The sequence below is a fragment of the Gorilla gorilla genome, chromosome X (assembly GCF_029281585.2).
Source record: "Gorilla gorilla gorilla isolate KB3781 chromosome X, NHGRI_mGorGor1-v2.1_pri, whole genome shotgun sequence".
NCBI lineage: Eukaryota > Metazoa > Chordata > Mammalia > Primates > Hominidae > Gorilla > Gorilla gorilla.
This window is the reverse complement of record NC_073247.2, coordinates 105,430,953-105,503,041: the sequence shown is the minus strand read 5'-3', so window position 1 is coordinate 105,503,041 and position 72,089 is coordinate 105,430,953. Positions and strand designations below refer to the sequence as shown.

The window sequence follows — 72,089 nt, the reverse complement described above, 5'->3', positions numbered from 1 at the left end:
CCAAGCAAGATAGAGTAAGTCAACTATAGCCTATTTCTTCCACTGATTACAACTAAAACCTCCGGACAAAGTATAAAAATAAACTATCAGAAGGTATGTTAACAGGAGAAAAAATGCCTATTTTTCTCTGGTTAAACATTTTTAAAATATTGTAAAAGATAGAATGGCCCCCCAAATGTTTATGAACTAATCCTGGGAACCTGTGAATATTCTTTATTATATTACAAAAGAGACGGTAGAGATGTAATTAAGGTTATTGCTGGAGTCAGATAGAGTCAGAAGAATAAGAAGTCAGAGAGATTCAAAGAATGAGAGGAACCTGACATGCCATTGCTAGAGGAGGCCACATGGAAAGCATGGGTAGGAATGTGAGCAACCTCTAAAAGCAAAGACTGGCCCCAGCTGATGATATTCAGCAAGGAAAGAGGAACCTCAGTGCTCCAGATGAAAGAAAATATATATGGCCAATAACCTGAATAAGCTTGGAAGTCGATTTTTTCCACAGATCTTCCGGTAATAAACAAATACAGCTCTGCTGATACCTTAATTTAGGCTTTGTGAGGCCCTGAGCAAAAGACCCCAGTGAGTCACGTTGTGACTGGCTTCTGATTCATAAAATCGAGGTAATAAATGGCTGTTGTTTTATGCTGTTAAATTTCTAGCAACTTGTTACGGCAGCAATAGAAAAACAATGAATATTTTGGTACCAGAAGTGGGGCATTTATATGACAAATATCAAAAAACATGGAAGTGAGTTTGGAATGGGTTAGTGAATAAAGGTTGGAAGACTTTGAGGAACATGACATAAAAAGACTAAACTGACTTTAACACTCTGTCAGTAGAAATACTGATGCTGCTTGTCAGGGTTCAGAAGGAAGAGAAGATAACTTGAGAGAAATTGTAAATCACTAGTGAAAGCCTAAATCACTTAAACAGACTATTAATAGAGATCTAGACTTGGATGATAGTACTGGTTAAGGCTCAGAGAGAAGTGAGGAACATATTTCTGTAAACTGAAGGAAAGGAGACCCATGTTATGCACTGTCAGACAGTTTGGTGAAATTGCATCCTGCAGTTACATGAAAAGCAGAACTTGTAAATGAAAGTCCTGATCATTTACCTCACATCTCCAAGCAAAATTTTAAAGTGCATTCTGTTTTCTTCTCACTGCTTATAGTAAAAATAAAGAGAAGAAAGAGAACTTAAGGAAAGAACTGTGAAATTAAAAAAAAAATACCCAGGAATTAATGATTTGGAAATTTTCCAACCTATTCAGATGCCAAAAAGTCAGAATATTCAGTCACACAAAATGCTGTTTGAAAAGATTAAAGGTGTGGCCCACAGATCTCCTTAAACAAATCAGGGACCCTCTAGGTATCTTAAGGGAATCATGCCTTAGACATCCCAGCAGAAGCCAAGCATAGAGAATCATCCAAAAAGATTTGTAGACCTAACTTCTGTCTAATGAATACTTGTGACATCAAGATGAGATCCACGAACTTCTTGAGAATCGTATATAATCAGAACACTGTCAGCTTAGATTGAAAAGGACAGAGAAAGTAAGTAATTAAAGAAGGCTGGAGAACCTGTGAAATGCTGCTGACAGTAAGCAGGCTGATAAAGTTATTTTGCTGCAAATACATGCTTCCTCCCATGAAAAAGGGAGAATGACTTAGAGGACAGAGCCAAGAGCATACAGGACAGAGCTTAGAGCACCGAGGGCAAGGCTGAGAACCACAGAAAATTATTTCCATTTCCAGGTATTGAACTATAAGGGAGTTTGAATGACTAATTTCAAAACTATTTTAGATTATTGATTATTGTTTACTATCCATCTTCCCTTTTTGGAAATAAAATGTCTACACTGTAACTGCTATCCTATATCTGTGCCACAAGTGTATTTTGGGACCAGTTCACTTGTTTCTTTAGCTTCACAGGCCCGCAGATGGAGAGGAATTATGCCCTAAAATTTGTATCTAATGAATTATAGCCACAGTCTCATCCACAACTGATTTAGATTAATAGATTTAGGTTTTTTGAGCTGATGAGATTTATATGCTATTTTTGGACTTTGTTTTGACATTGTAATGGAATGAGATCTTTGAGGAACTTAGAATGAAGTGAGTATTTTCTTTTTTATTTGGAATGGACATGAATCTTTTGTGGCCAGAGGGTGGATTGTGGTAGATAGAATACCCACCAAGATGTTCAAAATCCAAATCTTAGGAACCTGTTAATATGTCACATGGCATGGCAAAAAGGAATTGGCAGATGTAATTAAGGTGACCAACATTAAAATAATAAAGAGATTATTCTTGCTTCTCCATGTGGACCTAATGTAATTCCATGAACCCTTAAAAGCAGAGAACTTGTTCCAGCTGAGGTCACAGAGATGTAGTATCAGGGACTGTGAGAAAGATTCAAAGCATAACCAGGACTCTATCCACTGTAGTGGGAGGGGAACACATGGAAAGCATGAGAAGTAATGCATGTGCATTTGCACTCCAGGAGCAAAGACCTGCCTTAGCTAACAGGCAACGAGGAAACAAGGACCACGGGCCTACAGCTACAGTTGGATGTCCATATGCAAATATATAAATAAATGAACAAACTATAATCTATATAGTTTGGCAGCAAAATACAATAAGTATCACAAGAAATGTAAGTGGCCTAGCTTCATCCATCAAATCATATAACATCTCAGACTGAATTAGAAATAAAATTCAATTATATGTTGCTTATAGGACACATGTTTTTGGTAAAAAATTTAAAAAGAAAGGCTGAAATCTGTAAATCAAAAGTCCTTAGAAACTACTAGAAACAAAGAAAAAATGAGGAAAACAATAGTGGCATGATATGTTTAACTAATGTCAATCTACCACAGATAACACTAAACAAAAATTAAATAGCAAAGGAATAAAAATTTAATTATTAACATAGAATTAGATGTGCTTTAAATTCTATAACTCACTAATTGAAATTATACTCATTTTCAAATGTCTTTTTATAAAATAACAGACAATATATCAAGCTGCCAAAAAAGGTGAGAATATCCAATTAAATTAGTAATATAAAAAAGAGTAAATGTTTAGAAACAAAAATGGTGCACCCTAAGTAATAACTCGAATACAAATTGAAAATATCTGATTACCTAAAAATAATATTTAGAAAATAATAATAGGTATATAGCATTTACTATACATAAAGCATTGTTTAAAAAAGATCTTTACACAAACACGTTTCTTCCTCTCAATGAGCCTATGGGATTTATGTGTGTATAACTATTGTAATAATTATTATTTTACAGTGGAGATATACAGTCAAGGAAGTATTCAGAGGTAAATTAATTAACTTTAAAGCCTTTTTTAAATAGCCAAGTTAAGGCAACTAGTAACTATCCAGATAGAACCCTCAAGTTGAGACCTACAAACAATTTTATAGGATCGTAATAGGCTCAGTTGGAGCATCTTGAGTTAAAAACCCCAGAGAACATGAAAATGGAGTTATCCAGCAAGAGTTTGAACATATAGTCTGAAGCTCAGGAGAAATAGATCATGGCTTGAGTTGTAAAGCTGGGGAACATCACCCACAAGTTAATAGCTGAAACAATTTACCTCGCTTTGTGTTATCAATTTGTTCTTACAAATTTCTATTACAATGACAGTCTGAGCTCATTCAGGTTAAAAATGGCATCATATTCATAAATAGATACGATTTCTCAGGTAGAGAACAAAGAATGAGAAGGGACAAAGGCAAGACTCTTTGAAGATACATTTGAAGGTGAATAAAAATGGAAATTGAAGGGCTTCATGCCTGAAGGTGTAGTTGACAAGTTATCTAGAAGAGAATGGGAAGGTAATGAAGGCTGGAGGGGCCTGCCAGCCTGGGAGAATTGGGAGGGATCACAGGTTAAAGATATAGAAAGTAGAAGAGTCGGAAAGTAGAGAGTGGAAGTGGAAAGATACAAGAAAGAGTCATTTCTGAATTCAAGAATTCAATGCTTGCATTTTCCCAGATGTTTACTATGTCTAGGGTGGGCCCATGGGGGGGAATTACAGAAGTGTTGAGGGTAATTTTTGGTGGAGTATAAGATAGATATCAGAACTGAAAAACCACATTGTTAGATGAGTCATCACCATGATCTTGAATTCGCTAAGAACAAATTTTCTCAGGATTACAGGAGAATAAATGAATGGGAAAACTGTGAATGAAGTTCCAAATCCCTTTCTGGAGATGGGGAGAACCCACGATTTAGTTAGAAACCTGAATCTAGGAAGAAGGTTGGGAAAATGTGGCATCTTCAAATGAGACATTAGAAAGCAGAAATGGTAGAAAAAATTTCAGCTTCTCTTATCCATAAGTCATATGCCCCCATGTCTTTGCTTGGAATGCATATACCCCACACATCTCTCTCTTTACTAAGTCAGCTGATATCTATTATTTAAGAGTCCACGAAGGTATCACCACCTCCAGAAAGACACTGTTGACTTCCTCAATTTGGGTTATGTGTCCCTCCCCTGTGCCTATCACTATAAATTCACTAATAATAATTTTTTATAATGATGCATTTGCATGTCTATTAGGATTATATCATAATAACCACTCTAACCCTAATTCCTAGCAGTGTCACACACATAGTAGGCCCCCTATATATATGTGTTGAATGAGTGTTCTCTCTAGTTAAGTTCAATTTTATCAAGATTTTACTTCCCTTACTCTCATGTAAAAACCCCAATATGTAACATACAATACCATTAATTTCCATTTTGTTTCATAAACCACTTCTTATATAGAAGTCAGTCTTCAAGTTTTGTCCTAAAACTTCGTTCAAAATGAAGAATCACAGACCTATACTTAGAAAGTTTGATTCAGAAAGTCTAGCATGCAGCTCAGAGCTCAGAAATCTATTTTTAACAATCACTCCATGTGATTGTGATACATGTAGTCTGAGCATCATATTTTGAAAAACATTTCCTTAAGTTAAATGCTTGAAATAAAGTTAGGTTAGTGATTTATAAAGAATGTAATGAAAGACATATTTGGTATGACTGTTTTAGCATTTTTCATCTCTGCCATGGATTTTTGTCACAATTAACTGTGATTAAGTCATGTCAAAGTTAGTTTTATAAGAATGATTTGTAGGTATCTCTAAATATAATTGGAGATGTTGATAGCAGTGTCTTGCGCAAAAGGAAAATATAGCTATATCCATAATTCAGAATAAAAGTCCAATATGACAGGATTTTGATTTCTTCCACAGCTTTATCCAAGAATCAAGAGTGGAAGCAGTTAATTTTCTAATCAGCAAAATATAAGAAATGTTTTTCAGTCGCTCATAAACACTTATAACTATTTGATTAAATAAAATAAAGAAAGAAGTTTTCATGATTGCAGTTCCATTTTGTTATTATGTGATATGTTAAATATATAAGAAGGTAGAGAGAATGATACCACATACCTACTCTTGTACCTACCACTTAGTTTAAGAAATAAAACATTACAAATACAGTTATACTCTGGTATACCACTGCCCAATCAACTTTCCCTCCTCATGTCCAAAAGTAACCAATATCCTGAATTTGGTAGTTATCATTCCCAAGGATAACTTTCTACTTTTATCAGATATGCATTTATCAATGAGCAAAATATGAAATTGTTTATATTATTTTTTGCATGCCTGTACTACAATTTATTTTTCCTTTCTCATGTTAATGTTGCCATTCTTACCTCAATGTAGAATTTTTATGCTTTTCAGTTTTAACCTCTTAGCTCCAAGATATTAAAATGTTATCTAATATCTAATTTGTGTGGTTTCCTTTGACAAACTTTAGTGGCTCAAGTTTGTCCCATTCTCTACCACTACCATCAAATTTTCTTAGCTCGTTCTAAATACTAATTTATATAAAGTCATTTTTACAATTAAAATGAGCATTCGAAATAGGCATGCAAATAATTTTTCTATACTTAAAGGTTGAGATTATTCTAAATCTTTGTTTATGAATACTTTTAAATATACATGGGATAGAGAGAGCATCTGTTTTGGCATATAGACATGGTGACCCCAAACTAGAAGGAGGTACACAAGTGTAATCTTACCATGTGCTCAGAAGGGGAACCATTAATATCTATTGAATAATATTAATGATTACCATGCCAAGGGAAATATATTAGGCAACTAGTAGGTTGAACACTTTATATAGTTGACAGTCAAGTTGTGAACTGATAATGTGTCAAGTCAGATTCAGTACACAGGCAACAAGATGAATAAGATTTGAGAGCAGACTGAAGAGAAGACCTATTAGGGCTCAAGTTTCCACAGGAATAGACTGATCACCAATGGATGGGTTCCTCCTGTTCTCAATATCTATGTGCCCCACCAGCTCTACTCTACCCTTTGATTTCTGCCCTGGGATACTAACAGTTATGGGTTACATCAATAGGCTCCTGTACTCTCTAGCTTCCCCTTGGGTTTAGTGAAATGAGAATCCTCGAAAGAGACAGGAGAGAGAGGGAGCACTGTGAGCCCAGCATATTTATTCTCTTGGCATTCTCCCAGTGAGGTCAGTTCAGGTTTCTTGTGTCCATTCAACTCTCTTGCCTGTAACGGCAGCCTCTCTGCATAAAACACTTTCAGTAGTAGGACCAGGACTGGTTGCCTCACAAATTGGAATTATTCCTCTTTGTAAGTTACCATCTTTCATTGTCTTTGGGCCCATAAGAGAGTGTGGAGGGCATGTGTGGGAGTGAATTATAAGAATGTTTCAGCAAGGCAGGTGAAATTTAAGACTCAATGAACTAAATGCATTGACATGACTATATTCACCTAGGATACAGTAGTTGATGTGGCAGCTCAAGAACCTTGGATTAGCTAATAACAATCTGCTAGATTGGATAATTAAATTCTGGGTTCAATAGTGGACTACAGTTAATGAGGTTAAAATGCTAGTATTTTCCTGGCATACACTGAAGCAATTATTATCAAAAATTAGTCCCTAGACCATCATCAACAGCCTAACCTGGGAACTTGTTATCATTCTAAATTATTAGTTCCGGGGTAGTCAGAAATGTTTAATCAGAAACACTGGCGGCAGCACCCAGTAATATGTGTTTTAACAAATCCTCCAGGTGATTCTGATTCACACAGATGTTTGAGAACCACTGCACTAGAGGAAAAAGGCCAAAGACCCAGGGAAATGGAAACACTGGTGCATCGATTATGTAAAATCTTAATTCTGTAGTGGCCGAACTCTGTAAACCAGCGAAGAATATGAAATGTGATGGATTTGGGTTCCCTAATGTCAATGGAAATAATGGGATCCTGGTGTGCTAGAGATGAAGTAGCAGCATTTAACTATCAAGTTCTGTGAAATTTCTCAAAAACCCAGGGATTGTAATGATAATCAGAGTGTTTTGACCTAAAACAAACTGTGGCAATGGCCACCTGATCACAGGGTCCTTAGAAATTCAGTAGATTGGTATCCTACAAAGTTGCTAGTTGATAATAAAGGTGGAAAAATTCTAAAACAATTAGAATCCTAATTTTTACACCACAGTGTGAATTTATTCACCACAGTGTGAATCCAAGGCCTCTTCTCCAATTCCTCAGGGTCAGTCAGGTCAAAAACCTCCAACTGAGGGCAAACTGTGAACTTTTGAGGAGGGATCTTGCAATATGGTCACAGACTTATACCATAAACCTTTCCTCAGCTCTTCTCCAGTGAACCCTGCAGCCATTAGTCTCAGTAACTGCACTAGGGGATGAAAGATAGCCTTAGCTTCTGGGGATTAATAGTTACTTACCTGGAATTTGGGTTGATGCCTAGATACTTGAAAATGCCACTGTATTCCACTGGTAGAAGTATGGGCTTAGTAAAATCAGATGATATATGGAGTCTTGGCTTTATTTTACAATATATTCATTTGAAATGTAGGATCATTCCGTGGTTCTTTCACTGGCTGTAAAGTATATAGTGGGAATAGGCATATAAAGTAACTTACAAGATCTCCACAATGCTTCCTTTTCTCATGGGGTAAGGACTATTATGGTAGAAAATGTGAAGGGGGAGATCCTTCAAAGATAACAAACCAAAAACCCTGAAGGAATTTGCAGATTAGTGCTGCTATCAGAATTTCGAGATGCAGAGGAAATGATTCCTATAACATTTCCATTTATTATGCTTGTTTGGCTGGTGCAAAAGCCAGATGGATGATGGAAAATGACAGTAAATTATTGCAAATAACCAGGATGTGATGCCAATTACAGGCATGATTTCAGATGTGGAATCTTTACTGAAGCAAAGCAACACAGCTCCTGGATTCAAGTACGCAACTACTGACCTGTAGAATGTTTTCCCTTAATCTTCCAATCCGTAATAACTATCAGAAACAGTGTATATTTCCATAGCATGGACAATAATACATTATTTACTGTATCACCTCAGGACTGAAAGCTCTCTTGCTCTAGGTCCAAATGTAGTCCAAAGAGATTTTGATCATCTTGATATGCCACAGACTATCACTTTGGCCCGTTAGAGTGATGTTAATTGGATTAAATTATGTTAATTGGACCTACTGAGTCAGAAATAGCAAGCACTATAGATCAGTTCTTACCAAATTTCATTAGCAAAGGATATCTTTTAAAATTTTCAATTAAAAATTATTATTTTTAATTTCATCAAAGATTGACACTTTTTTCTACTTTTATTTTGGGCTCAAGGATTACATGACATGTGCAGGTTTGTTACATGGGTAAATTAAATAACACTAAGGCCTGTTGTACAAATGATCCCATCACCAAGGTAGTGGGCATAGTACCTGATAAGTAGCCTTCCAATCTACGACCCCCTCCCACCCTCACCCTTCAAGCAGTCCCCAGTATCTATTCTTTTCAACTTTGTGTCCATGTGTATTCAGTGTTTAGCTCCCACTTATAAGTAAGAACATGTGGTATTTGCTTTGTAAAATATAATAAACATAAGGTACTAGAAAAATATCTATGTACTTGGATATTGCAAGTATGTCATTATTTCTGTATGATTGTTTAAAAATGTCAATTTTCTTATTTATCTTATCGTAGACTAATGACAAACAGTTCCTGAACTGACATGAATCCATTACTTTCAATAATACTGCCATAGATGCCTTAGTAAGACATGTGAATGCCAGAGAGTGGAAGATACATCACACAGAAGTTCAAGACCTGCCACATTAGGGAAGAGCCCAGTGGTCTAGGGTATATTGGGAAAATTTATTCAAAATGAGACACAAGTTGTTTTACCTTTTACCACCCACCACACACACACACACACACACACACACACACGAGACATAATGCTTGGCGGACCTCTTTGGATTTGGAAGGCAACATATAATATACTTGGCATGCTGCTATGACAGCCTATTTGGTGATCTGTAGAGCTTCTAATTTTAAGTGAGTGCTCGAAAAGAATGGGGTCTCCCTGAGTTCCAGGCTGCAGTGCAACATGCTTGACTATTAAGGCTTTATGAGCCAAAGGTCCTGAAGGTATGCAAAGTTTTGTGGGAGAAAGAGATGTTGCATGCAGCCTCTGGAAACTCCAATTGGAGAAAAATAGCACAGAATTCCTGGGTTTAAGAGAAAAGTCTTACCCTACTTCCATTAGAAAAGCAGCTCCTGCTTTATGAATGGGCCCCAGAAGAGATTGTATTGCTCATCATTAATTGGTGATATCTGATTCAGATAACCATGAATTTGGATGTGCACAGAAACTTTTCATTATAAAATAGAAGTGGTATGTACCTGGCCTAAATATATTTGAAAGGCAACATAAAAATTATGAGCAGATGATCCAGCAATCACACTTCTTGGTATTTAACCAAATTAGTTGAAAACTGATAGCCACACAAAACTTTGCCTACAGATATTTATAGTAGCTTTATTCATAATTACCAAAACTCGGAAGCAACCAAAATGCCCTTCATTAGGTTAATAGACAAACAAACTATGGTACCTCCAGACAATGGAATATTATTCTGTGCTCTAAAGAAATGAGCTATCAAGTTGTGAAAAGACATGAAGGAACCTTAAATGTCCATATTACTAGGTGAAAGAAGCCAACCTAAAAAGGCTACATTACCGTATGATTACAAAAATATGATATCTGGAAAAGGCAAAATTGTGAAAACAATAAAATTTCAGTTGTTGTCAGTGGTTACAGAGGGGCAAGGGGTGATTAGATGGAATACAGAGAATTTTTAGGGCAATGCAACCATTCTGTATGATATTATAATGGTGGATACATGCCATTATACATTTGTCAAAATCAGTAGAATGTACAACACCAAGAGTGAACCCTAATGTAAACTATGGATTTTGGGTGATGATGGTTTGTCAATGAAGACTCATCAATTGTTTTTTTTTTTTTTTTAGTTATTTAGCATTGTCTTTTTATTTTCTTTTTTTTATTTTATTTTATTATTATTATACTTTAAGTTTTAGGGTACATGTGCACGACGTGCAGGTTAGTTACATATGTATACATGTGCCATGCTGGTGTGCTGCACCCATTAACTCGTCATTTAGCATTAGGTATATCTCCTAATGCTATCCCTCCCCCCTCCCCCCACCCCACAACAGTCCCCAGAGTGTGATGTTCCCCTTCCTGTGTCCATGTGTTCTCATTGTTCAATTCCCACCTATGAGTGAGAACATGAGGTGTTTGGTTTTTTGTCCTAGTGATAGTTTACTGAGAATGATGATTTCCAATTTCATCCATGTCCCTACAAAGGACATGAACTCATCATTTTTTATGGCTTCATAGTATTCCATGGTGTATATGTGCCACATTTTCTTAATCCAGTCTATCATTGTTGGACATTTGGGTTGGTTCCAGAAGACTCATCAATTGTAACAAATGTACCACTCTGCTATGGAATATTGGCAGTGAGGGAGATTGTGTATGTATGGGAAAAAAGGTATATGAGAACTCTCTATGCTTTCTGGTTAACTTTTCTGTGAACCTAAAATTACTCTAAAAATAGTCTATTAAAATTATGGACAATTATCTCAGGCTTTTATGCTACTTGATTATATTGTTTTATCACTTGCCCTCAACCACACCTATCACCCCATGAGGAGTTCCTCATGAGTAGTTAACGAGGAGGAGAAAATGTGGGCTTGATTTACCTATGGATATGCATGCTATGCCAATATGACCAAGAAGAAATGGTTGTGAAAATCAGTGGTGAAAGGAAACCCTTCCAGTTAGCAGAATATTTGGCAGTATATGTGGTTTTACACATCAGTGGAAGGAAAGATAGCTAGACATATAGATCTAGCTCAATTAATGAGCAAAGGCTAACAGGCTGGTTAGGAATTTGGAAAAATCATAATTGGGAAATCAGTAAAAAGAAGTCATGGGAATGGGGGAAGGTACTTGAATGGAACTCTTAGAATGGTTCCTCTTACAATAGTGTAAACACATTCATAGCCCATGCAAATGCCAGCCAGGGGGTATCCATAGCAGAGGAGGCTCTCAATAATCAGCTGGGCAAGATAACCTGTTCTTTCAATGAGTCAACCTTTCCCCAGTTACCTTGATGCTTATTCAATGGGTTAACGTACAATGTATACATGGTGGCAGAGATAGAGACTACGTGTGGACTCAGCAATATGGTCTTTCCATTGCCAGAGCTAACTTGGCTACCACCTCTTCTGACTGCCCAACCTGCTAATAGCAAAGGCCAACGTTGAACTCCTAATATGGTATAATTTGCCATGCGTTCACATGTGACAGATTTATTATATTGGACCCCTTCCCTTATTAAGGAGAAAATTTTGTCTTTGATGCAATAGGTCAGCACAATTGTTCTTGGACTTATAGAATGCCTTTATCCATTGCTGTGGCATCCCACACAATATTATCTCTAACCATAGGACACATTTATAGTAATAAGTTCACACCCACAGAATTAACTGGACTTATATGGCCTACTAAAGATTAATTTGTTATTTGAAATAGAAAAAAAAAACCTGCAAGGTTAGGATGCTGTGGTAAACAATACAATATGTGGCTTAAACCACGTGGCCAATAAGTGGTGCAATTTCTTTCATAACAAAGAATTAAAGGGTAGGTGGGAGTGGCTCTTCTTACTAGTACACTTCATAATTTCCTTGAACTTTTTTTTCCCATTTTCACAGTCTTGGTCTTGGTATATTTGGAAATCCTAGTGTACAAGGGAAGAATACTTCCACCAGAAAAAAAGAAAAAAAAGATCATGGGTTTGATGAGTAGGAAGCTGAGACTACCCCAGTGGCCTTTTCTTGAGCTCCTGATGCCACTAAATCAACAGGCACAGAAGGGAGTCACTGTATCGGACTAGGTAATTAGTTGTAATTTTAGGGGAAAATTGGGTTGTCGCTACACAATGGCACCAAGAGGATTATGTTTAGAATCCAAGTACTTCACTGGGGTGCCTCTTGTTATTTACTCCCTTGTCCAGTTGTCCTCATCAACTGAAAACTGCAACAACCCAATAAAGGCAGGACCACAAGGACTCAGATCCATCAGGAATAAAGGTTTGTTACACCTGAGTAGGTAAAGAACCCCATCCATCCAGGTGCTGGCAGCAGGTAAGGGGAACATGGAATGGAGAGGAAAGGTAGCTGTGGAAACCGATTTAGCCTCATGAACAGTTATAGAAGAGAAAGATGTAGCACTATGTTTTATGTTCCTTTTCCTCCCACCTTCCGATACCCCATCACTATTTTAATGAATAATGTCAGTGGTGGCTAATATTTTACTTGCAGTGTGATCAAACTGACATCACCTTTAGATGATATGAAACTTGTGTGACTTCATGAAACTTCTTGGATGGAGACATAAAATGTTCACTCAGTCAAAGGACAAGAATGAATGCTGACGTGCAAAAAGGGTGTGCAGTGCTGGGTATATATTTCATTTGCCCCTCCAGCTCCACTGTCTATCCTTCTTTCACCTTCCCTGTGCCTGAGGAGGCTGACCTGTATAGATAACATCAGTGAGATCCCATGACTTCTGATTTCCAGTTGGGTTCAGCTAATGGGGAAGCAGGACAAAAGATCAGAAGAAAGGAAGTGAACTCAGAGTATTTATTTGTTTAATGACAGCTCAGGTTGATTTGACTATGCTCAGCTCAAAGTGACCTTCTATACACAACTCTCTTTCTTAGTTTTAGTCTCTTTGGGCCTAAAAGTAGTGATAGCTCATTGTTACTAGTCCCAAGGTTACTGCACTCACTAGCCCTGTGGTTCTTCTATACTCTGCCAACACCTTTGTAAATAGCCCTTTTGTAAATAAACCCTTTTCAAATTATCTGGAGTGTGCCATCTGTTAAATGATTGGATCTCTGATTGATGCAATCTCCCAGGGAATGCTCTTGGTACAGCCTACTATCAGTGGCTGGGCAGGTATATGACAGATATTTCCAAGCAATTTTTTAAAGGGTTAATCTATACATGTGCATATATGGTTATATATTGGGGATAATCACATCTTGCCCTGCTAATTGATTGCAATGACTTCTAGAATATGATAGATAAAGATCTATGTGGTATTGCAAAAGATCATTGGACTTATGGAAATTATGTATATAGGATTCTTGGTTAGGTCCAGAAATACATGTCCATCAAGCAGGAGTAGTAACTGCTTAATGACCATAGTATGTCTTTTGAAAAGTCTCCATTTTTTTTGTTGATATTTATCTCTATTTTATCTTATTTTTATGTACTGGAACATTATTAAGATCATTTTGAGTTATACTAGCTCATGGATTTCATCCACTGGTTTCCCCCTGTTCATTTGTAACAGATGTAATAGGGCCTTAGCTGTGGTTCTTTACTTCGTATTATGTTTGTTGTACTGGTGAAATATTTATGTCAGTAAAGAGACTACAATAGAGAAAATATATTCTTGTGTATTATATCTGAATAGTGCCTACATAAATTAATCCTGTGAAGGTTTGGGTAGCAGGTAAATGGGGCACATCTTAAAAACAAATTTAGGTAAAGTAATTGAATGAAGATGGGAAGGTGGGTGGATGGATTGAAAATGAGATACCATATAGATAAATAAGTAATAAAGCTATGTGGGGGCACTAAAGAAAAGCAGATTACAACGTCTTCTTTGAAGGGAGATAATCTGTATCTTTGATCTTTGTAAACAGCTTCTGAGAAAAGACATTTCAAAACACTAGAGTTCTTGATTAAATCATTCAGAGTAGTAGCTTATTGGAAGGAAAACAAGCATATCCATGCTCTCCTTAAAACAATTTCAACTTGCCAAGTTTCTGAACACAAATCATGCTTGTGCTGGGTTAATGTTATCCGCATCTATCATAAAAATTGATGCAATTTCTCTATTAATTCATATTCAAACATTTTTACATCCAAGAAGTATAAATGCTCAATAGCCTTCTGTATAATCAGTATTTTTCAATCAGTGCAAATCGGATTAATGATGTCTGGCATATTTAAATAGGGAAGATTTTTTTCTCCTGGTTCTAGCAGAAATTCTATGGACTGCACTAGATTTTCTTTCTTTTTATCTTGATGTAAATGCTCTTAATACATGCTAAAGAATGGATGAACATTGAAAATATTATACAAAGTGAAAGAAGTGTCACAAAAACCATAATAATATAATTCAATTTATATGAAATGTCCACAACAGGGAAATATACAGAGTCAGAAAGTATGTCAGTTGTTGCTTAAGGCTTGAGAGGATGGGTGGGGTGAGTAGGGAAGATAAAAGGTACAAAGTTTCTTTTTGAGATGATTTACATGTTCTAACATTGTGGTTATATGGAATTCTTGGTTAGGTCCAGAAATATATGTCCATAAAGCAGAAGCAATGACTGTTTAATCGCCATAGTATGTCTTTTATAAAGTCTGATTATGTTTCCATGTATTTGTAAATACGCTAAAAACCATTGAATTGCATACTTTAAAGAAGTGAATTTTATGGTATATGAATTATATCTCAATTCAGCTGTTGTAAAACGTAAGGCAAGGAGCTTACACACAACATCTAGTATACTACATTCATTCAGTTTCCTTTCTCCCAAATCTTGTTCAACTAATTCAATTTAATGAAAATTAGGAGACACCCATCATATGCAAAACACCATGTATTATCACTGTTAGAGATAAAAGATGAAGCAGGCGCTACTTTTAAAAAAGTTAAAATGCAGCATAGGAGGTGGCGATATCATAATAATGTAATCATCATTATGTCATATGGGATAATGATGATAATTGGAGGTGGAGGATGAAAAAAACACATTTATTGAGCATTTACTATGTGCCAGGAATGTTTAAATACTTTAAATGTTATTTTATCTTATTTTCATAACAATCCTAGATATAGGTACTGATGTGGTTTAGATGTCTGTCCCCTCCAAATCTCATACTGAAAAGTGATTCCCAATATTGGAGGTAGGGCCTAGTGGGAGGTGATTGGATCATGGAGGTGGATCCTTCATGAATGGTTTAGTAATGTCTCCTAGGTGACAAGTGAGTTCTCATTATTTCACAAGAGATCTGGTTGTTTAAAAGTCTGGGACCTCTCCCCCTGCCCTTGTTGCCTGTCTCACTATGTAAGGTGCCTACTCCTGCTTCACCGTCAACCATGAGTGTGAGCTTCCTGAGGCCTTCACCAGAAGCTGAGCAGATGCTGGTGCCATGCTGTACAGCCTGTAGAACCGTGAGCCAATTAAACCTCTTTTCTTTACAAATTACCCAGGCTCCGGTATTTCTTTATGGCAACGCAAAAATGGTTTAATACAGATACAATTTTCTCTGATTTTGTATATGAAGAAATTGTGTCATAGAGGTGGTGAAATAACTTATTTTGGGTCACATGTCAAGAAATGGCAGAATGAAAATTTCAACCTAGTGCTGAGCTGAGAGCTGAGGCTCATAACACGAAGAGTCCATGAGTCTACAAAATACATAATATAAAGCAAATTAAACTTAAGTGGCATGAAGAGTCAAGAAAAAGTGCTAGAGCCTATGATCAAAGAACATACCTTGTTTGCAGCTCAGGCAGGAATGAGAAAGTCAGTTCAACTTTAAATTACATAGGTGATTTTGAATGATTGTCTATATTTTCATGAGACATGACGTAGTTACAAACCTACATCTTAGATTAAATATGTCTTTTTTGTAAAATAAATAGGGCCAAACAGAAATGACTACAGAAATGTCACAATGTCAAATGAAACTTTTCTTCAAAATAAATTTATAATTATCAAGAGAGTTGTCACAAGATAAAAAACAAGAACTCTAAATTTTCTTGTTTCCTTATCTCCAATCTAAATCTCCACCTGAAGTCTGAGATGTTTCAAATTCCTTTTGTGATCAAAATTAAATTGTGAGTCTAGAGTGTATCAATTTTTCCCATCTCCCATCTTCTTTCTTGTTTACTTTCTCACTGCTGCCCTTTCCATAGCCAAAGTGAGTTGAATGTTATAGCTAAAGCTATACTCCTTACTAAGCACATAGGCAGATCACTAATAACAACTTTAGTGCTTTTCAAATAGGGACAAAATTATGTTGCTTTTAATTTAGAAGCTACATATTAATGTTCAACTAAATCTATATCACTTTTCTCTGCTGTAAGTTCTATAATTAATATAAAAAATAGCATTCCTCTTCTTCATCAAGTGCTCATGAGTACTCTTAAAATTTCCTTCTCAAAAACTTTACTGGAACTTTTTTACTACAATCAACAGAATAATGTAGTTTTATTTCCTAGGCACCATTTCTGATAAGCATGAAATATGGTAGACCACTCTCTCCCTCAATCATTACATAAAAACCAATGCAAATACAATGAGTATTTCCTTCTACTATGGCATAATGATCACTTCTGAGTCAATCTGTAGACTACAGAAGAATGTGATAGAAGAAGGTGAGTTATTTTATGTAAATAATGAAATAGATGTTCTAGAGTTCTGTGTTATCGGTCAGATTAGGTTAGGTGATTCCGCAGTAATAAAAAGACCCCAAATCACGGTGGTTTAACACATAACAGTTTATTTCTTACACTTAAAAAGTTTACTGCAAGTCCATCAGCACTCCAGTCAGGTTCCTTCTAAACAGTGACCTAAGGACCCAGGTTGCATCCATCTTGTAAGTATGCCATTTGGAACATCTTGCTTTCAGGTCACCATGACAGGCAAAAGAAAACTGGAGGGTCATGCAGAACTTTTTACAGTCCAACATGGAAATAGAAAATCACTTCTGTTTACAATCCCTCTGCTTGAAGTAGTCAAATGGCATTGCCTAACTACAAGAGGTTTGGAAGTGAACAGGAGCAGACAGATACATGATGAGCTGTAAATGCTTTTGCCATATTCTACAAATAATATAAGCTTATAAAAAGCATTTTAATGAACAATTCTGAAAAACTCTATATGGATACAAAATATCCCATAAATGTAATAGTTTTTATCAGCATAAACATATATTTTTAGGAAAAAGCTAAAGTTATGAAGCTCCAAGGTAATCTAACATGGCATCACTATAATGTTCCAAGAACTTTAATGAGAGATTCCAGTACTTCCAATGCAAAAAATTTGGCAGCCAACATGTTATTTATGTAGATGTTTTTTATCTTTATAATTTTACTTGTGATTGAAGGTAGCCGAGATAAAATCTGCTATTTAAAAACAATAGCTATTGGGCCTTTCATCATGCCAAAATACTTTGTACCTATGACATTACAATTAGCACATCCTCCATCACAGGTGGTTTTTGAGACACAAATTTATAATTTGTTACTCTGATATATAAAAATGTAAAGTAAAAATATTTTTTCACTTATTTTTACACTAGTGGTAAAAGTGAATCAGCAACAGATACAAGGCACCAAATTGTAGGAAAATATGGACACAGAAAGATCAATGATGTCATTATCATCTACATTTAACTTCTATATAAATTCAATATTAATGCTTAAGACAACAATCTTTTCAACAACAATCTTACTAAGATTTTGGCAGTAGTTTCATGTAACATATGGCGTACTAGAGGTCTGGCACTCAACTTGCGTACAGTAACCAGCTTCAATATGAAGGCATTACATATTTTTTTAAAAAAACCTTTTCACATGCTAAATATTTTGGCAAGGGCGCAATTAAACACAGTAATGAAATTAATATAGCAAGGTTAAGAAACTAAAAACTTGAAACTTATATCCTAAGCATAAATCATATCTTAAAAAAGGATCATCAGTTATATAGAATATGGTCAGATAATTAAAACTTAACAGTATAAAACATGCAAAAAAAATTTCAGAATATTTCTTAATCAAACAACATCAGGGTCTGTTTAGAATGGTTCCCATACAAAATGGGTATAAAGTTATTTCAAATCATGTAATATTGTAATACTAAATATTATTCAGTACTGTACAGTAAACAGTGCTGAAGAAGAGGTAAATTTCATAGATATGGGGGCTTACTTATGCTGTAAACTTCTGTCCTTCTTGTTCACTTGAAGCAGCATACAACACCCCAGAATTTCATAAAGTAAGAAAAGGACGGCTGCTGCTCTGGCAAAAATAGGATGTGTAAGAGTCAAAGGCACACTATTCAGCTAGCCACAGTGATTAGCAAACACTTGCCCTTCCCACCCCACATGCTCTTTCCCCATGTAAACAAAGATTCATTAAAGAAAAAAGGAAAATGAACTAAACTTATTTACAAAAGCAAGGAATTTGAGACATCAATATTAAGTCCTTGCATCAAAAATACCAACTACAATTGTCTGGAAATTACATTTATGTTTCATTGATGGTGATATTTCAAAGATGTATTCGAATTAGATACATTTAACCTTAGATACACTTTTTTTTGTCAAAGTTATTCATTATCTAACACATTTTACTTTAATTTCAAACATTTTATTCACTGGTATGACAACAGAATTTTAGCTCTCAGAGGAATTAACCATTAGAAGGAAGGACAAGCAAACAAACAAAAATGTATATTGAAGTTGCCAGCAGCCACTATGCCCCTTTCTGGCACAGTGGGATTTGATAGGCAATTCAAAGTCCAGAAATAATTCTACTAACACAGGGGAACTCGGCAAACTCATTCTTGCTTTTTTTCTTGATGTTACCTTGACTTGTGACTTGATCCAGACTTCTTTTTCTTCTTCTTACTATGTTTCTTGTGCTGTTTCTTCTTCTTCTTCTTTACTTTTTCCTTTGCTTGTTCTCGCTCTTCACACCTTCTCTTCTTTTTTGCTTGCACATCCTCTTCATAATCTGATTCAGATGAGGACTCAGATGATAAAGGTTTATCATCAGAGTAACTTTTCTTTCTTTTTTTGCTGAGGCTTCTTACATCCTTTTCTTTCTCTGTTTCATCCTTTGACTTCTTTTTCTTTTTTACAGACTCCTTGCTCTCTGATTCTGATTCATACGTAGAGCTTTGGGATGATTTGTATGAACGGTTCTTCTTTTTCTTTCTCCTTTTTCCTTGTTTCTTTTCCTCATCCTCAGAATCTGAAGAACTGCTTGAAGAATCAGAGCTTGATGAAGAAGATGAAGACCGACAAGATTTCTTCTTTTTCTTTCTCTTTCTTCCTCTTTTTTTAGATGAGCTCTCATTTCCACTTAATAATTTCTCTCTGCTTTTTTCAAGTTCTTTCTTCCAATTTTCATTCATTTTTTCTTCAAATTCAGCTAATGCTTTTGAGCCTGTTTTTTTATTTTCTAATTGTTTCTTTACTTCTTCCCAGGTGGGTCTTGGTCGATTTAGATAATCTTGGATTGTTGGGCCCACAGATTGAGTTGGGCCTCTCCATCTGGCCATTGCTATAGGATTCATATAGGCTACCCGATTATCCCGCTTCCCCATGGTGCCTGATGTTTCCAAGGGCAGACTCTCAGTTGCCAAGGAGAACAAAGATAGATACTCGCCTTAAATTCTTTACCTAGTGAAATATCAAGCAAGCTCCATTCTGTAAGAGAAGCAGATGGAATGATTACAAATCACCTTTAATATAAAGACAAACAAACATATAAGCTTAATTGTTCACTGCCTATCACACAGTACAGTAGAAATTTCCAAAATCTTATACCATGGGAACAAACAATATACACATTTTAAAATTTTACATATTACAGACACTATGGTATAAACATAATATAAACTAAAAGTGTTTTATATACCTCATGTAAGATTCTGACAGATACCTAAAATATTTAATAGCCATTTTCTCTTACATTGTATGATACTTAACTTTTTCCTTTCTTTCATTCCTGCTTTATATAGTATATAGAGAGGAATTTAAAAAACTAAAATCTGTACCAGACAGACCTTCGCCAACTCAAGAAAGTGCAACACAACCCTCTCCATTCCTTTTGACAGAAGCCCAGGAGTCATAACCGAGAAATCCTTCTCCCTCAACTGTCAAATCCAATACATTACTAAATCCTGATATTTAAACCTCCACAATAGGCCTCATATCCATTCACTTGTCTCCAAATATACTGTCATCAACTTAGCCCAGGCCACTATCATCTCTCGCTTGGGCTATTAATCTCTAGTACCTAGTAAGTGTTTATTCTCTGTCAAGGACTGCTTAGTGTTTGCAATGGATTATCTCATTCAATCTCAAGGCCAGACCTATGAAGTTGATCCTATCATTGTCTCTATTTCACAGATAGATAAACTGAGGCTTAGAGAATTCGAGTAAAACTCAAAATTTGAACATGAAGTAACATGGCTAATAAATGGCATATCCAGGATTTAAACAAAGGCAGCCTGATTCCAAGCTGCACAAATAAGGCAACACCAAATTGTCTCCTTACATCAACCTCTTAATAGGTAGCATTTTTCCAACCTTACTCCCTTTTATTCTAGTCCCACACTGTAAACAGAGGGATCTTAAAAAACTCCAGTGCCTTTACATTTTGATGAAAAACAAATCCAGTCTCCTATAAGGTCCTATATGATCTGCCCTACTTCTGTCTCTTACTTTTGTTTTGTTTCACTCACCTTTTTTCTCAATTCTTTTCATTTGGTTCCTGGAACATGCCGAATTATAGGCTCAGCCAGCATGGCCAATTCCACCTCATCCTTCAGGTTTCAGCTTAAATGTCAATTCCTCAGAAAGTCAACCATTAGGTTAAACTATGTAAAACTATTTTATGGGACACAAACAGTTTAAAGATCAACAACTTTTTATGGCTCAACCTTATACTAAAGTGGTTTGCCTCTCTGCCTACCCCTCATCCTCATTTTTCTGTATGATAGTTCATCGTTTATTTTATTTGTAGCATTTATGAAATTGGTAATTATTTTATTTGTGATTATTGCGTTATACATGTGTATCCACTGCTAAATGTAAGACCAAGAAGGGTAAAGGTTATGTGTGGCCTATCTTATTCACCACGGTGTTCCCATTACATGACATAGAATCTGATCCATATTAAGCACTCAATAAATATTTTCTCAATAATAAACAAATAAATAAATGCATGGATGGATGGATGGGTAACTCTGAGAGCAAGGAGGATTCAGAGGGAGTGTCCTGGAGATGGTGATGTCTGTATAGGGTCTTAAGGAATGAACAGGCATTTACCCAGAAAATGAGGAAATTAAGGACAATCTTGGCAGAGGAAACATGAGAAAAGAGCAGCAGGTATTTAGAGTTGATGGAACCTAAAGATCAAGAGGGCAGGGGGAAGGAGGTAAGTTTGCAGAGATAAAAAGAAGCCTAAATATGGAGGCCCTCTTAGGTCATTTGAAAATCTTGAATTTTGTCCTATAGTTGATACAAGAGCCAATAAAGTCTTTTATATAGAAGAGAAAGACGATCAGACATATAATAGATTTTTCTATCAATCTCCATCTTAAATCTGATCCTTTAAGTCAACCTAACATACCTACCCATCATAAGCTCAATGCTATAGACATTTCAGTGACTCTTGGTGATAGTTTCCAACATCTTATTTTCTGTGTTCTTGATCTTATTCTCCTTCCTCTTTAGTTATAGGCAGCCCTTTTAGGTCTTTCTGTAATTTTCATTCTTTTTTTTTTTTTTTTTTTTTTTTTTTTGAGACGGAGTCTCGCTCTGTCGCCCAGGCTGGAGTGCAGTGGTGCAATCTCGGCTCACTGCAAGCTCCGCCTCCCGGGTTCACGCTATTCTCCTGCCTCAGCCTCCCGAGTAGCTGGGACTACAGGCGCCCGCCACTGCGCCCGGCTAATTTTTTGTATTTTTAGTAGAGATGGGGTTTCACCGTGGTCTCGATCTCCTGACCTCGTGATCCGCCCACCTCGGCCTCCCAAAGTGCTGGGATTACAGGCATGGGCCACCGCGCCCGGCCGTAATTTTCATTCTTACTCTTACCCTAACCACGTCTCAAATATCATCGTGTCTCTGATTTGACCATTCAAAACTCTTAAATACTTCAGTTCATATTCAACTTGCAGCTTCTTTCTGTTACTTGACACTTATAATAGAATAATCCATTCTAATTTCAGTCCCTTGAGACCTAGTCCTGATATCAGCTAGAAAGATAGGCAAAGGCCAGTTAACAAAGGCTTTGGGTGGTATGCTAAGGAGGTTGGAATCTCTCCTGTGGGATTTACAGTGAAGCTAATGGGGAGACACTATTTTAAGCAGAAAAATGATATGGTCATATTTGAGTGTTTAAGGACAATTATTTGCCCAGTGAAAGACGGATTGAAGTCAGGTTAAGACAGAAGGCAATGGGACCACTTAAAAATTCATGTAGACAAGAAATGAAAGAGTCTGAACTCAAACAGCGACACTGTGAATGAAAAGAATGAGAAATATATGAGACATGTTGAGAAGATTCTATTGAAATTAGTGACAAATTGGATACAAACGATGAAAAAGAGAAAGAAATCTGGGGTAAGGCTCTGGCTCGACACATTAGACCAAAGGCAATGACAATGACTAGGTAATAGAGAAAATGGCACAGACTTCGAGAAAAGGTTCTAGTTTCCATTTTGGACTCCTGAAGTTTGAAGTGCCTATGAGATTTATGAACAATTACCCATGTAAGAAAGAGGATGTATGGGAATTGGCACTTTGGAAAGTGATCTGAGTTAGAGATACTGAACTGGCAGTCGCTGAGTGATAGCTAGGGTCATGAGAGAAAACTAAATTATATTGCAGGGAAATTTCAAGTGAAAAAAAGTTTGAGACTGGATCCAACTGAACACCAACATGCAAGGGGTTGGCAGTGAATGAAAAACCTACAAAGTATGCATTAAGAAATTAGCCAGAGTAGTAAGAGCTGGACCAGTATCAGAAAAGAAAGAGTCAAGAAACACAGGGTGAATAAAGTTTCAAGGTGAGCATAAGAATCCTTATGACTCTGTAATGTTTAAATTTTCTACAAAAAACAAGTATTATCCTTACCTTTGAAAAATTCATAAAAATAGAAAAGATTTGTTACAGACAACAGTATTAAATGCAGAAGATCGGTCAAGTTCAGATCTGAAAATGTCCATTATACTTAGCTATCAAGAAGTCATTAGTAACCTTTGCTAATGCAATCTCAGCTAAGTGGTGAAGGCACAAGCCAGGTGACAGTGGGTTAAAAGACTGAATTAAAAGTGAGAATGTAGAGACCTAGAGTACATAGTCACAGTCGATACGGAAAGTAAAGAAATAAGAAGGCAACCATGAAAGATGCAGAGTTAAAATTCTTTTATGTTTTTTTTTTTACATGAAAGAAACTTGAGCATATTCATAGGGCATCTAGAAGGATAAAGTACAAAGAAAACATGTTTTAAAAACATAGGTAAGAGAAGAAATAACTAATGTGGCAATATCACAGAGAAAACAGAAAGGAATGAAATTAAACTCAGAGATAGAAAGAATTTCTTCCCCCAAGAGCAGAGGCAAAGAATAAAGACAGGGAATGGATGCAGGATTTTTTGTAGGGTGGTAGGAGGTAAAAGGGAGAAAGATGAAGTATTTCTCACATAATAGCCTTCATTTTCATTCAGTGGTAAGTGCCAAGGTCGTCTGCTAAGATTAAGACAGGAGTTTTGAGACCAGTAATTAAAATTTGGAGTAACAACAGAGAATGGGAGAGGGTGTTGTCACCATGTAAGTGTTGCTGGAGTTCTTCTGAACTGAACAATCTGTATAATCCTTTCCTAGAAGATAAATCAAATTGAGAAAAGAGAAAAAGTAACACCAACAAAGTCTCTTGCTCAAATACTCTGTTTTAAAAGCATTGTGGCTTACCTTCTCTGTTTCTATTATAGAACAAAGAGTAACTTGATTTTCTGTACATCTACTTATTTTCATGAAATATGCTAAAATCCTGTAAAGGTTAGATATAAATTGTGACAATCATGCTAGTAATCTGGATATTATAATAATATTTGTTCATTGATTCTTACAATTCCCTTTTGATAATCTATTATGTGCCAAGATACTATGCAACGGATATTATAGTTTAGTAAAGGTAATAGTTATTACACAAATATGAAACAAATGAGTATATAATCATAATCATGACTGGGGAGATGAAGGAAAAGTAGAGGATGCTATGAAAGAAACAGAGACCTAATTCAGAAGGGAAGGTCAAGTCTGAGATACTGACATATCATCTGAGACACTGACATATCATCTGAGACCTGTGGTATAAACCAGAGCTAGCCAGAAAAAGCAGTTAAACAGGATAGGAGTAATAAAAGAGCCAAAATTGTTTGAATGCCCCAATCAGAAGGAATATCAGATGCTAAGGCCTTGAAGTACAAAGGAAAAGCTGAATACAGTGCAAAATATTCATATTACTTTTATAAACTAGTAATCATCTCAATTTCTCCTTTTTGAAAGTGATTATACCATCTGTTATGAAACATACTTAGGTAAATGTCAATATAAATGTAAGATCACTGAAAATCAGATATTTAAATGTTTCACAATGTAGTTTCTACCACAAATATCACTAAAACTAGTTATTTTAAAGGCTACCTCTAAATCATTTAAAGATTACAAATGATTCCAATGAATTTTCACTGAGATGTATAATTGTAGATAAATTCTCACAGATACATAAATTTGAGTTGAAACATCTTTTTCAAAGTAGCTGGCAATTCCTCTAAGCCTTAATCTGAAGCATTCAACTCTTCTGCAAATATCTGGACATTTGGATGAGGCTCCTATTTAAAAAAAAAAACCTTAATGTTCTTTGTTCACACTAGCTCATGTAAATTACCATGCTGCTGAAACAAATGTATCTTAGAAAGTTTCTTAAAGGATTTAAGATAGGAATGGGCCTGTCAAATTATAAAATGACAATAATCTTCACATATAACAATATCTTTAATTACCACAATATGTTTGGCCATTTCACATTGGATGATAATATAGAAAATAACAATAGTGCAATCTAAGTCACAGGACAAATGAAAAATAAAGAGGGTTTTTTGGAAAATTTAATCATATATATTAATTTCCAGGAAATACATAGCTCTAGCAAGGGTGTGTAATATAATATCCTTTTTTTCCTAAATAAAAGCCAAGCATGAACACATCCTATTCTAGTTGTCAACATGACTGTTCTGAAGCAGAAATTATCACTCTTATCCTGACTGGAATCAACATGGTAGAAAACTGTGCAGTGTGGAAACAGTTCTTCTCATGTATATTCCCTCCAGCATAGTTCTGTCATGGAGCATTTGTCATTCTAAGGAAAATGTGAGAATTTAAAATATCTCTTCCTCTTTCTTCCCTCTACAGAACTGTCAGGTGACAAACAGTCAATCTCTGCCATCTTAAGGATGATATCTGAAAGCTTATAGAAGCAACAAAATATTGTAGATGCAAGTGATAAGATAGAAAAGAATGAAGTGACAGGGTAGAAGCTCCAAGTATAAATGTTTGTCAAATGTTTGTTTTAAAGAAATGAGCACTTCACCCTCTCATTTACCTTAATATAGTAAGACATTTTGAATTTTGTATTCAGAAAAACAAATCATCACTATTGTTTAGCTTTTATGCCAATCAAGTGATATGTATTTTTAAACACGCTTTTTATTTAAAATATTTTAGATTTACAGAAAATTTGCAAATACTGTACAGAGAATTGCTGTATCCCCTGCATCTAGTTTCTCTTACCGTTAATATCTTACATTGATATGGAACATCTACCACAACTAATGAACCAGTACTGACACACTATTGTTAACTAATGTCCATTCTTTATTCAAAGTTCCTTAGTTTTCAGCTAAGTCCTTTTACTGTCCCAGGAATCCATCTAAGATACCACATTACAAGTAGGCATCATGTCTCCTAGGCTCCTCTGAACTGTGGCAGAGGAATTTGTTTTTGATGACCATGACTGTCTTGAGGAGTAATCATCAGTTATTTATTTTATAGAAGGTTTATTTTATATTTATTTTATTTTTGAGACAGGATCTCACTCTGTTGCCCAGGCTGGAGTGCAGTGGCATCATTTCGGCTCACTGCAACCTCTGTCTCCTGGGCTCGAGCGATTCTGTTGCCTCAGCCTCCTGAGTAGCTGAGACTATAGGCATGTGCAACCACATCTGGCTAATTTTTGTATTTTTTCGTAGAGACAGGGTTTCGCCATGTCACCACGGCTGATCACGAACTCCTGGACTCAAGTGATCCACCTGCCTTGGCCTTCCAAAATGCTGGGATTACAGGCGTGAGCCACAGTGCCTAGCCTAGAATGCTTTTCAATTTGGGTTTGTCTAGTGTTGTTTTTTTTTTTTTTTATCATAGCTATAATTAGATTGTAAGTTTTTGGGAGAAATAACACAAAGGCAAAGTACCATTCTCATCACATCATATCAAGGGTATGTACTACTAACTTATCGCTAAGGTTACTAACCTTGATCACCTGACCAAAGTAGTATTTATCAGTTTTCTCCACTCTAAGATTATTCTCCTCCCATTTCCGTACTGTACTCTTTGGGAAAAAAGTCACTATGTGCAGCCCACACTTAAAGAATGGGAAGTTACATTTCAACTTCTTGATGGTGGTATGCCTACATAAATTTTCTGGAACTCATCTGTACAGGAGATTTTTCCATTTATCCCCATGTATTAAGTCATTTATTTATACCAGTATGGATTCATGAGTATTAATTTTATACTTTGGGTAATATTCCAACACAATTTTATTTTGTTGGTTAAACTATTCCAGCTTTGGCCACTGAAAGCTCTTTTAGTTAGCTCCTGTGTCCTTCTGACATTAACTCCCTCATTTTGATTCTTAAGTACTCCCTTACTTGCTGGCTCTTACAAGATGTTCCAGTACCATTTTGTATAACCCCTGCATTAGCCCTAGAACCAGCTATTTCTACAGAGCCCGGGTTCCTTTTACTGCAGAACGATAATAGGAAACAAGACCTTGGCACTGGGTGTGCTTATCGCTATTGGGATATTGTTTCTTCCAGGCCTTCTCAATGGACAGAGCTACAAAATATGTAAAATGTTTTTAATTCATTCGATCACATATTAAGTTTAAATTAAGCACTTTGCACGCGACAGGAATTATTTAAAGATGATATATAGAATACTGTGTTTACTATAATGGACATCTAGGTGATATGACTGAGTCATCATCGACAAAGTCCATTTATTTCTCAAGTAGTAGGAATGGATCTGTCCTGCATATACTTCTGAAATTCTTTGAAAGTCTAAGAGTATAGTCTAATAAAAAGCGTAAAGGCCCTCAGAGAAACTAAATTCACAAGCTTTGACCCTTCAGCACTTTACCCTAGCCAAGAAGCCATGAACTAAACAACAATAGTTTCTATAGTTCCAGTGTCAATGCTTTAGGAAATCCTCTGTAGAAAACCATTATATACATAAATACCAACTTCAAATACGCATTTTCCAAGAAGGTACTTGTTTTGAAAATGCATTTGATATGTTTTGGATACTCACTAGCAACTTTCTTGATTCTTTCTTGACAACAGATTTTGCTCTAGAGCCCTATGTTCAGATGTAGTGGGACATGACTACACATGAAGTAACCAAAATGTCCTAGAGCCCTGAAAATTCCAGCCCCTCTATTTTCACGGGTCACCTTACATGAAACAAATCTAATTAAATACTAGTTTATTTCCATCTGTGTGATATGACTACTTATATAAAAATACACCCCAAACAAATAAGGTTTACCCTATGTTCTCTGCCCATTGTCCTAGTTCCTATTTAACAAATGTCTTGTAAGTTTTGTAGAAATCCTTGACAAGGTTCCTCAAATTACAAATCTTATTAAGCCAGTGTTGTTCAGCACTGAACACCTAAAATCAATTTTATTTGGATTTGACCAGTATGCAAATGAAAAATTATTTCAAACTTTCAGGTTGAGATCAAACTGGACTTCCCATTTATTTCTTATAATTTCATCTACATTTTAGCTTTAAACTAAAGCAATATATTTTATAGTAGAGGACCATAATATGCACTTTGAGGCAATGCACTGTGCATACAAACCGATTTGCAATCTAAAATATGTCAACATTTCTCTAGCATCTAGTTGTGCCAAGATACACATGTCATCTCGTCTAACAACTTATCAAAGATAAGGCCTTAAGCATAGGAAGCAAAATACCAGGGGAGTTCTTTACTATTTTTCCCAGTGAACATAATTCAAAACATATCTATTTGTGCATGGCTTTAAATAGCATTACTTGGTTTTACATGTATCAGTGCCTTCTGCAAACTGCCACCCCCACATAAATTTTTTAATGTATTTCTGAAAACAGAACAGAGAATTTGATGTAAATATACTGGCTGAGAAACAGCCAAAAGTACTACGTTATTTATTGAAGCTGGATACACTTATATGAGTTTTAGATTTTCTCACATTAGAAATGTCTATGTATATGTACATTTCCTTAAAATCCAAAGGCCAGAGTATATTTGTTAACATAACTAAATTATAGATGACTACTGAAAATAATAGCACATAATGGTCAGAAGCATCAAAAACTGTGCAAATTTATATTATAATTATCATACTGGAATCAAAAAGGACTATATTTCCATAACTGGCATGATTTGAAAAAACATGTGGAGGGATCACTCAGTATTCATCATCAGAGGGAGAAAATTTAAAATGGAAAAATATCTTAAGCTGAGATTGAAACTGGATGGCAAAAATATATAACCTGAATGTAGGTGATTCATTCATTCACTCAACAAATTTTTATTGAGATCCTACTGTGAACCACACACTGGTATTAGAGAAGGCTTTATGGGGCTTACATTTTAGAGAAGGAAAATAATTAGCAAATTTGGTTTTTCTTCCAAATATATCAGAATGACTCTAACCAGGACTTTAATAGAAAATATTGGGAGTGGCGGTTGGGGGATGGATAGAGGAAAAAGTTAAATGACATAATGAAAAAACAGGCAGATAAATCTAGAATGTGGAAGATTCCATAAAACAGCTGATTTCCTCTAAAAATCAATTTCATGGACTAAAAGAAAAATTATTTTAGGAAAAAACTTTAAAGAGACATAACCTTGATTTAATCCTAGTTCAATTAAAAAAAAAACATGTATCAGAGGCTTCTTTCTAGAATGACGAAATGTTCTCAAATTAGATTAAGATGATGGCTGTACAACTTTTGTAAATTTGCAGTAAATCATCAAACTGTACACCTAAAATAAATAATTCTCATGGTATAAAAACTCCAATAAAACTGCTAAAAACTAGGGGGAGGCTCTAAGATATCTAATACTGATTAGGCATTAGATGATAGGAAAATACTTTAAGTAGCTTAAATATGGTAATACTGAGATTACAGAGAATGCCCTCATTTTTAGGCAATATATGCTGCAATATGTGCATATGAAGCGTCATGAGGTCTGTAACTTACTTTCAAATTATGCAGCAAAACAGAGAAAGCAAATAGAACAAAATGATAAAAGTTCTTAACTCTAGATTGCGGGTATATAGGTGTTAGTCTTCAGGTTTTCCAAGTGCTTAAAAATTTCATAAGAAAAAGTTGGAAAATATATTATTTTTAAGAGATTAAAAGAAAGCCGCTGGAGGATATTAGGTAGGGAATGACAATCTGTTGTTACTGATCATATTAACAAACAAATTGGACCTGCTTACTATATGATTTGATCAGTTAGACAGAAATATCTCAATGCTGTGAATACTGAATAAATTTAGTATTTATGAGAAAAAATAATTGATGATGAAGCTGCAGATAGACTTGGCCTAATGTCATGTGTGTGGCAGTATGAATAGTGGTAATGCAATTCACCTTTCCTTTCTGCTTTCTATCTGTCCCATCTTTTACCTTTCAGTTTTGGCTAGTTTACTTTTGTTATGCCAAACACACGAAGTCAAGAATCCCTAAGGTACATGGCATAATAACCAAAGACCTTAACTAAATCTATGAACTCCAACCTAAATAATTTAGCCACTGATTAACTCTTCCTCTTTATCTTCTGCCAAATTCATTCTCCCCTCTGTCTGTACTTCAAGCTCAGTAGCTTCTTTCTTTCAGTATCCCTGATATGCCATATTCCCTCTGCCCAAGACCTTTTCAAGTACTATTCCCTCCCTAAGTGCAACCTTAGTATCATTTACATAGGGAAGCTTTTCTTGATGTCCTTGAAAAAGTTAGGTGTGGTAATCATACTCTAATTATTTGTGTAATCATTTGTTTAATACCATTTCCCCCCACTAGATCGCGGATTCTATAAGGAAAGGATTCATGTCTTGAGAGTTCACCACTGAAGCTCTCAAAAAAATAAGCAAATATACATGCTATTATTTATCTCATTTACAAACCAAAAGAAACCACCTGTATTAACTTCATTTCCTCTAAAATCTATTGCTCCATTTCTCTGCTTACTGTTTTAGCAAAACTGGAAATAGCTACTTATACAAAGTTTTCAACTCCTTTCCTCTCAGTCTCTCTTGAACTCATAACAATGGAACTTTCACTTCAAACACTCCATGGGAACTTTTCCTCTCTAGGTTATGAATGACCTCCATGTCACTAAATCTCATGATCAATGATTATTCTTCATTTTAACCTCATGGATCAGCATAATTTGATAGAGTGGATCACTCCCTCTTCCTTGAAACACTTACCTCAATTGGCTTGCAGGATAACACACACTCTAGGTTTTCCTCTCACCTTTTCCAGCTGCTTCTTTCCAGGTTCCTTTTCAGGTTCTCCACTTTTACCACAGATAAATGAGAAATAAGATAATGTTTGTCAAAGTTATTGCACTAACATGGCAGTAGGTTTTAGGTTACAGAACTAAAACTTAGAGTAACAAAAAATGTAAGAAAATTTGAGGAGGTATGTGACCACAAGAAAATACTGTTTTATCAGGCAAATTAATCACCCTTTTTAGAAAGTTACGATTAGCACTTTCTTAACATTATTATTTATTCAATTGTAAACAACTATCTACTATAAATAACTATAGATTGCTCCCTGCTCTCCCACTTTTTCTACCTATAATTGTTTACCTAACGTATTCCTTCCTCACTGCCTATTGAAACCACTCTACCCTCAATCTAATCATTGTTCTAAAACCCAATTTCTTTAAACAAAATTCTTCCCCATCACCTACACTTCTATTTTATATTTCAATAGTGCTTTAAACCTAATAAAGTAAATTAATGAAAGAACGACTGGCGTAATATTTATAAAATAATTTTCCCCACCCTAAGTAATCTAAGAAATAAATTCATTTTTAATGTTCCTCAGTGTCCCTAAACTTTGATTGCCAACAAAAACTGATGAATATAGAACTCTCTGACAGTAAAAACAGCTATTCCTAAAAAACAGGAACTCAAAGTATGGTCCCATGACCATGGGCATCTTCAAGATCCTTTCAGGGAGTCTCCAAGGTTCTCCTTTTCCTAACTATGTATTTGTGTAAGGTCTGATTTTCTTCACATACTTCAACTAAAATATCACATCACAACAGACTGAATGTAGAAACAGATAAGAAAATTATTAAGCTAGGCATTAAGGAGATTTTAAAAAATATGCAATAGTATATCTTGTTTTCACTAAATGTTTTTAATTTGGAAAATACAGTTATATTTTATAAAGTGTTACCTGGTTAACAGGTAATGGGTTTATTCTTGGTATTTTTAAACGGGTTAAATATTGTAAACATTTCTCAGTTTTACTTTTAATACCACAAATATCAATAGCTACTATATATCAGATATTATTTACCACATAAATAAATGCTTTTTAAGGTTCTTGGTAATTTGTAACAGTGCAAAGGAATCCTGAGATTAAAAAGTTTGAGAAACTTCGCTCTGAAAAAGTGTTTCTCAAATAATACCCACTGACCACCTGTCTTATTTTTATTAAAAACATATTTTTATTTTTAATATATTAACCTGCCTATGATATATATTATATATATATATATAACTTGCCTATATTTATTAAAAATACAGATTTTTGATTTTGCAGAATGCCTACTAAATCATAATTTTGGGGGAACTTGTCATGAGTTTACATTTTCAACATGGTCTCCGGTTGATTCTTATACACATTAAAATTAGAAAAATCAAGGGAAGGGGTATATAGACTTTGAAGTCTGATTAATTCAAACTCTAGTTCGGACACTTCCTGGTTGTAACCCTAGCCTACACTACCTTTTTTTTTTTTTCTTCTTTTTGAGACGGAGTCTCACTCTATCGCCCAGGCTGGAGTGCAGTGGCGTGATCTCGGCTCACTGCCAGCTCCGCTTCCCGGGTTCACGCCATTCTCCTGACTCAGCCTCCCGAGTAGCTGGGACTACAGGCACCTGCCACCACGCCCGGCTAATTTTTTGTATTTTTAGTAGAGACGGGGTGTCACTGTGTTAGCTAGGATGGTCTCGATCTCCTGACCTCGAGATCCCCCCGCCTCGGCCTCCCAAATTGCTGGGATTACAGGCGTGAGCCACTACGCCCGGCCGCCTATACTACTCTTAAGCAATTTCCAGCTCTTAGTTTCCCCTCCCCCTATGTCCCGAATCCTATTCTAACTGCATATACTCAATTAAATAATTGCTCATTTCTTGAAGAAGCTCCAAGATTTTGTATCAGAGAAGTTTTAGAGGCAGTAATCTGGGTCTGAGAGAAAGAACACTGGAAAGGAAACTTGCACTTCCATAAGAGACACGTTGTTTTTACTTAAATTGTTTTGAGGTGGCTATGAGAAGATGATGGCGATTTTAATGGGATTCTGTCTCCCAAGCTACTCCTTGGCACCGACACTTACCTGTTTGCTTCTGCTATTGAACAGAGAGGGCCCCCTCAGAGGATTTTATTTTCTGTTCTTCACCTCCAGGCATACAGCGGGTGAAGGTGGCAGCCATTTTGTCTTGCCCTAGCCCCAACCCAAATCAGTTATTCTTATGGAGCTGCCTGGTAACTCCTCAACGCTCTTTGTAGTTTGAATACACAGTTCTGACCAATCACAGGCTTAGAACTGGTTAGACTGTTACCAATTCAGTCAGTTAACAGAAACCTAACAGAAACCCATGAAATTTTGCCCAGCAGTGAACTATCCTTTTAAGAAAGTTTTCCTCTGTATAAAAGTGCTGCTCATAGTTCATTAACCCTCAGGATGAGAATTATACAGAGTGATGTTTAAAAATGCAGATTCCCGGCCAGGCGCAGTGGCTCACGCCTGTAATCCCAGCACTTTGGGAGGCTAAGGTGGGTGGATCACAAGGTCAGGAGATCGAGACCATCCTGGCTAACACGGTGAAACCCCGTCTCTACTAAAAATACAATAAAAAATTAGCCAGGCGTGGTGGCGGGCGCCTATAGTCCCAGCTACTCGGGAGGCTGAGGCAGGAGAATGGCATGAACCCGGGAGGCGGAGCTTGCAGTGAGCAGAGATCGCGCCACTGCACTCCAGCCTGGGCGAAAGAGCGAGACTCTGTCTCAAAAAAAAAAAAAAAAAAAAAAAGCAGATTCCTGTGTTTCATCCCAGACCAAGTGTGTCAGAATCTCTGGGAATAAGACCTAGGAATTTAAAAAATGTCTTCAGGGGCCTGGCATGGTGGCTCACGCCTGTAATCCCAGCACTTTGGGAGGCCTAGGCGGGCAGATCACCTGAGGCCAGGAGTTCGAGACCAACCTGGCCAACGTGGTGAAACCCATCTCTACTGAAACTACAAAAATTAGCCAGGCATGGTGGCACGCGCCTGTAATCCCAGCTACTCGGGAAGCTGAGAGGCAGGAGAATCGCTTGAATCCAGGAGGCGGAGGTTGCAGTGAGCCGAGATTGCGCCATTGAACTCCTGCCTAGGCGACAAGAGTGAGACTCCATCTCAGAAAAAACAAAAACAAAATGTCTTCAGGTTATTATGATAGAAACTAAAGTCTGAAAACCATTGCCATAGGAAAAATTTCACATAAAAACAATACAGAGAATAGGAAAAATATGCACATTCTCTATCATCACCTAGTTCTTTTACCAACTGCAAACAGATGGATGTTGTCACCAACATGCCCTTCTATATAGACATATTTATTTCCTTCCAATTAGACACTATTATTCTGCAGTGTCCCAGTAGCACCAAGAGTAGTGAGGCTAATTCTCCCTGTCTAAAGTCATAAGATATTTAAGTATAAATTAGAATGCCCATGCAATAGCTTATACTGGGAAATATTATAAACACAGGAATGTTTAGTTTGATAACCAGCATATTACATCTCTATTAAAGGATATACATACTTTTGTATGTATATCATACATTAAAATCATAATCAGAGTTTTCCTTGGTGAGCCTGGAATCATTAAAAAGAGAGTCAGTAGATTTTTTTAATGATCACTGCCTCAAGGTTTAATTTGATGTACTTACCCATCTCCATCATTGAGATAGGGACTAGAATATTCCAATCTACTAATCAGGACACCCTCTTTCCCAGACAGTGCTGGAAACCTGCAACTAGCTCTCTGATTTTCCCTAATAGAGCTGTTTTCTTTCTGATAATTCATTCTCCTGTTAAATGATTAGATTTTACTTTTTCAATTTATAATCACGGTCTATTTGTGTCTCCTTCAGACTCAACCAAAACTCTGGGTGTTTCCAAATTGAATTATCTACTCACCAGTCATCTCTTGGGTTAATTTTGCAGGTGTTTTATCTTACTGGGGATTTAAATTTTTCCTAATTTCACCTTGAATTTCTGACCCCTTTGTATTGATTTCACACGATACATCGAATTTTAAAAGTACAAGCAATCAACTTTTAAAGGGATCTCAAGAATGTTTAGTATAAAGTCTATTAATTGTAAAAATCCCATGGCAGAAGTTTTTCATTGTGTTATATTAACTGGAGAATATTTTCAAAGTGGTTTACTGCAAAAAAAAAGATATTCCATATGAAAATATGATAAACAAGCATGTAATATCATCTTTCTCAAAAGATGCTCAGTAATATTGACATTTTTCATCTGCATTTTGCATTTCTACCTCTGCTTCTCTTGATCTTACTCTCACTTTCTAAACATACAAGATGATCCCTGTGCTGCCAACCAAATGTTATTTTTTCTCTGTGCTCATTTGTTCTTTCCCTTTAAAAAAAAAATATACCTTGGGTTTTGTAAAAGGTCTAAAATACAGGTGCTTTATTGTACTGGATAATAACATTTTAATTTTAACAAATATCATATTCATAATCTATTATCTAGGTAATTCTTTATTCAACCTTTTACACTGTGGAAATACTTCAAAAGAGCAATTTGAAAGAAGCAAATGCTAACCTTGTTGTTACTTCAAAGTTAAAACTTTCTTATAAAACTTCTATAAGAAACATTAGTTACAAAAAGCAAAAGCAATAAAATTAGTACTAAAATGCATGGATGAATGCTACCTTTAGAAGGGGTTTGGACTTCAAAAAGGGTTCTAATGTTGCATCTTAACTTGTAATGGTTATGAAACCATAGGCTGATCTTTTAGTCTTTATTAGGATAGTCTTCACATTGGTAAAATGAAAAATGCTGTCTCTACCTTGTGGGTTTTTGTGAAAATCAAATATAGTACTAATAGGGGCACACTTCAAAAAGGCAAATGTGTCATACTGATGTAATTTCATATTGTTAGAATTGTTAATATTAAGAATTATCATGCTGTCACAAGGATATAAAGGGAGGACCATGTGGCTCTATTTAACAAAAATTCCAAAGCAAATTTTGAAATTAAAGAATATATATCTCAGTGACATTACACTCTCTCTCTCTCTCTCAAGCTTTTAGGAGGCTCCTATACATAATACAGATGGCTATACAAATATTGTACACTGGGTTTGCCCAGCTTGCATACGTATTATTTATTCTTTTCTCTGTCCAGTCCATCTTCCATACTGCCAATTCTAGTTACCTACTTTAAAATAAAACCCTGACTTTTTAAAATGTCATTAGTTTGTCAGAAAGACCCTGGCTTCCACTTGCTTCTCCAAACTCATCTCCCCTTAACTTTCTTCCTCTTATTCTCTTTTCTTTTTGACTCATCACTATAACTCCTATGCTACAGCCCTAGAAAATACCTTACAGTTCCTCAAATATTTCTGGGTCTTTTCTAACTCTTTGAGTTTAAACAATCATATTGTTTCCTTTGGCTGGAAACCTTTCCTTTAATCCCTGACTTTTCTGATCCTCTTAGTAGGAATTAATTTCCTTCTACCCTATATTTCCATGACATGTTGTTCATTCATTCATTCAAACAATATTTATGGAGTGTCTATTATGTTCCAAACACTGTGCTAGGAAATGCTGACAACATGGAAGTAAACAATACAATCATGGTTCCTAACCTCATAGATTTTATGGATGTTCATATTAAATAAATCACAAGTAACTACATAATTAAAAATATGACAGTGCCATAATGGTTCAATAGCAGCACATAACTACTACCTAGTCTACAGGATCCTTAGGGAAGCAATGATGATTTATTCACCCATTATTTCCTGTGGTATTGAACATATAAGAAGTGCTGGAATATATCTGTTTGTTTATTTAAATTACATAGCCAATCTCAGTAACTGTTTCATCACCATGCTAAACATAGTCTATTCAATGCAAAAAAAGGAAACTATTCAGTAACCTAAATGTTTTGTCTTTATAAGACAAGTGGTAGTTTAACGTGTTTTTTGACTGAATTGGCATCTCAATACATACTATGTTACTGAGCATTTGGAGCTAGAAGCACTTGGAACATAAATTCTCATAAAAATACACAGATGACAGAACTTCCAGTTATGACCAGATGAGAAGATCAGGAAATCCTTTCCCACAGAAGTATTACAGGTTGAGTATACCTAATGTGAACATCAGAAATCCAAAGTGCTTCAAAACCCAAAAGATTCTGAGTGGCAACACAACATTCACAGGAAATATTCACTGGAGCATTTTGGATTTTGAATTTTTGATTAGGGCTATAGAATCGGTAAGTATAATGCAAATACCTCAAAATCCAAAAAATCCAAAATCTGAAACATTTCTGGTCCCAAGTCTTTTGGATAAGGAATATTCAACCTGTATAAGCCTGGACAAAATTAACAAAAGCAACCATTTTGGTACTCTGGAAATTAACCAAAAACATACCTCCATCTAAGAAGCATTTATGCTTGAAAAATCTCTGACTTTTGGATAAGAATAGTAGGTAACTGTGGCCTACAGCTGCTCCCATAACTCCCCACCCTTAGCTCATTTAGCTCAGAGGTTCTATTAGGACTCATACACCGAAAAACACAAAACATTACTGAAAGAAATTAAAGAATATCTAACTAAATGAAGAGACATTTCATACTCTTGGGTTGGAAGGATCAACGCTGTCAACATGGCAATTCTCCCTAGTTTGACTAATAGATTAAATCCAACCCCTATAAAAATACCAGCTGGCTTCTTCACAGAAATTGACAAGTTGATCTAAAACTGACACATTGATTGGAAGATTCGTATAAGAGTACAAGGGATCCAGAATAGCTGAAACAATCTTGAAAACGTAAAGTAAAATTGGATGACTCATACCTTCTGATTTCAAAACTTACTATAAAGCCACAGTTAAGACAATGTGGTGTTGACATATAATATAAATAACTGGAGCAGAATTGACAGTTTAAAAACAAATGCATATTTATGGTCAATTGATTTTCTACAAAAGGACAGAGACATTTCACTGGTGAAAAGGATAGTCTTTTCAACAAATGGACATTTGTGTATCCATCTTTTTTGAAAAGAAAGAAATTAGACACTTCACACCACATATAAAAAGTTAACTCAAAATAGATCACAGACCTAAATGTAAGATCTAAAGGTAAGAGCTAAAATTATAAAATTCTAGAAGAGAATATAGGAGAACATTTTCATGAGTTGGGGTTGGGCAAAGAGTTCTTAGGTAAAATACTGAAAGCATGTTTCAAAGAAGAAAAAAATTATAAATTGGACTTCATCAACTTGTGTTACTCAAAAGTCATCATTAAAAGAACATAAGAGAAAATATTGCAAATCATACATCTGATCATATCCAGAATATTTGAAAAACTCTTATAAGTCAATAATTTTTAAGACCAAAAAATTAAAAATTGGCAAATAACATGAATAAATATTTCTTCAAAGAAAATACATTAGGGAAATGCAAATCAGAAGTCCAACAAGAAACTACTACACATACACTAGAATGGGGATAATAAAAAAGGCAAATTATACCAAGTGTTGATGAGGACGCACAGAAAGTGGCCCACAGTGCATTTGCTGATGGTAATGTCATATAGTACAGCCACATTGGAAAATATTTTGGTAGTTTCTTAACAAATTAATCACAAATATACCATACAACACAGCAATTCTACTCCTAGAAATATATCCATGAGAAACAAAAACATTTGTCTACACAAATACGTGTATGTAAACATGTGTAATAGCATTACACATAATAACAAAAATAACTGGAAACAGTCCAAATATCCACCACCTAGTAAATGGATGAATAAAATGTGATACAGTCATACAATGGAATAGTATTCATCAATTAAAAAGAAAAATTATTGATCCATGCTATAACATGGACGGACCTCAAAAACATAAGTGAAAGAAGCCGGGCACAATGAGGAATATACTGTATGATTCTATTTAGATAAAATGTACAGAAAAGGCAAATTTATATAGACAGAAAACAGAAGAGTGTTTGCTTAAGCCTGGATGTAAAAACAAGGATTGACTGCTAACAGGCCCTAGGTAACTTTCTGGGGAGACAGGAAAATTCTAACAATTATGGTGATGGTCGCACAACTCTCTATAAATTTACTAAAATTATTGAATTATACACACATAATGAGTGAAATTTATGGTATGTAATTATATTTCAATAAAGGTTTTTAAAAAACACACAGGGATGCAGTAAATAAAAACAATTTGGTGGATTTTCTTAAGTCCTTACTTAGCTTTTTTAGGCTCACCGTATGCACCCATTTTCATAATTTCTACTTCTATACTAACACTCTTTACACCCAAGTCTTTATCTCCAGCCCTGACTTCTAAGCCTTTTTTTTTTTTCCAGTTTTCATCTCATATAGTTGGTTACCTCTTATACTACTCCTGGCAAAAGTTAACTCCTCCACCTCCTGCTTTCCTTCTCAATTTTCCCATACCTATTAGTGGCACCTATATTTTCCTATGTTTCTCACAACTTCAGTGTTGTTTTCAGTCTCCTTATCTTAATCCCACATTAAATTAGAAACCTAGTAAAACTGATTTTCTCCAAAGCATCTCTTAAATGTGCCCTTTCCATTGTCTCATCAAATAAGTCTTGCTGGTTTGATATCCTTATGCATAGGTGCTAAAGCAATCTACCTCACATTCTATCTTCGTATCACTACAGTCCTTGAAAACTTGCAGTGTCTTTAAATTTACATATGCATTTTTTCAACCAAAAATATCTGCTGAAAAAAATACAAATAAAAAATAACCATGGAGTACACTACTTATATGTAAACATACCTTGTTGATTATACTTCCAGATATTTTAATGCATATTTATACCCTTTATTTAAAAAAACAAGTTTATATACATAATATTTTGTAACCTGTTTGCATGACTAAATACTATATCATGATCATCTTTCTAAGTCAATAAATACTTATCACTATTGATAGCGGATTAGTATTCCTTCGGATAGATGAACTTTATTTTATTTAATCAACTATTACTTTTACCAAAATTTTTTAAAATTAATGAAAAAATGATTGCTGTGGCCAGGTGCAGTGGCTCACGCTTGTAATCCCAGCACTTTGGGAGGCCGAGGTGGGAGGATCACCTGAGGTCAGGAGTTTGAGACAAGACTGGCCAACATGGTGAAACCTCGTCTCTACTAAAAATACAAAAATTAGCCGGGCATGGTGGCAGGTGCCTGTAATCCCAGCTACTCGGGAGGCTGAGGCAGGAGAATCGCTTGAACCTGGGAGGCGGAGGTTGCAGTGAGCTGAGATCACGCCATCGCACTCCAGCCGCGCAGACTTTGTCTCATAATAATAAAAAAAAAAAATTGCTGTTACCTATTATATTAAATCTAAATTTATAAACCTTGTATTCTCCAATACCATCTCTGTATGTTCCAACATAATCCCTTTATGCCAGACAAAGCAATCTGCTTGTACCACATATATATATAGTTAAGTCATGCTTTTACATTTTCTTATATCCTTAGCACTGATATTTAAAATTTTTAGACTATTTATTTTACTTATTTATATAATTGTTCTGGGGGTGTGTCATACTTGTATTTTTTTCTCTCCTAAATTAGATTGTGAGCTACTCCTAAAGCAATTTTCAAGTTTGTTTTTTCTATCCCCACAAAGCAATCAATATAGTGCTACATATACAGTAGGTAATTAAATTAGTATTGATTTAAATTAATGACTCACATTCTTGCATTCATTCATCATAAGTTCCTTTGGCAAAAATGATTTTGAGAAAGTGAAATGAAATGAAAAACATTTATTATAAGTTAATGAACATCTACTACATACATAACACTGGGTTATCAAGAAAACAAATAAATAAATGATACATGATCTCTCCTCTCAAGGGGTTTATAATCTATATGGGGAAAGTAAGGCACATAAATAGTTAGACAAATATACAAGACTACCATTCAAAAAAGATACTAACAAGCAATACATGATTAAAAGAAAATGAGGAAACAGAAAATCAGTGATTCGGAGACCAGTGAAAGGAGAGCTAAGTCTTAGAAAAGATAAGTTGAATATTAAAACATGAGAGATTCGGAGAAAAGGCAATCCTTACACACTACTGATGGGAATGTAAATTAGTATAGTCATTTTGAAAAAACAGTTTGGTGGTGCCTTAAAAAACTAAAAATTGAACTACCATATGATCCAGCAATCCCACTGCTGGGTGTATACCCCTCCGCCAAAAAAAAAGAAAGAAAAATCAGTATATCAAAGATGTATCTATATTCCCATGTTTATTGAAGCAATTTTCATAATAGCCATGATATAGAATCAACCTAAATGTCCATCAACAGATGAATGGACAAAGAAAATGTGATATACAAGCATAATGGAATGCTATTCAGCCATAAAAAGAGTGAAATCCTGTCATTTGCAGCAACATGGATGAATCTGAAGAAGATTATGTTAAGTGAAATAATCCAGAGACAGAAAGATTCCACATGGTCTCACTAATATGTAGAATTTAAAAAGTTGTTCTTATGGAAGTAGAAAGTAGATTAGTGGTTACCGGAAGATGAGGAAGGTAGTGAGTTAGTCGGGGGATGGGAAGAGATTGGTCATTGCTACAAAGTTACAGTTAGGAAGAATAAATTCTGGTGTTCTATTGCATAGTAAGATGACTAGAGTTATCGACAATGCATTGTATATTTCAAAATCGCTAGAAGAAAGGTTACTGAATGTTCATCACAAAGAAATGATGTTTAAGGTGATGCATATGTCAATTGCCCTAGTTGATCATTATATAATATATATACATGTACCAAAACACCATGTTGTAACCCGTAAATATGTATAACCATTATGTGTCAATCACACATCTTTTTAAATTTTTAAAACATTTTAAATTTTATTTCAATAGTTTTTGGGGCACAGGTGGTCTTTGGTTACATGGATAAATTTTTTAGTGGTGATTTCTGAGATTTTAGTGCACTAATCACCTGAGCAGTGTACACTGTACCCAATATGTAGTTGTTTATCCCTCACCTCTTCCCACCCCTCCATCCGAGTCCTCAAAGTCCATTATATCATTCTTATGCCTTTGCATCTTCATACTTAGCTCCCACTTATAAGTGAGAACATACGATATTTCTTTTTCCATTCTTGAGTTACTTCACTTAGAAAAATAGCCTCCAGCTCTATCCAAGTTGCAGCAAAGGCCATTTTATTCCATTTTATGGCTGTTGTATATATACCACATTTTCTTTATCCACTCATTGGTTGATAGGCATTTAGGTTGGTTCCATATTTTTGCAATTGTGAATTACACTGCTATTAAACATGCATGTGCAGTCATACATCCTTTTACAAAGTAACAGGTCAAAAGCGTTGCAGGCAGTGGGAATGGGCTGAGTGAGAAAAGCAGATAGGAAAATTCAGGGCTTATGCAGAGGAAAATTAAGTTTGGAAAAGTAGGCTGAGGCCAGACAGTGAATGGCCATGAATGTCTGATAAATGAGTCTAGACTTGTTAAAATAGCCCTTTACTAAGCACTATTATGTGACTGGTGGGTCACGTGCCTAGTGGGCATCTTTTGTACATTAGATATTGGAAATCCATTTCCTCTGTCTCATGGCACTCTTGTTTTCTTTTGAGAGTAGTCAAGTGAGACTATGACCAGCAGCCTCATCCTCCTATAGCCAAGTGGCAAGTAATTGAATTAAAAATAACTGACGTTCCAGTTTATCTCAGCTTCAACATCATGATTAGACTATTCTGGCTATGGGGCCATGTTTTATTCCCTGTTTCCGTGGTCTGCAGGGCTACTTCAGTTTCTGCCTGTTTCCACACCTGACTCACTAGCCTCCCATTGATTCTGTGAGACCCTGATATTTTTCCAATGAATTAAATATTACATAAGTTAGCCAGAGTCTATTTCTGTTGCTTGTAACTAAAAAGTCCTAATTGACCTAGCTATGTATTATTTTCCACATTTCACTGAAAAGAAGACTTTGTATTTGTGAAATTTAGTAAATTCCCAAGGCCACACAGCTAGCAAGTGGTAAATGTGGGTATGTTTGACTCTGGAATCTAAGTTGTATAAAATTACCTACTAGAGGCTATGTGTCAGGCCAAGGTTTAAACTCTAATTTAAATCTTCAAAACTGATGTTCTTATCCCTATGTCATTCTGGCTTTAAATGAGAAGTGACTGCAGATTTTAGAGAAGGGTATGATATAAAGAAAATTACATTTTAAAAGGGTTAATTTTTTTTTTTTTTTGAGATGAAGTCTCACTCTGTCACCCTGGCTGGAGTGCAGTGGCGCCATCTAGGCTCACTGCAGCCTCCGCCTCCCAGGTTCAAGTGATTCTCTGCCTCAGTCTCCCGAATAACTGGGATTACAGGTGCCTGCCACCACGCCCAGCTAATTTTTGTATTTTCAGTAGAGACCAGGTTTCACCATGTTGGCCAGGCTGGTCTTGAACCCCTGACCTCAAGTGATCTGTCCGCCTTGGCCTCCCAAAGTGCTGGGATTACAGGCATGAGCCAGCATTCCTGGCAAAAGGGTTAATTTCAGAGTATGTAGGCTGGAAGGGAAGCAAGAGAGCTTGAGGTTGGAAGATAAATGAAGAAGGTGAGGTGAATAATCCATGTGGGAAATGACAGAAGTCTAAACAGTGAAATGATGGTTGGAACGTAAGACAGTGTAGAAGGGAACAATTATTAGAATATTCTATCAGTTTTCATGGCTATCTCTCTGAAATTTGCATCCTATTAATTTTTCTTTTTACTATTTTATAATAACTTTGGTCCAATGACTTCAACTTTCAGTCCAGTAAGCATAAGTCTTACTGAATTAAACAGAATCTCTTGGTAAGCATATTATAAACTTATAAGCATGCATAGATCATTTGCAGCTAAATTAGGTACACATCATTTGCAGAAAAAATGCAATCTGCCTAGTGATTTTATGATCGAGCAGTATTTTATAGGTTGAAATTTCTTCAAATCATCACAAAACTACAGGAAAAAAGGACATCATAAAATTAAGATAGACATTTGTAGAAATTGGCTCAAGTTTTTTCCTACAAGAGTAAAAATAAACTTTTCAGAAGAATGGTTAGCCAACTCACGATCTTCATTTTTCAGGTAAGAAGAGTCTCTAGAAGCAAGAGTCATTTTTCTCCATTAAAAACAGCTGTACGGGTCAATAAGCAAAAGAATAGAAGTTTTGAAATAAGAAGAAACAATTAAAAGTAATTTCACAGAACTTAGACTGTGAACATAATGGAGAGGAGGACAGTACTGCCTCTGATAACTTTATTGTCATCCCAAGAAAATACCATGCTTTTTGGAAAGAACAACGATGCATAAAAGCTTCAAATACCAATCAGAATAAAGCATAAGCTCTTTAAAAATGGTACAATTTACATGGCACCCATATATGATAATACCTCAGAGCAGCCAGTATGAGTGCTGTTCAAGTGAAAGATAGTTCCTCTTTTGCAAAAGAAGTAATTGAAACACTATTTCAGCTTTCTATATAAACTTTGACCAAATAATGACCCAATTTAAACAAACAATGTTATTCATTATTGTGTTAAATGTTTGTTTTTTTAATTATAAAAATAATATATGCTTGTTTTAAAAATTCAAAACGTGATTCAGAATAGAAAATACAAAGTTAAAGCTTTTCCTTCAATCTAATTTCACTGGTTCGGTGTATATATTGTCAGACATTTTTCTATGTGAATGAAAACAAACACACATGCACATAACATATATGCATCTATACTTTTTTTATATGGATGGGAGCAAATAATAGATATTGTCTCACAACTTGCTTTTTTCATTTGAAACTCTATTATGGACATCTTTTTTACATATTGAGAACCAGCTCTTTTGTTCTAAGTTATCAAGGCAGATATGCCCTTAAGCTCTGGTTTCTGGCATTTTCCCAACCATCTAAATGTTTCAATAACTGATTTTTGTATTAAAAAAAAGTTGACTTCTGGCATAAAAAGAGGCACGTAGTTCAATAGAACAGAACAGAAAATCAAAACATTAATCCACATATCTACAGCCAACTGATTTTTGACAAAGGCTCCAAGAACACTCATTGGGAAAGGGCAGACTCTTCAATAAATAGTGCTGGGAAAATTGGATAACCATAGGCAGAAAACTGAAACTAGACTCCCCCACCTCTCTGCCTATACAACAATAAACTCAAAATGGATCAGACTTACATGTAAGACACAAGACTATAAATCTATTAGAAGAAAACATAGAGTAAATGCTTCAGGACACTGGTTTGGGAAAAGGCTTTATGAATAAGACCTCAAAAACACAGGCAACAAAAGCAAAAGTAAACAAATGGGACTATATCAAACTAAACAGCTTATGCACAGCAAAGGAAACAATCAACAATGTGAAAAGTCTACCTAGAGAATGGGAGAAAATATTTGCAAAGTATTCATACAACAGGGAATTAATATCCAGAATATACAAAGAACTCAAAACAGCCAAAAAAAGAACCCATTTCAAAAACTGGCAAATTATCTGAATAGACATTTCAAAAGAAGACATGCAAATGGCCAACAAATATATGAAAACATGTTCAACATCACTAATCATCAGGGATATGCAAATCAAAACCACAAAGAGATATCATTTCACCCCAGTTAGGATGGCTATTATAAAAAAGATAAAAATTAACAAATGCAGGTGATGATGCATAGAAAAGGGAACTCTTATACACTTTAAGTAGTGAACTAGTACAGCCACTATGGAGAACAGTATGGAGGTTCCTCAAAAAACAAGCATGCATAATTTTTATGATTATAATAGAAATATGATTTGACTTTCCAAAGAAAAGTATCTTTCAAACAATAAAGAAATTGGAGGGAAGTTGTTTTCCGTAATTTATGAGACAGGAAAAGGCAATGTGGCAAGTTTGATTATGCTTAATTCAAGCAACAGATTCTGATAAGAATAAAAGTAACTGGGTTATTAGGGTAGCCATTTTATGAGATAGAGTACTGTTTATTAAAATAAGCTCTGGTAATCTGATCTATATTTTCCTTTAAATGCTCATTATATGTAAAGCAATTTTGCAATAATTATCTAAACCACTGTCCTTTAGAAAGAAAATACTAATGAAATGAAAGGGTTAAATAAACAGACATTTTAATTTAATATTAAATGTGGATCATCATTAGATTCCAAAATTTTTCTTCTGAAGACTGTGTGTCCTCCTAACTATTAATAGTTTGTGAGGTGTTACTGTTTAGAAGTTGGTTGGTAAAACACCAATTCTTCAAAACCTGAAAATTTAGTAAACTAATGTAATTTGTTGCATGACAATTACACATTAGTAAATCAGGCACAATTAAGAGACAACTGTTAAATAAAATTAGAGTGCAATTATAGGCTAAAAATGAATTTTATTTGAACAGCAAGTAAAAATGGTACTGCTGGCTGAACGCGGTGGCTCACTCCTGTAATCCCAGCACTTTGGGAGGCCGAGGCAGGTGGATCACTTGAAGTCAGGAGTTCGAGACCAACTGACCAACATGGTTAAACCCCGTCTCTATCAAAAATACAAAAATTAGCTGGGCATGGTGGTGAACGCCTGTAATCCCAGCTATTTGGGAGGCTGAGGCAGGAGAATGGCTTGAACCCGGGAGATGGAGGTTGCAGTGAGCCGAGATCACACCATTGCACTCCAGCATGGGCAACAAGAGCAAAAACTTTGTCTCAAAAAAAGAAAAAATGGTACTGCTGTAAGGAAGCCAGTTCATTTGTTTAAGAAGTTAATTAGTACAGTACTAAATGTATTCTTGTGCAGAGCAATACTCTGAGCAAGGACAGAGGATTATAAATAAGAAAATATCTTGGTCCCTTTCCTAGGTAAATTTAAAATATACATAGGAAAAGAACATGTGTGTGTACACACAATAAATGACCTATGTGGTTCTGTTATAATGTTTATCATAAAGCTCACAAAAATGTAATACACTCCAAGCAAATAAGCTCTGAAGGAAAGAAAGAGTTAAAGAACTATGTTCCACTGGGTAACTATTCCTGGAGAAGATAAGTTTAGTAAAAACTGTTTGGACATGCACTATGTTATCAGAATTTTACATGTATTATGTCATTTCAAGCTCACCATTGCTCTGTGAGATGGGTACTATTATTATCCCCATTCTACAGATGAGGAAATTGAGGCACAGAGAGTTAAGAAATGTGCCCAAGGTCACTGGAGGGTAAAGGACACAGCTTGTACTTATACACCGGTTTGATTCAAGACAGTGAAGTATCACTAAAAATTTGGGATTAGAGCAAGGATATAAGTGTTTTCAAAAAGACCTTTCAAAGAACTATGTATAGCATATCTGAGAGGCTAAGGGGCAGTTTGGGGGCTGCTACAAGCAGATTGGTCAGATAGTCTAATCATTTATGTAATTCTCTTGTCATGTCATATTTAATCTTTCTTACAAAGAAGGCTAAACACATTCTCATGATGTAGATAATGAAACAGTTTTAATTAAGGTATCCAGTTACCTCTAAACAAACAAAAAAATGCTTATTCTTTTAGATAGACAAATGCTGCTTATAAGAGAAGACAGACAAAAGTGGTCAATATTATAATTTTAAAATTTTGTTTACACCTGTTTTAAGACAGTTGCTAAATCAAAGTAATGAATCTAGAGAATGTAGGCCTCTATTTCTTCTTTCTCTGACAAGCAGATTTTTTAACCAAAAGCAACAATTAGTTCATTGACATCTTGTTTGTTTACTCACTTCTTAGAGAATTGTGAAGCGTTAGCTATCATCACCTCGAAAGTATCAATACTAGATTTGCTGAAGCATTAGTCTATACTACTTACTAAACATATACTTTCATAGAAACATCTGCCAGAATGGAGAACAACTAATTTTTTTCTGAGAGGAGGTACCTAATGAAATTAATTAAATATATTTGGATAGTCTGGAAAAAAATCAGCAGAAAATGTCACTTTGGGCTTCCTCCATTTTGTCCAAATAAATTGCAAAATGGGGAAATAGCCATTGCAAAGATAGATAGATAGATAGAGAGATAGATAGATAGATAGATAGACAGATAGAATATATCTAAGATATCATATAAGATATATACATATATATCATATGCACATAAGATATACCTATATATATTGTAAACATTGTCCATTTTTCAAAGTCTTTGGATTTTTCCTTCCTTTATAGTAAAATTAAATAAAAAACTTTCAAACTTGCAATAAAAAGGCTTGCTTTATTTGAATTTTAGGATGGAAATTCTTCAGATGAGTACTACAGGCAAAAAATTCTTGATTACCCTTGTAAAAGTATTCTTCCGTGATGCGGTTTTACATTTTTGAAAAATGTACGCTGTTTGTACATTCAAAACTAGCATTAGCAACAAAAGCAAAAATAGACAAAAGGCATCACATCAAACTAAAAAGTTTTTGCACAATAAAGGAAGTAAACGAGTAAAGAGGCAACATATGGAATGGCAGAATATATTTGCAAACCAAACATATGATAAGGAGTTAAGTATTCAAAATATATAAGGAACTCAAACAACTCAGTAATTTTAAAAAACATAATTTTTTAAAATGAGTAAAAGATCTGAAGAGATGTTTTTCAAAAGGCATACAAATCGCCAATAGGTATATGAAAAAATACTTGACATCACTAATCATCAGGTAAATGCAAATTAAAACCATAATGAGATATCATCTCATGCCTGTTAGGGCAGCTATTATCAAAAAGATGAAAGGTAAGTGTTGGTGAGGATGTGGAGAAAAGTTAACCCTTGTAAACTGTTGCTGGTAATGTGGATTAGTATAGCCATTATGGAAAACAGTATGGACATTCCTCAAAACTACTGTAAGAATGGAACTACCATATGATCTAGTAATCCCAGTACTGAGGATATATCCAAAGGATATGAAATGAATACATTGAAGAGATATCTGTACTCCCATTTTCATTGCAGCATTAGGTACAATAGCCAAGATATGGAATAAACCTAAGTGTCCATCAGTTGATGAATGGATAAAGAAAATATGGTATTTATACACAGTAAAGTATTGATCAGACTTTAAAAAGGGAAATCTTGTCATTTGTGGCAACATAGACAAATCTGGAGAACAATATGCTAAGTGAAATAAGCCAGGCACAGACAAATACCATGTGATCTCACTTACATGTGGAGCATAAAAATGTCACATTCATAGAAACAAAGAGTAAAATGGGTGGTTACTAGACAATTGGGAGTTGGGGGTTTGAGGGGATACTGTCAAAAGAAACAATACGGCCTGGTGCAGTGGCTCATGCCTGTAATCCCAGCAATTTGGGAGACCAATGTCGGCGGATCACGAGATCAGGAGATGGAGACCATCCTGGCTAATATGGTGAAACCCTGTCTCTACTAAAAAAAAAAAAAAAAAAAAAAAAAAATTGCCAGGAGTGGTGGTACACACCTGAAGCCCCAGCTACACGGGAGACTGAGGCAGGAGAATCACTTGAACCTGAGAGGTGGAGGTTGCAGTGAGCCGAGATCACGAACTGCACTCCAGCCCGGGCAGCAAAGCGAGACTCCGTCTCAAAAAAAAAAAAAAAAAAAAAGACACATTTCAGTTAGACAGGAATGAGGTAAGAGAGATTTTGAGTGTTCTCACCAGAAAAAAATAAGTATTTAAAGTAATATATATGTTAAAATGCTTGGTTTAGTCATTCAACAATGTATACATATACCAAAACATCATGTTATATGGCAAAATATATGTAATTTTTACATGACAATTAAAATTTCTTTAAAAAATAGCGCTATGTTAAATATCCAAATTGGGAAACAATTTTCCTTATCTTATGTTGCATTAAACTTCCCTTTTAAACTCCATGCAGTTAAGGGTATATTGCTAGAAACGCAATTCAGAAATGTTTCCTTAAAAAATAAAAATCTATAACATACCATATTCTGTTAATTTGAGTATATCTGTATTATAGGAATAAGTATACAATGAAATATTTTTGTTTGAAAACCACTGCTATGGTTTGAAATGTTATAAAACAACCAATGTTTTATTTATTACTATTAATAATAGTAACATCATAACAACCAATGTTTTATTACTACTCTTTTTTTAACTATAATTTATTAACAACTTAAAGATACTTTCTATTCAATATTTCCATTTTTGCAAGCAGGTCTCTCTTTATCAGAAGTGAGAAAAACAAGGGCATTATTTGTGCTCCTGAATAATGCTAACTACCATTCTTGTGGCTGGGCTATGGACATCTACACACTGGCAACTCCACAAAATAGAAGAACATTTATGTTTCTTTTTGTTATTTCTTTTCTAGGTTTTTACTGCTGTTATCTGACCCTTTCTCACATAGTTGGGAGCAGAAGTGAAAGGTCAAGGATGAAGATCCAGCTCCTGTGACTGTCTCCATTGTAATGAAATTCTGTTATCACACAATTTTGTTCTCATTCTTTCCCAAATGCATCTAACAAATGGATAACTACCGATTGCGTCATCAAAATCAGTACACAAAGGAACAGATTAGAGCTTCCAACATAGACCCACACATACAAGGACAGCTAATTTTGACAAATGTGCAAAGGCAAATCAGTGGTGAAAAGACAGTCTATTCAACAAATAGTGCTGGAACAACTGCATATCTATATCAAAAGAAATAAACCTTCAATCCATACCTTGTACTTTTTGCAAAAATGTATCAGACCTAAATGCAAAACCTAAAAGTATAAAACTTAAAAAAAATGGAAGAAAATAATTGTGACTTTGGGTTAAGCAAAGATTTCTAAGAGATGACACACAAAGTATGCTCCATAGAAGAAAAACAAGATAAACTGGACTTCATCAAAATTGCAAACTTCTTATCCCAATTACCCTGATTTGACCATTACACATTGTATTCATGTATCGAAATCACATGTGCCCCCAAAATATGATGTATCGATATAAAAATTACTAACGTTTCCTCTTTAAAAACAGTAAAAGGCACCCTTAAGAGACTGCAAAGAAAATATGCAGTCTGAGAGAAAATATTTGCAGAAGCTATAACTGATAAAGAACTTGCATCCAGAGTATATAAAGAACTATCAAAACTTAATGATAAAACAACAATCCTATTTTTTTAAATGGACAAAATACTAATGGTCACTTCACCAAAAAAGATATGTGGATGGCAAATCAGCACATGAAAAGGTATTCAACATCATTAGTCATCAAAGAAATATAAATTAAGATCACAATGAAATACTACTGAATACTCATTAGAATGGCTAACTTTTAAAACACTGCCCATATCAAATGTGAGCACTATTGGTGGAAATGCAAAACAACCACTTTGGAAAACAGGTAATTTCTTAAAAAGTGAAACATACGCCTACCATGTGATCCAGTCATTCCAATCCTATGTATTTTTCTAAAAGAAATTAAAACATATGTCCATACAAAACTTATATACCAATGATCATAGCAGCCTTATTTGTAGTAGCCCAGAACTCAAAACAACAAAAATGCCCATCAACAAATTGTAGTATTGCCAAGTAATGAATAATTACTCAGCAGTAAACAGGAAAAATAAACTCCTGATACACACAACAACATGGGTAAATTTCAAAATAAGTCTGCAAAGACAGGCAAAAAGAGGAACATACTACATTATTCCACTTACATAAAATTTTAGAAAATGCAAATTCATCTATAGGAACAGAAAACAGATCAGTGAATATCTAGGGACAAGAGGAGGGATTCAAAGGCATATGAGGAAACTTTCAGGGATGACACAATTTTCATTATTTTGTCTGTAGTGATACTTTCACAGATACACACATTTATTGTGTGCCTATAATCCATCAATAAAATGGTTTTTAAAAAAGAATTAACTTGTGTATTCAGATACAACTTGTCCAAGAAGAGCAGGAGGAAGTCATTCAAAAATAAATGAACTTGCAATGCTTTGTTTCTTAGATACCTACAAAAAAAGATAATGCTGCTACACTTGTCATTATATACCTTGTGTGTTTGTGTGGTAGGAGTGGGTGGTGGAAGGGATTGTGTGTATGTTCATATTAAGGGAGGTATCAACAGATGTTAATATACTATGTTCAGTCTGAGTATACTATCAGATTCTGTGTTATGTATCATCTCATGTAGAAGCATGAACATTTAGCCCCCCCCAAAAAATCATCTGTTAATTGAACAAAAAACATATCACTATGCAAATAATTTATATCTAACCTTATTAAGAAAAACAAGCATATGATATGATAAAACTAATACTTATATTTCACAGTAGAACAAATAGGATATAATGCATCAATTAAATTGATTATGAAGAAAAAGCTTATTTTCTTTTAGATACCTACTACATAAAATTAAATAAACTACTTGACCAAAAAAGAAAGGCTACAAAAATAAGTGTGTTACAAGATACTTATGTATACACAATTAAAGTAGAGAATTGTGATTAGAAAAAATCATCTACTTTCAACCATTTTCATTGCCTATATCTGGAAAAAATAATTCCAAATTGAAAATAACAATTGTTGATTAGTACATTATTTTTGTATGATGTTTTTGTAAGCTTTTTTCTATTTTTCATCTCCATGTTCCATTCCAAACTTTTCCAGGATCAGTGTGAGTGGTTAAGTAGTAATCTGTAATCCTTGAAAAGCATCCAAAAAACCCCGCAAGTATCCAAAAAGAAAACACCAACCAATTTTAATATGAAAGTAACTGAAAGTAATTTAGTCACATTTGCCCAATATCATGCGTTATTTCCTGAAGAAATCATAGTTGTCTTAAGTAAGTCAAGGCCAAAATCATTTTACCTTTAGGATTTCACCATTGATTAATTTCTTGCTTAATTCAGTGGAAAAAAATATGAATAGACAATTCTCAAAAAAACATAAATATATGAAAAGACAATCTTAACACTAATCTAAGAAATACGAATACATAATATTGATAAATTAATTTGGAGATGTTGATTACAAATGTAAGTAGTGATTACTTCTCAGTGGTATTCTGAGTTACTTTTAATTTCTTCTTTGTATTTCAATGTATTGTCTGACTTTATCAATGAACACATATCATCTTCACAAAATGTAAAGTTATCTTAAAACCGACTCATTAGTTGTTTGCAGAAAATGTCTGACCAGTGGATCAGAAAAGAATTTAGAGACAGACCCAAGCAATTTATTTAATGTGATCAAAATAGCATTTCAAGTAAGCAGGAGATAGAAAGATTACCAAACAAATGGTACTAGAAGAATTAGCTAGCTAATAAAAATAAATATTTTAAAAATCTGGATCCCTAACTCATGACTGACTCTAAAATACTAATTCCTAATGCTACAAAGTTTAAAACATAAGAGCATAAATTTTTTTAAATCTCCATAATTTAAAATAAAAATAGTAAGTTTCAGAACAATATTTATAGTATAACACCAATGATGTAAATCATTGTTTCTATAACATACGTTTTGATTAAAATTATTCAACGAAAGGATATGCACTTAGTAAATTTCATTCACCATTATACTACAATCCTCTACCACATTTGCCCGGCGTATGACAGGCACAAAAATATATTAGTTGAATAACAAAAAAATGAACTTTATGCACTGTTGGAACTGTAAATTGTGATACTAATTCTGCAGAGAGTTTGGCAATATGTATACAATAATAATTTCATAATATGAAATGATCATCCCCAAGCCATCCATTTCTGGGAATTTATCTTATGACCAATTTTCACAAGTGCATAGAAATACATGCTTTAGGTATCCAGGGACACTTTGATTATAGCAGTAAAATAGTATGTATTTAAGGGGAGAGATGGTATAGAAATGGCCACCCTATAACAGGAATCTGGTCAAATAAATTAAGGCAATTATTTCCATGGAATATGCACTTACTTAAAAATAAGATGTCGATCATTTGCCATGAAAATATAGCCATTAGTAGTTGATAAATTAAATGAAAAGATTACAAAACATAATATGGTGTCACATAGATAAAGCAGTATACATAAATAGGCAGGTATGTATATGCACAAGGAAATTTCTGGAAGGAAGTGCATCAAAATGCTAGTAATTCTTATCATTTGGTGGTTAAGATTGTGTGTTTTTACTACTGTTGGAATTTTCTATATTGTTTTATCTTTGCAATGTTCACAGACTTTGACAGAGATAAACAATAAAAGTAAATGCATTTATGAAACAGAAAAGCGTTTCCTAACTTTTAAAAAACGTGATTACATGACAAAGCACAAATTCTATAAAGATTAATCTAACTTTAATACATTTCCTCATTTGAAATGAATAATTTATCATATTTCATATTTTAATTTACCACTTGTATTCTATGACCAGGTTTAGATAGTTAATGCGGTTAAGTATGTAATTGTCTACATTAGTATGCCAAATTACCTCTGTGGATTTTCCTGTTTCCATAGAATTATCAAGATAATTCTCTAAAATAAATCTTTAAATGACTGTATCCTGTAAACTTTCATTCAGATGGAGATGAGTAATTTTTGTCATTCTTTAAAATGTGCTAAATATGATCCTTACCTTTCAATGAAAAGTAAATACTCGTCTTTTTTATTGTACCAAGGGAGTTGTTCTGTAGCAGAAAAAAAAAAATCCTGTAAATAAAAATAACAAATACCCGTTTTTAAACTTCATTTTGCAAAAGTTTATTCACATATTACTGGACTTGTAAATCATACTATAGTATGGCTAGAATTTTACAACATTAGAAGGAAATTGGTGGCAGATGACATCGCATACACTGACAGAAGATGCACATTCATTAGCACAAATTCCCCCTCCCATCCCACTGTTCTTGGAATTGAAACCTGCTGCACAAAAGTATAACGCAAATCATTTGCTTTTTAACAATACTACCTAACATTTAATACCTCTTTGTTTTATCTACAAGGTTGTTACAAGCATCGAGAAGGGCTACGTGGCAAGTTAGCAGCAAGGTTGGGGTATATAATATGCCAGCCTAAAAAGAGAAATATAATAAAAATGGTGTAACTGACTCACGGCAACATGGGTTCGCAAACCTTGTAGATGGATATAAACCAGGCTTGCCAAACATCACAGACAGCACTTATTAAATCAGCTTCGTGGAATGCAATACGCCTGCTGTCTAGTCCCTCCCTCCTCTGCCAATAACCGACTCTCCCCTTTTTTATCCAGTGTAAAAATGCATGCTCATAGAATATTTAGAGAAAATCGTTTTGTTTTTAAATCGTCCATAGTCACACTACCCAATGACGCTATTTGGACCATTTTCATTCAATTTTTTTTTTTTTTTTTTTTTTAACAGCTTTTTGTCAAGAGACCCGTGACAAACTAAACGGGAATTCAGAGTGGGCGGATGGGAGAAGGAAGACACGCCTCTTTTGCCCTTGTTAGGAACTATGGCTGGTATTTTTACCTCATGTCTACGCTTTTTTTTCTTTTTTAATTATAAAACTATAAATACAGACTTTTTCGGGGGCAGGGGGACACCTTCCAGGGGGTCGCACCTCAGCCAGCGAGCAGCGTCTGGGAAGGTGGGCGGAGCCAGGAGTAGTGGCGTTTGGCCGTTCGTTGGGCGTACGGTTTGTCAATTAAGGTGGACCAGCAAATGAGGAGCTAACTAAAGGCACACTGGGAACGAAATTAACGGGAGGTCTGACTGCAAGGGGAGGGGGCTCGCGATCTAAAACGAGAAGAGATCTCGGGGTCTCATACTGCGCCATTCGGCTGCGGTACATCTCGGCACTCTGTAGCTGCAGCCGGGAGAGGCCTTGCCGCCACCGCTGTCGCCCAGGCCTCCACTGCCGCTGCCACCTCAGCGCCGGCCTCTGCATCCCCAGCTCCAGCTCCGCTCTGCGCCGCTGCTGCCATCGCCGCTGCCACCTCCGCAGCCCGGGCCTCCGCCGCCGCCACTCAAGCATCCGTGAGTCATTTTCTGCCCATCTCTGGTCGCGCGGTCTCCCTGGTAGAGTTTGTAGGCTTGCAAGATGGCAGAAGCAGATTTTAAAATGGTCTCGGAACCTGTCGCCCATGGGGTTGCCGAAGAGGAGATGGCTAGCTCGACTAATGATTCTGGGGAAGAATCTGACAGCAGTAGCTCTAGCAGCAGCACTAGTGACAGCAGCAGCAGCAGCAGCAGCACTAGTGGCAGCAGCAGCGGCAGCGGCAGCAGCGGCAGCACTAGCAGCCGCAGCCGCTTGTATAGAAAGAAGAGGGTACCTGAGCCTTCCAGAAGGGCGCGGCGGGCCCCGTTGGGAACAAATTTCGTGGATAGGCTGCCTCAGGCAGTTAGAAATCGTGTGCAAGCGCTTAGAAACATTCAAGATGAATGTGACAAGGTAGATACCCTGTTCTTAAAAGCAATTCATGATCTTGAAAGAAAATATGCTGAACTCAACAAGCCTCTGTATGATAGGCGGTTTCAAATCATCAATGCAGAATACGAGCCTACAGAAGAAGAATGTGAATGGAATTCAGAGGATGAGGAGTTCAGCAGTGATGAGGAGGTGCAGGATAACACCCCTAGTGAAATGCCTCCCTTAGAGGGTGAGGAAGAAGAAAACCCTAAAGAAAACCCAGAGGTGAAAGCTGAAGAGAAGGAAGTTCCTAAAGAAATTCCTGAGGTGAAGGATGAAGAAAAGGAAGTTCCTAAAGAAATTCCTGAGGTAAAGGCTGAAGAAAAAGCAGATTCTAAAGACTGTATGGAGGCAACCCCTGAAGTAAAAGAAGATCCTAAAGAAGCCCCCCAGGTAAAGGCAGATGATAAAGAACAGCCTAAAGCAACAGAGGCTAAGGCAAGGGCTGCAGTAAGAGAGGCTCATAAAAGAGTTCCTGAGGAAAGGCTTCAGGACAGTGTAGATCTTAAAAGAGCTAGGAAGGGAAAGCCTAAAAGAGAAGACCCTAAAGGCATTCCTGACTATTGGCTGATTGTTTTAAAGAATGTTGACAAGCTCGGGCCTATGATTCAGAAGTATGATGAGCCCATTCTGAAGTTCTTGTCGGATGTTAGCCTGAAGTTCTCAAAACCTGGCCAGCCTGTAAGTTACACCTTTGAATTTCATTTTCTACCCAACCCATACTTCAGAAATGAGGTGCTGGTGAAGACATATATAATAAAGTCAAAACCAGATCACAATGATCCCTTCTTTTCTTGGGGATGGGAAATTGAAGATTGCAAAGGCTGCAAGATAGACTGGAGAAGAGGAAAAGATGTTACTGTGACAACTACCCAGAGTCGCACAACTGCTACTGGAGAAATTGAAATCCAGCCAAGAGTGGTTCCTAATGCATCATTCTTCAACTTCTTTAGTCCTCCTGAGATTCCTATGATTGGGAAGCTGGAACCACGAGAAGATGCTATCCTGGATGAGGACTTTGAAATTGGGCAGATTTTACATGATAATGTCATCCTGAAATCAATCTATTACTATACTGGAGAAGTCAATGGTACCTACTATCAATTTGGCAAACATTATGGAAACAAGAAATACAGAAAATAAATCAATCTGAAAGATTTTTCAAGAATCTTAAAATCTCAAGAAGTGAAGCAGATTCATACAACCTTGAAAAAAGTAAAACCCTGACCTGTAACCCGAACACTATTATTCCTTATAGTCATGTTTTTGTGGTTTCTTGGTAGTCTATATTTTAAAAATAGTCGTAAAAAGTGTCTAAGTGCCAGTTTATTCTATCTAGGCTGTTGTAGTATAATATTCTTCAAAATATGTAAGCTGTTGTCAATTATCTAAAGCATGTTAGTTTGGTGCTACACAGTGTTGATTTTTGTGATGTCCTTTGGTCATGTTTCTGTTAGACTGTAGCTGTGAAACTGTCAGAATTGTTAACTGAAACAAATATTTGCTTGAAAAAAAAAGTTCATGAAGTACCAATGCAAGTGTTTTATTTTTTTCTTTTTTCCAGCCCATAAGACTAAGGGTTTAAATCTGCTTGCACTAGCTGTGCCTTCATTAGTTTGCTATAGAAATCCAGTACTTATAGTAACTGAAACAGTGTATTTTGAAGTTTGACTGCTTGAAAAAGATTAGCATACATCTAATGTGAAAAGACCACATTTGATTCAACTGAGACCTTGTGTATGTGACATATAGTGGCCTATAAATTTAATCATAATGATGTTATTGTTTACCACTGAGGTGTTAATATAACATAGTATTTTTGAAAAAGTTTCTTCATCTTATATTGTGTAATTGTAAACTAAAGATACCGTGTTTTCTTTGTATTGTGTTCTACCTTCCCTTTCACTGAAAATGATCACTTCATTTGATACTGTTTTTCATGTTCTTGTATTGCAACCTAAAATAAATAAATATTAAAGTGTGTTATACTATAAAAATCTAGCCTTTTCTCCTGACTGTAAAAGAGGGATGCTTATCATAGAAAAAAGTAGAGGATCACAAGGAAAAGGACAATTTAATAAAAAGATAACTATTATTAACATTCCGATGTATTTCCCACATCTTAGCTTTTCTGTTGGAGGACACTCATTCAAGATTTTGGAGAGCAATGGAAGAAGGAGAAGGAACAGGGCATGGAGGGAAAGGAAGGGAAAGGTAGAAGGGGATGGGGATGGGTAAGGGAGGAGGGAAAAAGGAGGGGTGGAGAAGAAAGAAGAGAGGTGAAAAAGGGAAAGAGAGGAAGGTGGGTAGCAGAAGGAATGTTGGGGGGGGGTGGCAAAGGGAGCTGGAGAGAAGAGGGGAAGGAGAGCAGGAGTGCCTCACTCACAACGCCACTTATGTATAAGACAAGCTATGGACCCACCCTTCACCTTGACTTGGAAGGAGGTCACACTACCTTGACTCATTTTTTCTTACAGTGACACCAGGCTCTCATCTCTTCACCATGCAGCTGGTCACAAAGAGATCCTAAGATTTTGGTTTGAGATAAGTGTGAGGAGGTTCTGTCACACTTAAACTCAGTTTACCAGGGAGCTTTGCATTGGACATAAAGGGAGAAGCACAGCATATAATAAAGTGGTACCTTATTTCACATTTGCCATTTCCCAGTCCACAAATGTTTTCCTTGAAAATCTCATAGGAAACTGTAGCCAAAGTAAGAGAGGATTTTAGAATTTCTGACTCTCTAGGCCTAAAATGATCTATAATAGTCTTCCATACCCTACCATATATAGTTTAGCATCTCACTTTTATTCTGCTTAACAATAGTCACTCCCCAATTTCTATAATGTAAAAATATTAAAACCAATGTCATATTTAACCCATCACATGTGTTCAGATAGTTAGGTTTGCTTTATGATTTTCCACAACATCAGGAAGCAAATTATTGTTTTTAGCAATACCACAGGGTTTTTTGGTTTTTTGTTTGTTTGTTTTTTTGTTTTTTTTAGATAGTTTCACTTTTATTGCCCAGGCTGGAGTGCAACCTCCGCCTCCTGGGTTCAAGTGATTCTCCTGCCTCAGCCTCCCAAGTAGCTGGGATTACAGGCATGTGGCTCCACACCCAGCTAATTTTGTATTTTTAGTAGAGACAGAGTTCCTCCACATTGGTCAGGCTGGTCTCGAACTCCCAACTTCAGGTGATCCACCCACCTCGGCCTCCCAAAGTGCTGGGATTACAGGCATGAGCCACTGCATCCGGCCCATAACATTGTTTTTACAGTGCCTATTTTATTTCTGAGATTTTTGCATCCACGAAGAATGGATATGGCAGATTTATTTATATGCCAAAACCAAAACGAAGAATGTAACAAATATAGTGTACCTGGCTCCTGATGCATAGGTGTCCAAATAGGATATATACTGTACTTGCCAGACATCACAAAGAGCAGAGCCCTTAAAACTTCTACATAGGATGCAATATCCTTTTTGCATCTTAGAACTCTTAGCAAAAGTATTTAGCACCTTCCCTTTCTGTGTTCTCCATATTAAAGGAATACATGTTATTATAGAATGTTTGCAAAATAGAAGCAGAAATGCAGAAGATAAAAATCACTCAGAAGCACACTATACTAAGATATGCTCTTTTGTGGATTGGCGTATTTTTTTCCAGTTTATCTCTTGGTAAGGTTTTATTACTGTTCTTTTTAACTTTAAAGTTAGATCTAGGGATGGGGCAGGCTTGCAGAGAGCCGAAGATTTATGCATCAGTAAAATTGGGATACTGGAAATGCAATCAGCCAGTAGTGGATGCTTCAACCACCTCTGCATGTTAAGAAAGATGGGCAGAGCCAGAAAACTCATTGGACTGGCACATGTATTGGGCTTCATGTTTGCCCATCACACTTGCTCAGACAATGAATGATGTTAGAAGGAGAAGCCCGCTGGGAACTAAGCTAAGGGGAAGCTGAGATAGTGAGAAGTGTTCACTGGGTCATCTTCTGTACCTTTCTTATGGTTTGCTGTTTCTTGTTGCTGTGACTCAAAGTCTAGGCCAGCTGCCCCCGGCCCAAGGAAAAGGTCACCTCCTCCTCCAGACTGCTCCTCCACCCGCTCTTTATCTTCCTTTGCAGTCCAGACCACCTCCTTGTTAATGAGCTCATTTCCCTCCTGAGTTGGGCTCTGAGCATCCACCTAGTCATTCTAAATGTTAGGTCTTTTTTGTTTAATGTTGCAGACTCAGATAACAAGAGACATCTCTAAGCAGCAGCAGCAGAGACTACTGAAATGGTAATGGAAGGTACCCGAGCTGAGCGAAGAAAGTGACAACACAGTCAAAGGATGCAAATGTCCTATTCTGCAGCCTGGAGTGCTCCAAGCCTGGAGGTGCCATGCTATCTGGCAATGCCAGTTCATTTGCCCTTAAAAAGCTTCAGGGTGATGTCATAAGATAGAAGCTGATTTTTTATCAGGAATTGCAGGCTCTGAGAAAAGGTATATATCTTCACTTTATGAGGTGTTTGAGCCCACCAGCCCATGTATGAAGATGTGGGATTATGCCTACAGATTGCAAAGTGAATGTCCTGAAAGTGATGAGGTTTTGAATAAGGAGAATCTGGATTCTGAGGTAACTAGTAAAGCTGAGAAACAAAAGGAGGGGCAAAGATGGGAAAGGAGAAAAATGATTTAGGAAAAAACTCCTTAAAGTACTGAGCATGTGCTGACTTTTTGAGTTATAATTTATATTTTATTTGAACAAAATATTTCAAAATTAAGGTGTTGAAGAAGATAGGAGCTGATGTTAAAATGAGATTTCCTGATCCCTTCCTTTTTGAATATTCAGAAAATAAGGTCTGTAAAGAATGTCACGTAGACCAGAGGAAAATAAAAAACATCCCTCTAAAAGTAAGATAATCACATTTTAAATCTGACACTCCAACCCAAACTGAAGAAGTTCCCAAAGACTATTTCCTTCAGTGCATTATTTCCTTTAGTTCTCTTGAAATACAGTGCTTGAAAGTGGAACCCATGAAGAAAAAAAGTCAGGTTCATTTATAACTGTGTGATTGCTGGATTTAAGTTACATGCTTTTCTAATTCAGAAATGAGATATACACTAAACAGAAGAGTCTGTTGGAGCCTAGGATGACAGCAAACTGAAAGGCTGACAGATCTTGGCCCAACAATTTATAAGATGGAAAACCTGAGTTTTCAATATCTGGAAAATACTTTGAATATCTGAACTCAGAAAACAACATGATTTGAAGAAGCAGAGTGTATAACCTACAGTATAATATTTCAACACAATTAAGCATTACTTAAAATTTTACATTTTGTGTTTTTTGTAGATTATGTTTTCAAAATGTCAAAAGTGAAATGTTTTAGTATTAAAAGACGTAGTACTTAGAAGTATACCTTTCTTTGAGATGAAGAACACAAGAAATTCTCTAAAAAATCTTTCTTTATTGCTATGTAGTTTAGTTCTTATGATGTATTTTTATCATACAGCTATTAGAGAGCAACAGTAAAAATTATCAGAAATTTTCAGTGAAGCTAATATTCACTTGAGGAAAAATACACTTGAAGAATGAATCGAAGTGTATGTTTGCCTCCAGCTCAGAAGTAGGAAGGGTTTAAGTCATCTTGTACCAGGTATACCTGCATTATTTTGCTGTAAAAATAGACTTATTTATTATGCAATGGTACATTCCAAAATTTTACCTCTTGAATAAAGCAACATAGAGCTAAGAATTTTCAGAAATCCATTAATATAAATTCTCCTAGATTATTTATAGTTTTGAATTTTGCATAACACAAATTTATAAAGAAAAATATAGTAATAATTAGGCTGTTACTTCCCATAGTAGTGTTATTAAAAGTTACTGTTTGCAAGTGGCTTCCTCATTCATCTTTTACTCTTCAATTATATTTGTAATTTTTAAATTATTATGCTTAATTACCTTAGTTTGAAGATAATTAAGCATATTTTCTTTGCATTGTGCTTTACTAAAAGTTATATTGTTTTATTAAATCTTCTGATTATGAAATGTGTTCACTGTAGAAAATTTGGAAGATATATTGAAAAGTAAAACATAATTTTAAACTTTATTTGAAATTTGACACTTTATATGAAAACGTATCTATGTATATGTCTTTAAACATGATAATTACTATTTTATACCTTTCATATTTCATTTATTATATTTTGAAGTACTATCTATATCAGTGCATGTAAATCTTCACTCTTTAGTTGTATTGGATTTATAATTGACATGTAATAATTGTACATTTTTTATATTTGTATTCTTTTTTTAATTATACTTTAAGTTCTGGGATACATGTGCAGAATGTGCAGGTTTGTTACATAGGTATATACGTGCCATGGTGGTTTGTTGCACCCATCAACCCATCATCTATATTAGGTATTTCTCCCAATGCTATCTCTCCCCTAGCCCCCCACCTCCTGACATGTCCTGGTGTGTGATGTTCCCCTCCCTGTGTCCATGTGTTCTCATTGTTCAACTCCCACTTATGAGTGAGAATATGTGGTGTTTGGTTTTCTGTTCCTGTGTTAGTTTGCTGAGAATGGTGGTTTCCAGCTTCATCCATGTCCCTGCAAAGGACATGAACTCATCCTTTTTTATGGCTGCATAGTATTCAGTGGTGTTTATGTGCCACATTTTCTTTATCCACTCTATCATTGGTGGGCATTTGGGTTGGTTCCAAGTCTTTGCTATTGTGAACAGTGCTGCAATAAACATACATGTGCATGTGTCTTTATAGTAGAATGATTTATAATCCTTTGGGTATATACCCAGTAATGGGATTGCTGGGTCAAATGGTATTTCTGGTTCCAGATCCTTGAGGAATCACCACACTGTCTTCCACAATGGTTGAATTAATTTACACTCCCACCAACAGCATAAAGTTGTTCCTATTTCTCCACATCCTCTCCAGCATCTGTTTTTTCCTGACATTTTAATGATCACCATTCTAACTGGCATCAGATGGTATCTCATTGTGGTTTTGATTTGCATTTCTCTAATGACCAGTGATGATGCCCTTTTTTTTCATATGTTTTTTGGCCGCATAAATGTCTTATTTTGATAAGTGTCTGTTCATATACTTTGCCCACTTTTTGAAGGTTTTTTTTTTCTTGTAAATTTGTTTAAGTTCTTTGTAGATTCTGGATATTAGCCCTTTGTCAGATGGATAGATTGCAAAAATTTTCTCCCATTCTGTAGATTGCTTGTTCCCGCTGATGACAGTTTCTTTTGCTATACAGAAACTCTTTAGCTTGATTAGATCCCACTTGTCCGTTTTGGCTTTTGTTGCCATTGCTTTTGGTGTTTTAGTCATAAAGTCTTTGTCCATGCCTAGGTCCTGAATGATATTGCCTAGGTGTTCTTACAGGGTTTTTAAGGTTTAAGTCTTATGTTTAAGTCTTTAATCTATCTTGAATTAATTTTTGTATAAAGTGTAAGGAAGGGGTCCAGTTACAGTTTTCTGTATATGGCTAGCCAGTTTTCCCAACACCATTTATTAAATAGGGAATCCTTTCCCCATTGCTTGTTTTTTGTCAAGCTTGTCAAAGATCACGTGGTTGTAGATGTGCGGCATTATTTCTGAAGCCTCTATTCTGTTCCATTGGTCTATATATCTGTGTAGGTACCAGTACCAAGCTCTTTTGGTTACTGTAGCCTTGTAGAATAGTTTGAAGTCAGGTAGCATGATGCCTCCAGCTTTGTTCTTTTTGCTTAGGATTGTCTTGGCTATACAGGCTCTTTTTTGGTTCCATATGAAATTTAAAGTAGATTTTTCTAATTCTATGAAGAAAGTCAATGGTATCTTGATGGGAATAGCATTGAATCTATAAATTAGTTTGGGCAGCATGGCCATTTTCATGATATTGATTCTTCCTATGCATTAGCATCGAATGTTTTTCCATTTGTTTGTGTCCTCTCTTATTTCCTTGAGCAGTGGTTTGTAGTTCTCCTTGAAGAGGTCCTTCACATCCCTTGTAAGTTGGATTCCTAGATATTTTATTCTTTTTGTAGCAATTGTAAATGGGAGTTCACTCATGATTTAGCCCTCTGTTTGTCTATTATTGGTGTCTGGGAATGCTTGTGATGTTTGCGCATTGATTTTGTATCCTGAGACTTTGCTGAAGTGGCTTATCAGCTTAAGGAGACTTAGGCTCAGACAATGTGGTTTTCTAAATATATGATCATGTCATCTGCAAACAGAGACAATATGACTTCCTCTCTTTCTATTTGAATACCTTTATTTCTTTCTCTTGCCTTACTGCCCTGGCCAGAACTTCCAATACTATGTTGAATAGGAGTGGTGACAGAGGGCATCCTTGTCTTGTGCCGGTTTTCAAAGGGAATGCTTCCAGCTTTTGCCCATTCAGTATGATGTTGGCTGTGGGTTTCTCATAAATAGCTCTTATTATTTTAAGACACGTTCCATCAATACCTAGTTTATTGAGTTTTTAGCGTGAAGTGGTGTTGAATTTTATTGAAGCCTTTTTCTGCATCTATTAAGATGATCATGTGGTTTTTGTCATTGGTTCTGTTTCTGTGATGGATTACATTTATTGATTTGTGTATGTTGAACTAGCCTTGCATCCCAGGGATGAAGCTGACTTGATGGTGGTGGATAAGCTTTTTGATGTACTGCTGGATTTAGTTTGCCAGTATTTTATTGAGGATTTTCGCATTAGTGTTCATCAGGGATATTGGCCTGAAATTTTCTTTTTTTGTTGTGTCTCTGCCAGGTTTTGGTATCAGGATGATGTTGGCCTCATAAATTGAGTTAGGGAGGAGTCCTTGTTTTTCTATTGTTTGGGATAGTTTCAGAAGGAATGATACCAGCTCCTTTTTTGTACATCTGGCAGAATTTGACTATGAATCTGTCTGGTCCTGGGCTTTTTTTGGTTGGTAGGCTATTAATTACTGCCTCAATTTCAGAACTTGTTTTTGATCTATACAGGAATTCAACTTCTTCCTGGTTTAGTCTGGGAGGGTGTATGTGTCCAAGAATTTATCCATTTCTTCTAGATTTTCTAGTTTCTTTGCATAGAGCTGTTTATAGTATTCTCTGATGGTAGTTTCTATTTCTGTGGTATCAGTGGTGATATCCCCCTTTTTCATTTTTTATGCGTCCACATGATTCTTCTCTTTTTTCTTCTTTATTAGTCTGGCTAGTGGTCTATTTTATTAATCTTTTCAAAAAACAAGCTCCTGGATTCATTGATATTTTGAAGGGTTTTTCATGTCTCTATCTCCTTCAGTTCTGCTTTGATCTTAGTTATTTCTTGTCTTCTGCTAGCTTTTGAATTTGTTTGCTCTTGCTTCTCTAGTTCTTTTAATAGTGATGTTAGCGTGTCGATTTTAGATCTTTCCTGCTTTCTCCTATGGGCATTTAGTGCTATAAATTTCCCTCTAAACACTGCTGTAGCTGTGCCCCTGAGATTCTGGTACGTTGTGTCTTTGTTCTCATTGGTTTCAAAGAACATCTTTATTTCTGCCTTAATTTCGTTATTTACCCAGTAGTCATTCAGGAGCAGGTTGTTCAGTTTCTGTGTAGTCGTGCGGTTTTGAGTGAGTTTCTTAATCCTGAGTTCTAATTCGATTGCACTGTGGTCTGAGGATGATTTCCATTGTTTTGCATTTGTTGAGGAGCGTTTTACTTCCAATTATGTGGTCAATTTTAGAATAAGTGTGATATGGTGCTGAGAAGAATGTATATTCTATTGATTTGGGGTGGAGAGTTCTGTAGATGTCTATTAGGTCCGTTTGGTCCAGAGGTGATTTCAAGTCCTGAATATCCTTGTTAATTTTCTGTCTCATTGATCTGTCTAATATTGACAGTGGGTTGTTAAAGTCTCCCACTATTATTGTGTGGTAGTCTAAGCGTCTTTGTAGGTCTCTAAGAACTTGCTTTATGAATCTGGGTGCTCCCGTATTGGGTTCATATATCTTTAGGATAGTTAGCTTTTCTTGTTGCATTGATCCCTTTACCATTATGTAATGCCCTACTTTGTCTTATTTGATCTTTGTTGGTTTAAAGCCTGTCTTATCAGAGACTAGGATTGCAATCCCTGCTTTTTTTTTTTTTTTTGCTTTCCATTTGCTTGGTAAATATTCCTCCATCCCTTTATTTTCGGCCTATGTTTGTCTTTGCACGTGAGATGGGTCTCCAGAATACAACACACTGATGGGTCTTGGCTCTTTATCCAATTTGACAAAATCTCTCAGCATTTGCTTGTCTGTAAAGGATGTTATTTCTCCCTTGCTTATGAAGCTTATTTTGGCTGGATATGAAATTCTGGGCTGAAAATTATTTTCTTTAAGAATGTTGAATATCAGCCCCCGTTCTCTTCTGGCTTGTAGGGTTTCTGCAGAGAGATCTGCTGTTAGTCTGATGAGTTTCCCTTTGTGGGTAACCCGACCTTATTCTCCAGCTGCCCTTAATATTTTTTCCTTCATTTCAACCTTGGTGAATCTGATGATTATATGTCTTGGGGTTGTTCTTCTTGAGGAGTATCTTTGTGGTGTTCTCTGTATTTCCTGAATTTGAATGTTGGCCTGTCTTGCTAGGTTGGGGAAGTTCTGCTGGATAATATTTCGAAGAGTATTTTCCAACTTGGTTCTATTCTCCCTGTCACTTTCAGGTACATCAATCAAACGTAGGTTTGGTCTTTCACATAGTCCCATATTTCTTGGAGGCTTTGTTCATTCCTTTTCATTCCTTTTTCTTTGATCTTGTTTTCATGCTTTATTTCATTAAGTTGATCTTCAATCTCTGATATCCTTTCTTCTGCTTGATAGATTAGGCTATTGATACTTGTGTATGCTTCACGAAGTTCTCATGCTGTGTTTTTCAGCTCCATCAGGTCATTTATATTCTTCTCTAGACTGACAATTCTAGTTAGCAATTCCTCTAACATTTTTTCAAGGTTCTTAGCTTCCTTGCATTGGGTTAGAACATGCTTCTTTAGCTCGGAAGAGTTTGTTATTACCCACCTTCTGAAGCCTACTTCTGTCAATTCGTCATACTCATTCTACATCCAGTTTTGTTCCCTTGCCAGCAAGGAGTGCATTCTGGTTTTTGGAGTTTTCAGCCTTTTTGCACTGGTTTTTCTTCATCTTCGTGGATGTATCTATTTTTGGTCTTTGATGTTGGTGACCTTTGGATGGGGTTTCTGTTTGAATGTCCTTTTTGTTGATGGTGATGCTGTTTCTTTCTCTTTGCTAGTTTTCCTCCTAATAGTTAGGCCCCTCTGCTGCAGGTCTGCTGGATTTTGCTGGAGGTCCACTCCAGACTCTGTTTGCCTGGGTATCACCAGCAGAGGCTGTAGAACAGCAAAGATTGCTGCCTGTTCCTTCCTCTGGAATCTTTGTCCCAGAGGGGCACCTGCCAGATGCCAGCCAGAGCTCTCCTGTATGAGGTGTCTCTCAACCCCTGCTGGGAGGTGTCTCCCCATAGGAGGCACTGGGGTCAGGGACCCACTTGAGAAGGCAGTCTGTCCCTTAGCAGAGCTCGATCGCTCAGCTGGGAGATCCACTGCTGCCTTCAGAGCTGGTAGGCAGGAAAGTTTAAGTCTGCTGAAGCTGCACCCACAGCCGCCCCTTCCCCCAGGTGCTCTGTCCCAGGGAGATGGGAGTTTTATCTATAAGCCCCTGAGTGGGGCGACTGCCTTTCTTTCAGAGATGCCCTGGCCAGAGAGGAGGAATTTAAAGAGGCAGTCTGGCTACAGCGGCTTTGCTGAGCTCTGGTGGGCTCCACCAAGTTCGAACTTGCCAGTGGCTTTGTTTACCCTGTGGGGGGAAAACTGCCTACTCAAGCCTTAGTAATGGTGGACCCCCCTCCCTTAACCAAGCTCGAGCTTCCCAGGTAGACTTTAGACTGCTGTGCTGGCAGCAAGAATGTCAAGCCAGTGGATCTTAGTTTGCTGGGCTCCATGGGGGTAGGATCCACTGAACTAGACCACCTGGCTCCCTGGCTTCGGGCCCCTTTCCAGGGGAGTGAACAGTTCTGTCTCGCGGGCATTCCAGGCACCACTGGGGCATGAAAAAAAACTGCATCTAGCTTGGTGTCTGCCCAAACGGCCGCCCACTTTTGTGCTTGAAACCCAGGGCCCTGGTGGCATGGGCACCAGAGGAAATCTCCTGGTCTGTGGACTGTGAAGACCGCGGGAAAAAAGTATTGTCTGGGCTGGAATGCACCATTCCTCATGGTCTAGGGGAGGGAGTTCCCTGACCCCTTGTGCTTTCTAGGTGAGGCAATGCCTCACCCTGCTTCTGCTCACCCTCCGTGGGCTGCACCCACTGTGTAACCAGTCCCAGTGAGATGAGCTGAGTACCTCAGTTGGAAATGCAGAAATCACCCGCCTTCTGCGTTGATCTCGCTAGGAGCTGCAGAAGGGAGCTGTTCCTACTCGGCCATCTTCGATCTGAACAGTAATTATACATATTTATGGGGTGCAGTGTGATGTTTCAAAGCACGTATATGTCATATAATGTACATCAAATGGATGTCCTATAATTTATTTCATCAGTTCCTTATAATGCCATTTTGGCTATAGGCATCTTTTTATATGTGATTAGTAATTTTAAGCACCAAATTAAGAAAAAATGTTGCATGTGTTACAAACATTACTTTTTTCACTTGTTTTTATATTTTTCCCTACAGAAGTTTTAATGGTCATATTTATCTTTTTTCCCATTATGGAATTGAGGTATTTTGGTTAGAAAAATCTTTCTGCACCAAAATCATTGTTTAAAATTACTTATGTTTCTTCTAATACTCTTATAGTTCTATTTAAAGCCTTAACCTTTTTGGAATAATTTTGATGTAAAGATCAAGATAGCTACACCACTTTTTTTTTCTCTCAACACAACTAACCAGTTTTTCAACACCATTTATTAAATATTGAATATCCAATATAATTAATTGCTGCCTTTATTATCTAATTTATTATTGTATGTGTTTGGGCCTATTTTTGTACTCCTATTCAGAGGTGTTATTCTTGTGGCAGTATAAATCTTATACTATATATGTTAATCTTATAACATAAATTTGTTTATATACATTTTAATATCTAGTAAGAATAATTTCTTATAAAACTAGTTTTTAAGATTTTCTGGGATATTTTCACCTATTTTTTCCCCACATGATCTGCAGTATCACTTTTTTTCAACTCCCTCTCCCATCAAAACCTACTGATATTTAGATTGGCATGTTTTGAATTTATAGACCAACTTACAGAGAATCAGGAACTTCATATTATTCAGTCTTCTTATCCAAGGTCAAGGTGTGCTTTTCCATTTAATTGTCTTTTTTATATCATTCAATAGAATTTTGAAGTTTATTTGTTAAATAACGTCTGAATCATTTTCAAAAACTTGTTTTTACTTTTTCCGCCAATTGATTGTCTTTTGTCTATGCTGTTTTGCTGGTTACTTTTAAATCATCTATGATTAGGTGTTGTGTCCTTTTTTTCAGCTTTGAATGGAAGTAACTGTTTGCTGAAGTGCAATATGTGAAGAGGTGGGAGGAAATGAACTTGGGCATCTCAGAAGCTTTAATTCAGGTTTGTCTCACTATCATCTCACTCTAAATTGTCACGTCTTCCGCTGAGGTTATTTTTCCTCTTAATTTAGGAGAGGAAGCTCATTCCACAGCTCATTGCAATCTGTGGAATGAGCTTCAGGTCAGCGTGACTCTGTGAAATGCCTTGAGTTAGAGGTGTTCAATGTGATCTTGTTTAGTTAATTTGTTTTTGACTCACTGGCCAACATCTGTGTAACTGTGTGTTGCCTATTTCCTCTGGAGGATCTCAGAAAATGAAGATGATATTTCGGTATAATTTCCCCTTTCCTCTAGCTCCCCTTCTGTGTTATAGAACTGTTTTCCTAAGGGGTCATTCCTGTTGTTTTCACTGTGTGACACAGCCCTGAATCACATCATCAGGGCTTCAACACTTAAGAGAATCTACACCCTGCCTGAAATCTATGGAAGCAGACATTAACTCAGATTCCTGCATTGCTTTGGTCCAAATTTCACTGCAACGGGAAGATATTATTTTCAATGTGTAGTGTAGGGTTGTGGCTATTTCTTTGATTCATTGAAGATCCTTTATTCTTTTATTTTTTATTCAGATGACTCTGATGCATAGCCAAGATTGACAATCATAGAGCAACATTGAGGGGAATCTCAAGTTGGAAGTATGTAGTATCCTCTACCGGTATTGATCTCAGAAAACTTTCTCTGCAGCACAACTATCAACCACTCTCCTAACTAAATATTGTTCCAGAAATACTAGCTTGGTGAATACTGACTTTGGCCAAATAGGTAAATTAGCCCAGGTTTACCCACAAGTAAAAGCATTCTTAATCACTAGTTTTTCTTAACTTTTTATTTTGAGACAATTAAATACTTATAAACAGTTGCAAATATAGAACAGAATGGTCCTGTGTACCCTTCACCCAGCTGCCCCTAATGGTAACATTTTACACAACTATAGTGCAATACCCAAACCAGGAAATATTTTAACATCGGTACAATCTACAGACCTTATTCAGATTGCACTAGATTTTACATGCACTCATGTGTGCGTGTGTGTGTGAGTGTATTTCTAAGCAATTTTATCACATATATGGATTTGTGTAACTACCACTACAACCAAGGTTCAGAACCTTTTCATTACCACAAAGATACGCCCTTATACTAACCTCGTACTTTCTTTCTCTAATTTCTGACTACCACTGATTTGTTCTTATTATTTAAATGATAAAATAATATAGATGGTTATATAAATGGAATTATACAGTAAGTAACCTTTTGAAATTGTCCTGTTTTCATTCAGTATAATAATCTTGAGATTCATCCAAGTTGTACCTGTATCAATAGGTTGATGTTGTTTTTTTTTAATTGCTGAGTGGTATATCCCATTGTGTTAACCACTAATCTGTGACCACTCAATAGGAAATAAAACTAGGTGGGAAGGGAGTAGTAGCACAGCCAGTGGCCAGAACTGCCCATAGGGACAAAAAAAAAAAAAAAAAAAAAGGAATTACAAGGTCTTCCTTTGTAATGTATGAAAGTTTAATACTATCAAGAGCAAATGGTTATATAGTGTTTACAGTACACCAGGTATGTACAGATTAAGTAATTTTCCCAAGCTTACACAACTGGTAAGTGGCAAAGCCAGGCTTTAAACTTGGCAGTCTGGCTAGAGTTCCTGTTCTTAACTGCTATGTAATACCACCTCTTCACCATGCTATACCACTTAGAAAAGTGCCTTCCTTGTCCATACTCAGGACTAGATAGGGCCAAGGAAAGCAGCAGAGAAGAAATAAGTACAAGCTGAAGGCAAGGGGTTGAGGGGCTCATCTAAAGAGGAAAATTAAGAATTTCATCTTATCTAGTAGTGGT

General features: G+C 35.9%; 2 protein-coding genes across 15 annotated transcripts; one reads left to right on the top strand and one right to left on the bottom strand.

Moving 5' to 3' along the window:
* Positions 1-17,028: 17,028 nt before the first annotated feature.
* FAM133A (family with sequence similarity 133 member A) lies at positions 17,029-55,821 on the bottom strand. Of its 14 annotated transcripts, none has more exons than XM_055375558.2 (4): positions 55,801-55,821; positions 54,833-54,884; positions 31,168-31,210; positions 17,029-19,987 (listed from the first exon to the last, which is right to left on the bottom strand). In XM_055375558.2, exon 4 carries the CDS (start codon positions 19,882-19,884, stop codon positions 19,138-19,140), a length of 747 nt encoding a protein of 248 aa, XP_055231533.1. In that variant the 5' UTR covers positions 19,885-19,987; positions 31,168-31,210; positions 54,833-54,884; positions 55,801-55,821; the 3' UTR covers positions 17,029-19,137. The 14 variants fall into 14 exon arrangements, with proteins under 14 accessions (XP_055231533.1, XP_055231530.1, XP_004064526.1 ...); XM_055375555.2 differs by having other exon boundaries at positions 31,122-31,210; positions 55,801-55,815; XM_004064478.4 differs by lacking the exon at positions 55,801-55,821 and adding an exon at positions 55,313-55,625 and having other exon boundaries at positions 31,122-31,210; positions 54,833-54,906.
* Positions 55,822-55,831: 10 nt separating this feature from the next.
* NAP1L3 (nucleosome assembly protein 1 like 3) lies at positions 55,832-58,646 on the top strand. Its single transcript, XM_004064477.4, has one exon. It carries the CDS (start codon positions 56,281-56,283, stop codon positions 57,790-57,792), a length of 1,512 nt encoding a protein of 503 aa, XP_004064525.1. The 5' UTR covers positions 55,832-56,280; the 3' UTR covers positions 57,793-58,646.
* The last annotated feature ends 13,443 nt before the right edge of the window (positions 58,647-72,089 follow it).

Excerpts from the sequence above, each read along its gene's own strand:
- FAM133A (XM_055375558.2), bottom strand. The coding sequence starts at position 19,884 with ATGGGGAAGCGGGATAATCGGGTAGCCTATATGAATCCTATAGCAATG.
- NAP1L3 (XM_004064477.4), top strand. The coding sequence starts at position 56,281 with ATGGCAGAAGCAGATTTTAAAATGGTCTCGGAACCTGTCGCCCATGGG.